General features: G+C 37.2%; 16 protein-coding genes across 20 annotated transcripts; 8 read left to right on the forward strand and 8 right to left on the reverse strand.

Annotated features, from left to right (window-relative positions):
* The first annotated feature begins 8,385 nt into the window (after positions 1-8,385).
* Positions 8,386-11,160, forward strand: LOC18008259 (bifunctional nuclease 1). Of its 2 annotated transcripts, none has more exons than XM_006390249.2 (11): positions 8,386-8,710; positions 8,989-9,305; positions 9,402-9,572; positions 9,662-9,711; positions 9,803-9,859; positions 9,948-10,013; positions 10,128-10,202; positions 10,287-10,405; positions 10,499-10,590; positions 10,737-10,803; positions 10,878-11,160. In XM_006390249.2, exons 2-10 carry the CDS (start codon positions 8,999-9,001, stop codon positions 10,796-10,798), a joined length of 999 nt encoding a protein of 332 aa, XP_006390311.1. In that variant the 5' UTR covers positions 8,386-8,710; positions 8,989-8,998; the 3' UTR covers positions 10,799-10,803; positions 10,878-11,160. The 2 variants fall into 2 exon arrangements, with proteins under 2 accessions (XP_006390311.1, XP_006390312.1); XM_006390250.2 differs by having other exon boundaries at positions 8,386-8,706.
* Positions 11,161-12,768: 1,608 nt separating this feature from the next.
* Positions 12,769-16,267, forward strand: LOC18007856 (phosphatidylinositol/phosphatidylcholine transfer protein SFH5). 2 transcript variants are annotated; one of them, XM_006390253.2, is made up of 14 exons: positions 12,769-12,914; positions 13,086-13,392; positions 13,490-13,589; positions 13,664-13,930; positions 14,026-14,103; positions 14,213-14,314; positions 14,417-14,466; positions 14,566-14,665; positions 14,773-14,865; positions 14,972-15,085; positions 15,158-15,278; positions 15,367-15,743; positions 15,849-15,926; positions 16,020-16,267. In XM_006390253.2, the coding sequence occupies exons 1-14, from the start codon at positions 12,884-12,886 to the stop codon at positions 16,038-16,040; spliced, it is 1,839 nt and encodes a 612-aa protein (XP_006390315.1). In that variant the 5' UTR covers positions 12,769-12,883; the 3' UTR covers positions 16,041-16,267. The 2 variants fall into 2 exon arrangements, with proteins under 2 accessions (XP_006390315.1, XP_006390314.1); XM_006390252.2 differs by having other exon boundaries at positions 15,164-15,278.
* Positions 16,268-16,768: 501 nt separating this feature from the next.
* On the forward strand, positions 16,769-18,993 carry LOC18008844 (pentatricopeptide repeat-containing protein At1g06140, mitochondrial). The gene has a single exon (XM_006390254.2). The coding sequence runs from the start codon at positions 16,819-16,821 to the stop codon at positions 18,487-18,489; it is 1,671 nt and encodes a 556-aa protein (XP_006390316.1). The 5' UTR covers positions 16,769-16,818; the 3' UTR covers positions 18,490-18,993.
* An 814-nt stretch (positions 18,994-19,807) lies between these two features.
* LOC18008738 lies at positions 19,808-20,783 on the reverse strand. The gene has a single exon (XM_006390255.2). The coding sequence runs from the start codon at positions 20,628-20,630 to the stop codon at positions 19,878-19,880; it is 753 nt and encodes a 250-aa protein (XP_006390317.2). The 5' UTR covers positions 20,631-20,783; the 3' UTR covers positions 19,808-19,877.
* Positions 20,784-22,873: 2,090 nt separating this feature from the next.
* On the reverse strand, positions 22,874-23,680 carry LOC18008837 (50S ribosomal protein L31, chloroplastic). Its single transcript, XM_006390256.2, has 2 exons — positions 23,504-23,680; positions 22,874-23,417 (listed from the first exon to the last, which is right to left on the reverse strand). The coding sequence occupies exons 1-2, from the start codon at positions 23,570-23,572 to the stop codon at positions 23,043-23,045; spliced, it is 444 nt and encodes a 147-aa protein (XP_006390318.1). The 5' UTR covers positions 23,573-23,680; the 3' UTR covers positions 22,874-23,042.
* A 145-nt stretch (positions 23,681-23,825) lies between these two features.
* On the forward strand, positions 23,826-26,338 carry LOC18007916 (zinc finger CCCH domain-containing protein 16). Its single transcript, XM_024156763.1, has 10 exons — positions 23,826-23,946; positions 24,218-24,392; positions 24,493-24,587; positions 24,697-24,792; positions 24,894-24,987; positions 25,106-25,320; positions 25,430-25,515; positions 25,625-25,925; positions 26,035-26,107; positions 26,199-26,338. The coding sequence occupies exons 1-10, from the start codon at positions 23,909-23,911 to the stop codon at positions 26,232-26,234; spliced, it is 1,209 nt and encodes a 402-aa protein (XP_024012531.1). The 5' UTR covers positions 23,826-23,908; the 3' UTR covers positions 26,235-26,338.
* Positions 26,339-29,079: 2,741 nt separating this feature from the next.
* On the forward strand, positions 29,080-31,405 carry LOC18008253 (ornithine carbamoyltransferase, chloroplastic). The gene is made up of 5 exons (XM_006390258.2): positions 29,080-29,312; positions 29,716-30,050; positions 30,293-30,424; positions 30,686-30,961; positions 31,072-31,405. Exons 1-5 carry the CDS (start codon positions 29,111-29,113, stop codon positions 31,252-31,254), a joined length of 1,128 nt encoding a protein of 375 aa, XP_006390320.1. The 5' UTR covers positions 29,080-29,110; the 3' UTR covers positions 31,255-31,405.
* On the reverse strand, positions 31,381-36,905 carry LOC18008362 (auxilin-like protein 1). Of its 2 annotated transcripts, none has more exons than XM_024153373.1 (8): positions 36,360-36,905; positions 32,630-36,089; positions 32,485-32,533; positions 32,332-32,399; positions 32,183-32,248; positions 31,999-32,088; positions 31,719-31,895; positions 31,381-31,610 (listed from the first exon to the last, which is right to left on the reverse strand). In XM_024153373.1, exons 1-8 carry the CDS (start codon positions 36,716-36,718, stop codon positions 31,575-31,577), a joined length of 4,305 nt encoding a protein of 1,434 aa, XP_024009141.1. In that variant the 5' UTR covers positions 36,719-36,905; the 3' UTR covers positions 31,381-31,574. The 2 variants fall into 2 exon arrangements, with proteins under 2 accessions (XP_024009141.1, XP_024009138.1); XM_024153370.1 differs by having other exon boundaries at positions 32,485-32,536.
* Positions 36,906-38,253: 1,348 nt separating this feature from the next.
* Positions 38,254-38,688, forward strand: LOC112082173 (uncharacterized mitochondrial protein AtMg01250-like). The gene has a single exon (XM_024149291.1). It carries the CDS (start codon positions 38,254-38,256, stop codon positions 38,686-38,688), a length of 435 nt encoding a protein of 144 aa, XP_024005059.1.
* Positions 38,689-43,116: 4,428 nt separating this feature from the next.
* LOC18008812 (isoflavone reductase homolog P3) lies at positions 43,117-44,849 on the reverse strand. Its single transcript, XM_006390261.2, has 5 exons — positions 44,503-44,849; positions 44,263-44,397; positions 43,894-44,137; positions 43,606-43,809; positions 43,117-43,483 (listed from the first exon to the last, which is right to left on the reverse strand). The coding sequence occupies exons 1-5, from the start codon at positions 44,686-44,688 to the stop codon at positions 43,317-43,319; spliced, it is 936 nt and encodes a 311-aa protein (XP_006390323.1). The 5' UTR covers positions 44,689-44,849; the 3' UTR covers positions 43,117-43,316.
* Positions 44,850-45,404: 555 nt separating this feature from the next.
* LOC18008554 (trafficking protein particle complex subunit 13) lies at positions 45,405-48,563 on the reverse strand. The gene is made up of 12 exons (XM_006390262.2): positions 48,154-48,563; positions 47,981-48,065; positions 47,725-47,855; positions 47,537-47,639; positions 47,434-47,448; positions 47,164-47,309; positions 46,877-47,084; positions 46,459-46,533; positions 46,246-46,362; positions 45,916-45,960; positions 45,745-45,843; positions 45,405-45,627 (listed from the first exon to the last, which is right to left on the reverse strand). Exons 1-12 carry the CDS (start codon positions 48,429-48,431, stop codon positions 45,607-45,609), a joined length of 1,323 nt encoding a protein of 440 aa, XP_006390324.1. The 5' UTR covers positions 48,432-48,563; the 3' UTR covers positions 45,405-45,606.
* A 132-nt stretch (positions 48,564-48,695) lies between these two features.
* On the forward strand, positions 48,696-50,048 carry LOC18008577 (glutathione S-transferase DHAR2). The gene is made up of 3 exons (XM_006390263.2): positions 48,696-48,965; positions 49,114-49,204; positions 49,395-50,048. Exons 1-3 carry the CDS (start codon positions 48,908-48,910, stop codon positions 49,885-49,887), a joined length of 642 nt encoding a protein of 213 aa, XP_006390325.1. The 5' UTR covers positions 48,696-48,907; the 3' UTR covers positions 49,888-50,048.
* Positions 50,005-51,531, reverse strand: LOC18008481 (isoflavone reductase homolog P3). Its single transcript, XM_006390264.2, has 5 exons — positions 51,264-51,531; positions 51,041-51,178; positions 50,705-50,948; positions 50,398-50,601; positions 50,005-50,300 (listed from the first exon to the last, which is right to left on the reverse strand). Exons 1-5 carry the CDS (start codon positions 51,447-51,449, stop codon positions 50,134-50,136), a joined length of 939 nt encoding a protein of 312 aa, XP_006390326.1. The 5' UTR covers positions 51,450-51,531; the 3' UTR covers positions 50,005-50,133.
* A 555-nt stretch (positions 51,532-52,086) lies between these two features.
* On the reverse strand, positions 52,087-53,708 carry LOC18008312 (caldesmon). Its single transcript, XM_006390265.2, has one exon. It carries the CDS (start codon positions 53,670-53,672, stop codon positions 52,179-52,181), a length of 1,494 nt encoding a protein of 497 aa, XP_006390327.1. The 5' UTR covers positions 53,673-53,708; the 3' UTR covers positions 52,087-52,178.
* Positions 53,709-56,622: 2,914 nt separating this feature from the next.
* On the forward strand, positions 56,623-57,815 carry LOC18008587 (protein RADIALIS-like 6). Its single transcript, XM_006390266.2, has 2 exons — positions 56,623-56,946; positions 57,665-57,815. Exons 1-2 carry the CDS (start codon positions 56,678-56,680, stop codon positions 57,687-57,689), a joined length of 294 nt encoding a protein of 97 aa, XP_006390328.1. The 5' UTR covers positions 56,623-56,677; the 3' UTR covers positions 57,690-57,815.
* A 2,139-nt stretch (positions 57,816-59,954) lies between these two features.
* On the reverse strand, positions 59,955-61,642 carry LOC18008787 (zinc-finger homeodomain protein 5). Of its 2 annotated transcripts, XM_006390268.2 has the most exons (3): positions 61,284-61,642; positions 61,169-61,197; positions 59,955-61,081 (listed from the first exon to the last, which is right to left on the reverse strand). In XM_006390268.2, the coding sequence occupies exon 3, from the start codon at positions 61,062-61,064 to the stop codon at positions 60,108-60,110; it is 957 nt and encodes a 318-aa protein (XP_006390330.1). In that variant the 5' UTR covers positions 61,065-61,081; positions 61,169-61,197; positions 61,284-61,642; the 3' UTR covers positions 59,955-60,107. The 2 variants fall into 2 exon arrangements, with proteins under 2 accessions (XP_006390330.1, XP_006390329.1); XM_006390267.2 differs by having other exon boundaries at positions 59,955-61,197.
* Between the last annotated feature and the right edge of the window lie 4,066 nt (positions 61,643-65,708).

Genomic DNA, 65,708 nt, shown 5'->3' on the forward strand with positions numbered 1-65,708 from the left:
TACACAAGTAGATGGAGAAGTTGTTCATCCATTAGATGCAAAGGCATGGAAACACTTCAATATGGTATACCCAGATTTTGCTAAGTTCAAACGGAATGTCTATCTTGGTCTGTGCACTGATGGTTTTAGTCCATTTGGTATGTCTGGTAGACAATATTCATTATGGCCAGTAATCCTAACTCCTTATAACCTTCCTCCAGATTTGTGCATGCAAAGGGAATTTCTTTTCCTAAGTATTTTGGTTCCAGGTCCAAATTTTCCGAAGCGAGCTCTCGATGTATTTCTTCAGCCACTCATCCATGAGTTGAATCAGTTATGGTATACTGGCGTTCGTACATATGACTGTTCTACGAGGAAGAATTTTACTATGCGGGCTGTGCTTATGTGGACAATAAGCGATTTCCCCGCTTACGGTATGCTATCAGGCTCGACTACACATGGGAGGCTATCTTGTCCTTATTGTCTTCATCGAACTGATGCGTTTCAGCTAAAACATGGTAGAAAAACTTGTTGGTTTGATTGTCACCGAAGGTTTTTACCGGATAACCATCCATATCGGAGGAACAAGAGGTTATTTTTGAAGAACAAAAATGTACGTGTTCCTCCTCCCGTTAATTTAACAGGAGCTGATATACAGGTGCAAATAGATCATTGGAGGGCAGAAGAAACAGTAACTCGTGGGGGAAACTGGCACACTCCTACAAATATGCCTGAAGGTTATGGAGTTCATCATAATTGGCACAAGAAAAGTATCTTCTGGCAACTACCTTATTGGAAAGATCATTTGCTCAGACACAATCTTGATGTCATGCACATTGAAAAAAACTTTTTTGATAACATCATGCATACAATTATGAACGTAGCGGGAAGAACAAAAGACAATGGTAAATCAAGATTGGATTTGCCTGATTTATGCAACAGAAGTGAGTTGCATCTGAGAAACGGGAAAGCACCAGTTCCTGTATTTCGGTTGAGTGCAGATCAAAAGTCAGCACTGTTCAGATGGGTTTCTTCTGACGTTAAATTTCCTGATGGGTATGTCTCTAATCTTTCCAAATCTGTTGAGAAGGGGGTAAAGTTTGCTGGGATGAAAAGCCATGAGTGCCATGTCTTTATGCAACGATTATTTCCATTTGCATTTGCTGAACTCTTGCCCAAAAACGTCCATGAAGCTATTGGAGGCATTGGTGCTTTTTTTCGGGATCTTAGTACACGAACATTATCAGTTTATGTAATATCACAACTAGCATTGAATATTCCAATCTTGTTGTGCAATATGGAAAAGATCTTCCCACCATCATTTTTTGATGTTATGGAACATCTTCCTGTTCATCTCCCATACGAAGCAGAGCTCGGTGGACCCGTTCAGTACAGGTGGATGTATCCGTTCGAGCGTTTCATGAAGCATCTTAAAGGCAAAGCCAAAAATCTAGCTAAAGTGGAAGGCTCAATTGTGGCGGGAAGCTTAACGCAAGAGACTTCACACTTCACGTCATACTATTTTGCACCGAAAGTACGAACACGCAAAAGAGCAACTCGTCGATATGATGATGGAGGAGTTGGCCATACATATGCCGTTGAAGGTGTACCTGACATATTCTCGCCGATCGGACGTCTTAGTGGAAAACTAAAAGATGTTTGGTGGTCCAATGAAAAAGATTATCACAGTGCACATACGTATATCCTGTTAAATTGTGAAGAGTTGTCATCGTATGAAAGGTACCTTTTTAATTAATAATATCTTTATATGAGTTGTCAGTATTAATTACTATTTGTTGTTTTTCGCAGCACATTTGTTGATGAGGTTAAAGAATGCATATCTGGGGTTTCTGAAACTGAAATCAATGATCGTAAAGATCAACACTATGCCCAGTGGTTAAAAGGGCAAGTACGTAGAAAATTTTAATTAAAAGACTACTTTAATTTGCTATATATCGAAATCAAGATATCAAAGCAGAATTTTTTTCTTATTAGGTGGACCCGAATGACCCGGATGAATTTTCAACATGGTTCCATGAGTTACTACTAGGTCCGATGGCAAAAATAACTATAGCCTCAATGTATTTCACTCGGGGCTATGTTTTTCAAACATACCGTCACGGTGCAAAGCGGGCGACAACAAACTATGGAGTTTGTATGAGGGGTGAAATCGATTTTTATGGAGTTCTGCAAGAAATAATTGAAGTAGAGTATCCTGGATTGTTAAGGCTGTAAACTGTTCTCTTCAAATGTGATTGGTTTGATCCAACTGTTGGACGAGGGGTACGTCTAAACAAGTTTGGAGTTGTTGACGTGAACAAATCACGACGGTACAACAGGTTTGAGCCATTTATATTAGCTTCTCAAGCAGAACAGGTAACATTTCTGCCATACCCGAGAGTTCGATCCACAGGAATTTCATGGTTAGCTGTAGTTAAAGTGGCTCCGAGGGGCAAGATTGTAGGGGTTGAGGATGTTCCACTTCAACAGGACACATGCGTAGATCTGTCTGAACCAGATGTTGATGAGGAGATTTTCTTAATAGACCCTCGAAACAGGCAACTTGAAGATCTTCCCGATGATACAGAAGAAGAAGGTGATGATGAGTTTGCTGAAACCGATGATGACGATTTGGCGGAAGAAGACGGTGATGGTGATGAAGTAATAGAGGAAGATGAATCTGATTGAATTTCATGCATTGCATTTAGTGAATGTTTGTTATTATCGAACTTTTAGAACACAGTAATAATTTATGCTAAGAAACTCATCGACCCATAGTGTTCCCTCCTTGGTCGATGAGTTTCTTAGCATAAATTTGATTATACGACGGTTTTACGACGACTCAATTTTACGACGGTTTTACGACGATTTGTCTAAACCCTAAACCCTAAGTCTAGGGTTTAATGCCCTGAATGAATAGGGTTTAGACATTACGACGTCTTTACGACGAACCATCGTAATGTCATCGTAACGTTACGACGGTTTTACGACGAGTACACTAGTTCGTCGTAAAACCGTCGTAATGTTGAAATCCAAGAATTTGAATCTTTTATATCTTATTGGTTGTAAGGTATTTCACAATTGTTTTTGATTGGTTATCTTATTTTATATGAAATGCTATCAATCTGATCAAAATTAAAAATTTGAAAAAAAACATACATATTTATAAGGTCGTGCATGTTTTCGTAAATGTTAAGTGAAAGGTTATATATTTGATTACGGAATTTCATTTTTTACTATCTCATGTCATAAATTCATCATACATGCAAAGTTGTAAACCTTTTATGATATGTTAGGATACAATAACCTCTGCATTTTTCTTTATGCAATATCCCATTTATAAGATTTAGGGTTTACTCACTTTTTTAAAAAACATCGTAAAACCGTCGTAATATAATCGTAACTATACGACGGTCGAACGACGATTAAACCCAAAATCGTCGTACAACCGTCGTAACGTTTGAACCGGATAGGCTCTTGATCCGAGGTACGAGGTTATTAAAGTTTAGACGTTACGACGGTTTTACGACGATTTTGGACTACTCGTCGTAAAACCGTCGTAAAGTTACGACGACTTCACGACGATGACATCACGACACGTGTCGTGTCATGCAGTGGACCGACTCTTATACAACCAAATCGTCGTAAAACCGTCGTAATGTTACGACGGTTTTACGACGATCACAAAATCTATATAAGGGACGCGAGTCCTCCCCATTTCGTCGCTCATTCCTCTCTTCTCCCCTCTCTCTCTACAATACTTTCTCTCTCTAAAAAAAAATCACTCCTTCTCTCCCTGCTCTCCAGCCATTACTTGTAAGTTTTTTTTTTTAAATTAATTTCATTACATATTCTTTTAGATTTAGGTTCAGAATTTAGATTTAGGTTCGGAATTTAGATTTAGGTTCGGAATTTAGATTTATCCGGATTTTGTTAATTTTAATAAAATTAGTAACAAATTTTTTTTTTCCTTTTAATAGATTCTGTCGATATGGCTCATCGGAAAAAGAGATTTCACTACCGACAACTCTTCGATTCTGACGATTCGGTTCCGTCTACCTCGGCGACCGGCTCAGCCATCCCGGAGTCCTCGGGAACACAACAGATGGTTTTCCAACCGGTCGTTGTTCCGCAGCCACCACCGCCTCCACCACAACCAGTCGAACCAGCGGCTCCCGCACAGGCCGAGCCTGATCACGATGATCCTATCCCGCCTATACCGTATGCCCAGTATACGGTACACGATCTTCTGGCGCAACCCGGTCGTGGAGCATGAACAAACTCGACCCGGATCGAGCTCCCGGCACCTATTGGTACGTAAATTTTCCCAACAATATTTTTAAATTAATTAATTTTTCGTCTAATATATTTGATATTAATTAACTATTTATTTTTTTATTTGACTAGGTTTACGACCGACAATGCAGTCGGTCGTAACGTTTCGGATATCATCAAGGGGTTTTTCGTACAACCCCATACCAGCTACAAGAAGCTGGATCGGGCCACACTTGACACTTGGTTCAAGTATTTTGCGGTAAGTACTTTCCTTTAATTTTATTTTTAAATTTTATCTTTTTACAATAATTACTAACTTCTTTTTTTTTCCTAGCAAAACTGGCATTGGGAACCATCCGCACACGGACGTGTGGAGACGGCCTTCAAGGAGAAGGTCAAATTCCGCCTCAACAACACCGTTTCCGACTGGAAACGGAAGTGGGAGGACGAGGGCGACAAGGCCAAGCCGCCGCCTATGTCCAAGTTTGTCTGGCAGGGCCTTGTCCAGTTCTGGTCGGATCCAACCAACCAGACTACCGCCGCCAAGTGTTCCGTATCTAGGTAAGTCGTAGTTAATTTCATTAATATTTACATTATTTTTTTTTTTTTTTAATAGATTCTAATCAAAATATTTTTCAGGAACGCTACTGACGATACGGGAAATAAGAAGAACGTCCCGCACACTTCCGGCCCGATTCCTTTTGCCGGAAGACGGCTTATGATGGTAAGCACATTGAAAAATCTTAAATTTTTTTTCTCAACTAATAATTAAACTCTTATTTCTTGATACTAATTAATTTTTTCTTTTTTATTTTGTAGGTCGAAGATAAAGGAGGAGAACTTCCTCCGATGACGAAGGTTTTCGCCGAGACGCATAAAAAGCGTAACGGCGAATTCACGGATCCTCGGGCGGAGGAGATCTACAACGCCGCATGTGCGGCGATCGAGGAGCGACAGACGCAGCTGACTCAGCAGGCGCGTCAAACGTCTGACGGAGGTAGCTCGGTCCAATCGACCCCGGCGCTGACGGTCGCGGAGATGGACCAGATCTTCGAAGAGGTACGTAATTAATTATGAATACTTTTTTTAATTAATGTAACTTTAGTTTTAAATTAATTATATTCCTAACCATAATGTTTTTATATGTTTGTAGGTTGCCCCAAAGAAAAAAGGGCGGGTATTAGGGATGGGGTCCATCCGTGATACCCCGAGAGCTACGGCGACTGGTCAAGTCCGGGCTCCGGCGGATCCGGTTATCCGCCAGGAGATCGATCAGATGCGGAACCAGTACGAGACGACGATCGACCGGTACGAGACGAAGATCGACATGCTCTACGGTCTTTTCGAGATCATGGGAGCCGACAACCCGGTACTCATGGCGCAGCTGGACAAGCTGAAGGCGGATGGGGTTCTCGGAGGATCGTCTGCCGTCGGGTCATCTACTAGGACTCGACCGCCGCCGGTGCAGACGGACGCGGAGATGTTCCGATCTCTCGGGGTCGACCCTCCTACAGCCGGAGCCGCAGATCAGGCGGCGGGACCATCAAACCGAAGACCCGGCAAAGAGCACGTCCAAGACGATGTCCAGGAGGCCGGTGACGGGATCGACGATATACATTTAGATTTAGATGACCTGTAGGGTTTTTTTTGTAAATTAAAATTTTTCAAATTGTAAATTATTTTTTTTATTTAAATTTTAATTCGAATTATTTTTTTTTAAAAATTTTCAATTAATTTTTTTTTATTTTTCATATATATAAATCGTCGTATAATCGTCGTAATAGATTTATTCAAACCGTCGTAATGTCGTCGTACATATTACGACAACTTTACGACTATAATATACGACGACAAATACGACGATTATACGTCCGAGATTGACGACGATTTTACGACGCAATGAAGAAATACTTTACGACTGATTTACGACGATTATTGCGTCGTACATTTTACGACGATCTTACGTCGATCATTAACAACCACTTAACGACGGTTTAGGTGAAGACCAAGTGGACACAATTCGATGTAAACTCGTCGTAAATTGTACGACGCATTTACGACGATTTTGTTTGCCTCGATGTTACGACGAAACAAAGTCGTCGTATATTATACGACGATTTTACGACGATTTGTCTATTACGACGATGAGTTTACGACGATTTTGAAATCGTCGGTAATCCGTCGTAATGGCCCTATTACGACGAATTACCGACCATTTCGGCCGTCGTAAAATGATGTTTTTCTTGTAGTGTGATACGTTTGTGCATGCAGCTTAGCCTTAAGTTTTGCAAGGGCAATTTAAATAGTGTGAAAACAACCTATACTACTGCTATAATTCGGGGTTTCGGACCATCCGGTCATGAGTCTCGATCCAAAGCTTTATAGATCGGAAAATCTATCTTTCCTCATTTAGCAAAAAAAAATATATATATTTCCTTCTTTTGTTATTGTTGTGCAACACCGGAAAAATCTATCTATTCCCAAAATTTCGTGGGTCGATATGGTGAACTACGACGCCATATTCGGTCGAGCTCGACGCAAGGCTCATTTCTATTTTGTGTTTTGTTGTGGTGGTGGTTGGATAAATCAAAACTAAGAAATGGTTAAGGTGCATGTACACATATTGGGCCTAATAGATTAGTGGGCCGAATTTGGTTAGGGATCAACATAATTTGTCATATGCAGAGACCTGAGCACTTTCAACTATCAAAGCAATGCCAAAAAAGGAACAAAATGTTCGTAAGTAAAGTCCAAAGAAGAAAAATATCCAAACATTGTGGGGATATTTTTGGGGCTGGAAATTGGATAACGAAGGAATGCTTCTGAAGCCATTTACCTATCAATTTTTGGACCGATAAGGTATTTGATTATCAATGGGCCCATCATTGACATTGACTTCTAAGCTACATATTAGTTTCCTCCACTTGCTTATTTCACTTTCCTCGAATAAGACTTAGATTTTCCGCTATGTGGCCAAAACTTAATTCTTTCTGTAAGCTCGATCGATCGTATGAAAGAGCTAAATCCAACACCAAATTGCATTTATGGAAAAACCATATTTAGAAATAATAAAAATAGTCATTTATTCAAGTGTAAAAATTACCTAATCATTTCAATTTAGTCAGTAGAAATAGTATCATCTGAATTACCTTCTGATTATAAAAGAGAAAAAAGTACTAAACTCTAAATAAAAATTGGAGGACTAATTCGTTCGGCTCTGATTTTTTTTGTCGGCCAGCTCTGATTTTTAGTTATAATAATGATATAAGATATAATTTTACGCAATAAGCCATTATCAAAAAAATATTACTACAACAATGTCTAGAAGACAGGAGAAAAAAATACCCGAAAATACAAAAAAAGGTAAAATGTGAGTCGATGTTTCTGATTAATTCTACGACCTTATCCAAAACCATCTCTGATGCAAAGGCGGAGGTACACGTGGCATCCATCTAGGCGATTAATACATCGGCTGCCTGCAATTGATGACCTGTCGAGTTTTTATGATTTCTCTCGTTCTCACGTCATCACTGCTTGTATTTGTGATTTACCTTTTTCACCCTTCCATTTCAAGTTTCATTACAAATAATTTGAATACAACACTGACGAAATCAAACCTGTAAAGTGTAAACCAGTCACATTTAAAAAGTGATTAGTTTTTTTTTTCCTCTCTCTCACTTAATTTATTGTTGTCTGCTCTAGTTGTTAGTAGTATAAATGTATAATCATTGCTCAACCTATAAGTAATTGACGGTGTCCTAATTTTAGAAATTGAACAAAGCACAGATATCATGTGTTTCACAACCAATAAAAAACACATTATCAGTGTCTTCCTTATCAGAATGTCAAAGCATACGGATCATTATTTTACTTTTCAAAGTATCTTTTTAACAGTATTCTAATTAAAACTGATAATTTCATTTAAAAAGATTTTTAAAAATAAACATTTCCAACAAATTTATATCAAAAACTTTGAGACTATTACAAAAGTCATATCTGTTCATATAGTAATTTAAAAAAATGTTTATATTATGAAATTATGAAAATTAGGAATTTGTTGGTTCGTTTATAAGAAAATCGCCAACTTTGATTATTTTTGTCCATAAATATACAAAGGAAGGCCAGCAGAGTTTTTTTGTTTAATCGTTCATCACTAATAATATTAGGCGATTGATGAAAGGGTAAAATTGGGAATTGAAGCAAAAACTGGGTTAATAAAATGACGGAGAGATTCCCTCACTCTTTTGATCTCTCAAGTGAAGAATCTCTCTCAATCCTTGTTCGTTTTCTTTCTCGTTGATCCTCTCTGCTCTTTTGCTTGTGAAGGAACTCTGCGATCTCTCTTCTTGATCGATCCGTTCCAATCTATCCAGTTTGGTTCTGTAACTGTTTATGCCATTCGCGATCATCTGATCTACCGCTCTCCGAATCCAATCGCAGGTCGCTGAAATCGTAGGTGAATCAAAAACTACTTTAGGATCTTCCTAATTCATTGATCATATTCAAAAGGGTTTTGATGGATATTTGTTATCATCAATGTCAGTTTTCAATTTCAAATACGCCGTTTGATTTTGTTTTGACTTTCTTTTTGGGGAATTTGTTGTTTCGTTGTATGGATCAGTGGTTTTATTCGCCAAGAGAAAGTCATATTCTGAAATTTGTGATTTAGAGAGATAGTGGTAATGTTTTTGATACTAAAATTACGTTTGCTTGTTGATTGTTGTGGTATTGAAGGAAAAGGAAGATGAGGTCGCTTCAGGCACCGGTTGTATGCCCTGCGATTCGTTCAAGACAAGTAGGTGCATGTGCTTCATCACTTGTTAACTACACTGGTCTGAAACCTAGGATTCTTAGAAGCCAGTTCTGGGGTAATCGGACAAGAGGCAACAAGCCTCAGGTTACTACGATCACTCTTCGTCTGCATCCTCGATGGTGCAACAAGAGTATCATCAAGTGTGTTTTCAGCTCCCATTCTGATGGTACCGGAAGCACCGCAGAGAATTTCAACGAAAACGATGAGGATTACGTTAACTCTAGTGTAGTGGAAGCTGGTAAAACCATGATTTCCTCTCTGGTTTTGATTTGGGTCCACTTTCGAGCTGATGTGTTTTTGTTGTTGTTGTTGTGTGTTTTGGAATGTTGTGTAGTTGAGGTTAGGAGTGGAGCAGATGGTTTCATGGTGAAGATGAGAGACGGTAGGCAACTACGATGTGTTCATAATAATCCTCAAGGAGGGCATTTACCAGATTATGCTCCACATCCTGCAATTGTGTTGAAAATGGAAGATGGAACTGGTCTTCTCCTTCCGATTATCGTGTGTACGTGAAATTGTGTATGAGTAGCTTAATTTTGATGATCTCAAAGTGTTGTTTTCATCCCATTTGTTTTTGTTTTTTTCCAATTGCAGTGGAGATGCCTAGTGTGTTACTTATGGCAGCAATGACCAACGTCCAAATTGTATGCTTTTATTTCTCGTTTTGTTTTGTTTCTCTGTTTGGATCAGTAAAGAGTGTTTGAATGGAGATTTTTTACGGGTTATTTGTTGCAGGCAAGACCCACCATGTATCAAGTGGTGAAGGAAATGGTGGACAAGATGGGTTACGAAGTATGTCTTATGGTTTAAGTCCCTCCTCCTTACTGTAATCTCCTTCTCTCGGGATTGTTCACTTACACTTTTCTTAACTTTTCTACAGGTTAGACTTGTTAGAGTCACCAAAAGAGTCCACGAGGCGTATTTTGCCCAGTTATATCTTTCAAAGGTTTGCAACTGGTGTCTTCTATGCAACTTCCATTCATTCCTGGAAACTCATACAATGTTATGTATTTAGTGTCTCGTTTCCTCTATTGAGGCTGCTTTTATGGCGATATTGCAGATGGGTAATGCCTCGGATTGTGTCAGCTTCGACCTTCGGCCTTCAGATGCAATTAATATTGCTGTTAGATGCAAGGTAATACAGAATTATGTGTACTTATCATCTGAGCTAAAACACAAATACGTACTCGCGGTTGAAAATTGTGTTATTCTTCTGTAGGTACCAATCCAAGTGAACAAGTACCTTGCATATAGTGATGGAATGAGAGTCATCGAGTCAGGGAAGCTATCACAGCAGACACCTGCTTCAGATGGTTTATTATTTACTGAACAAGACCGGTAAATTTCAGATGCCTAAAGATCAAATTTCCCAGATCAGAAACTCTTTTGCTGTGAATATGAGTGTCAAAAACTTAATACTTCTTTGTGCAGACCAAATGGTCAGGCTTGTCTTGATACGAAAGAGTTCAACATTTTGAGCAACATGATGCAAGCTGTTAATGAAGAGCGATATGATGAAGCCGGTAAGCTTATTGTCTATACTAATCAAGTTTAGTTAACTTCGATCCGTATTTCCTATGCATCTGCATTGCTTATCGTTAAGACTAGTATTTGTCTTTTTCCTAATTCTTGGTCTAAGATCGATACATTTTTGTTATATGATTTGCAGCTGAGTGGAGAGACAAACTTGGTCAGTTTCGGGCCAAACGTAACCTGAGGAAATACACATGAGAGAGGTACGGAAGTAGAAACAAAAATTAACGTACACTGACTCTTATCATTTCGATACTTATGTTTCTCATTTGGACAGCTCGATCAACAAGTATCGCCTTTGTACATAATAAGGGGGGATCAGAGTGAAGGAAGAAGCTGAGTCTCGAGATCGAAGAATGCTTCTACACTTGACCATTTCCCAGAAACAAAAAAATGTATAATATATTAGTATAAATGTAGCGTGATGTGTACATATTACTTATTGATCTGTGTCTTGTTACTTCTGCCAATTAAGCTCTGATTAATTCTAAGTCTACTCTTGTTCGAAGTTGGTGTTTTCGTGTTTTGGAGTATATAATATATTAAGTTGGAATTAAATGCAGTAGTTGTTTTAATCCAATAAAGAAGTCAAGTGGCATATGGAAATTATGGATATGGTTAACAAAAAATTGGACGAAAGAAAAACCAGATGGCCCTGCCGACATAACTAAAGTGTCTTTGTTAGAAAGTGGAAAACTGCGGTGTCTGTAAAATCTAATCTTGAAAAAAAAAATCAGAATAATTAGTTTTGGCTGAAATAAATTATAAATTTAATCGAGAAAGTACTTAAAAGTTCCTTTATACGATTCTTTTTTCCACCGCAGTTCGATTCAGTTTCCCCCCAAATACAGTTAAGATATTGGTCTAGTAAACTCAGTTGACAAACTATCTTCTAAATAAAATTCAACTATCAAAACTAATCAAAACCAATGAGTTATTTTAGGTGAATCGATCATAACAGGCAAGTCTATAAATAAACCAACAAAATGTAGTTGAAAACTTGAAATCCACTTGGAATGATGAATTTTATGTCCTTTTATGTTTTAGAAATATTATCAATAATTGGTCCGGAATTTTTGCAGTTTATATTAATAAAATTTTATTGAAAAATTATGGTATTCAAATAGCTTTTTTGCTTTGCATTATTTCTGGTGGTACAATTTTTTGTCGATTGTATTGAATTAAAAAAAAATATATATATATCAACTGATAAAAAAATATATCAATTGATTTACAGCAAATGGAAAATGGAAAATTTAAAATTAAAAAAAAAAAACAAAAGCTACATAGCCCACATCCATTGGAATCAAAACATCACAAATATCTTTTCAGATTGTATGACAACCACTGGTCAAAAATAGTCTCTATATATGTAAGAACTAATAAATGGTATTTAGTGATTTACTTTAATAATCAATACAAAATAGGAAATATATTTATTCTGTGATAGATACAAAATACAACAATCATATTTATTAGAGAAGCAATAATATATATACTTTTTAGTTGACAAAAAACAATGATAGATAATTTGTAAATAATAAATAAGCAATTAAATCTACAAAGCAACTTTTTTAATAATACAAGCAACTTTTTTTAATAATGAAAATCTATATTTTTCGTTTTAAAAAACTATTTCTATGTTATGTAACTAAATTTTGCAAGTTATGTTTAGATTAAATACTATTTTCATATTTACTAAATTGTATATTATATTACAATAAGTTTCGCACGCAGTTTTTTTATTCATTTTAAAATTGATAGTTATTATTAAACATTTACAATCTTGTAATTATACTTTAGTTAAAGATTTAGTCTAGAAAACATTAACATATACATAAATTAGTCTTCTGAATTTTAGCATTATACTAAATAATTGGTTAAGTAATTGAGAAAGTATAACAATTTTGCGCGGGAGCTTGTCTAGTATATATATATGAAAATCAAACTAGCTCAAAACAAGTTTTTAAAATAAAAACAAAGCAAGCTGGTTTAAGAAGAAAGAAAGGAAAAATTCACCAATGGTGGTTGTGTTTCCGGCCACAACTAAATCATTCTTAAGGTCGTAACAGAAGATTTTGACTTAACTAGGGAAATTTAATAATCAAAGTTAATTGGGGAAATTAAGTAATCAAAATTATAAAACCCATCACTTTACTTCTCCTTCTTACGTCTCTTTCACTTTCTCTCTGATCGCTTCTCTCTCTCTCCCTCTCGGGGCTGCGCAACCCCTGAGTTCTCGGATTCGTCTGGATTGTTTCTGAATTCCGATCGTTTCTCCTCATGTCGGGCCCTCTTGATTTCGCGAGACCTTGTGAGTAATTTTCACCCGATTGTGGCTTTTGCGAATTAAGCAATTCGAGTTCATACACATGAACTCTTAGTGATTTTACAGATTCCGGATTGTTAATCGAGTTTGTGAACTATTAGATTAAGAGAAATGTTGTACCCGCTCGTATGGGATTTTGTTTTTTGTTGGTTGCAGGTTTTGAAGGATGTTCGAGCAATGATGAGAGAAGAGAGCGGAGATCAGATTTCGAAGTCTCAGAGGATGAGAAGAAAACCAGAATCGGAACCTTTAAGAAGAAAGCAGCGAAAGCTTCAAGCAAATTGAGACACTCCCTGAAGAAGAAAGGAAGCAGCAGGAGAAGAAGCGGTGATCGGACTTTCTCTCTTACCATCGAAGACATTCACGATATCGAGGAATTGCGAGCCGTAGACGAATTCCGAAATCTACTCGTCTCCGAGAATCTGCTTCCTCCAAAGCTTGATGATTATCACATCATGTTGAGGTCATTTCACTCTCCCCAAAACTCATCGTTTTATATATGATGATTCCTTGTGTGTAATTTTTATAGCTTCTAGATGATGAAATCATCCTGTTTGCAGATTCCTGAAAGCGAGGAAATTTGATGTTGGGAAAACCAAATTAATGTGGAGTAACATGATTCAATGGAGAAAAGATTTTGGTACAGATACAATTATCGAGGTAAAGTTTTTTTTAATGTTTTTTTCTTTGTCTCTGCGTGCCAAATTCAAGTTTTTGATTGAATTGTGTTTTAGGACTTTGAGTTTGAAGAGGTGGATGAAGTTCTCAGATACTACCCTCAGGGTTATCATGGTGTTGACAAAGAAGGGAGACCTGTTTACATTGAGAGATTAGGAAAAGTTGATCCCACCAAACTTATGCAAGTCACTACATTGGAAAGATACATAAGGTATCACGTTCGAGAGTTTGAGAAAACTACTACCATCAAGTTTCCAGCTTGCTGCATTGCTGCTAAGAGACACATTGACTCTAGTACCACCATCCTAGACGTCCAAGGCGTGGTACGCTTAAACATAACCCTGACAATCTATTCCTCGTCTAGTGTTATATGTCCTGTATCTTCTTACTTTGAATTCTGTAATTTTATGTTTTGCAGGGTTTAAAGAATTTTTCTAAGGCTGCAAGGGATCTTATAATCCAGCTGCAAAAGATTGATAACGATAACTACCCTGAGGTTTGAGCTTTTTTCGCTATTGGTCTCTTATTAACAAATTGTGTGTATTGCTCGGCTTAGTTTAGGATAAACAAATAACATTGTGGTGTGACATTTAACATGTACGCAGACACTTCATCGTATGTTCATCATCAATTCTGGTCCTGGTTTTAAGTTACTTTGGGGCTCTGTGAAATCATTCCTTGATCCAAAAACAGTCACCAAGATTCATGTAAAGTTACCTTTCTCTCTACATATCCATCCACATTTCAATAAATTAGTAATTTACTATAATCGCATGCCATCAACGGGTGCCAATGTGTTCTTCTAATAGGTTGTTGGTTACAAGTACCAGAACAAATTACTTGAGATAATTGATGCAAGGTAAAGAATTCTCAGTCCTCCTTATTTTTGCACTTGTTTAACTCTCACGAGTCCAAAAACATGATATTTACTTCTTAAATATATTTGGAACTTGTTCAGTCAACTGCCAGATTTTCTTGGTGGCACTTGCACTTGTGTGGATCAAGGTGGTTGTATGAGATCTGATAAAGGTCCCTGGAAAGACCCAGAGATTTTAAATGTAAATCGATTTTCCACAACTTATTGTTTACTCTGAGCTATGTCGATCAGATTAACTCAGAATAGAGTAAATATTATTACCTAATTAACTGATTTCCCCACATGTAGCTGCTTCAAAGTGGTGGAACGCTCTGCAGGCATGCATCGATTCTAAACAGTGATTCCCGTATGAACTCATGCGATAAGCCAATTTTTTCTGGGGTAAAAGTCTTCCGGACTTACATGTGAAACTTGCTTTTTATAATCTCTTAGGTTCTTAGCATATTATTTGTATCTGACAGTTAAAGTATTGTCCCTTTTGGCTCAGATTAAAGTGAGTGACACCTCAACAGCTGAATCAGGCTCTGAGTATGAAGAGATGGCCTCTCCAAAAGGAAACAAAGAGAGTCATGTTCCCAAGTTGACTCCTGTTTGTGAAGATGTAAGAGTTTTCTTGTACGAAAGTGAACCACATTATGCACTCAGATCACTTTACTTAATTGCCTGGCCTTAGTTGCAGATTAGGACCAATGGTAAATCATATCCTACCGACTCATCCGAGTATGAGTCACCCATGGTGGACAAAGTTGTGGATGTTGCTTGGATTGCCGATGAGAAGCCCAAGACTTCAGAAGGTAAATGAGTTGAAGCTAAAAACTAAGCTTTTTAAATCAGGAATCGAATCAACGCAAAGTTTCACTGTAATGGAATGTGTTGGTGCAGGTTCCAAGAATACACCTGGTTTGGGAAAACTAGGACCGGTTAGTCATATCTGGAGGTGGCTAACTGCGTTATTTGTGAACTTGCTTACGTTTCTCATATCTGTGGTAGCTCTGCCACAGAGTAAAGGACATTCCCAGTCTGGTTCTTCAGTTGGTCAGCCAATCACTAGAGAGTCTCGTCCTCCTTCACCGGCTTTTTCAAATGTGAGAGAGAGAAATCTGGTTTCCTCTGTTGTAAATAGACTAGGAGATCTTGAGAAACAAGTGGAAACACTGCATTCAAAGCGACATGAGATGCCTCGTGAGAAAGAAGAGTTGCTTAATACAGCTGTTTATCGCGTGGATGCGCTTGAAGCAGAGCTCATCGCTACAAAAAAGGTAAGAATTAGATTTCAGTTCCGTGTTAATTTTTTTCCATTGGTTGATATAAAAGGAAATGTCTATGTTGTGTAATAACTTCATAATTTTTTTTTAATGATTCAGGCTTTACATGAGGCTTTGATGAGACAGGATGATCTTTTGGCTTACATAGACCGGGAAGAAGATGAGAAGTACCATCGGGTAAATCGATATTCCATTTATTTCCACCCATAAATTTGGTTTTGTTGTGTGGACATATTCTAAAGAAATATCGTTTTTCTTGGAAATAAGCAGAAAAAGAAACTGTGCTGGTGAAGAGAGAGCTCGGGTTACTAGTTAATGAGGAATGGTGGTGGTACTCTGCTTTATGAGTAGTTTGGTAATTTCGTATATACACCATATACTGTATTGAACAATGTTTTATATACCAAATTTAGGTCTCCTAGGCAAAGATTTGATACATTTGGGGGAAATTCCAAAAGATTATTTTCAGTTGATAATCAACGTATATCTTTATTTATATCAGAGACCATTTTCTCTCAGTTCGTGAGCAATTAAGCATCATTATGAACATTGCATATTTTCTAATGTTCTAACTAGTATAAATTAATTTATGTATGCATAATATAATTTAAAATTACAAAAATGTGTACGAATATGAACAAATGGGAAAACCAAATACAAGTGCAGGAAAAAAAAACCTAAAAGCATATACATCAGTGATAGAGGTTCACCAGAATATAATAATTTTTTTTTTGATTTTAATTTTTCTTTTTTTTTAATTCGAAAATTATAATTTTCAACCAATCAAGATGCTTCATTTCGGGATCGGGATGATACCGTCTTTTCAGGTTCGTCGGGATGATACTGTCTCTTCAGTATTAAGCTCTTTTGTCTCAAAAACTGTGCCATGAACCCCTCTTGATCCTCTAATGTACATGCTCTACCAAAATGGACCCACTTCACATAAAGCGTGATTGTATATTTATCCCACATCGGTGGTGAGACTTTTGAAGCTCCATCACCTTGCGCTATAAAACGAATCTAACTAGCGAAATTTCGACTTTTCTCGCGGCAACGATCTCTACCGCCGATGCTTCCGGTGAACAGAAACAAAGCTCTTTTATCTATCTTGAGCCAAACGAAATCACTACACCATACTCAACAAGTTCACGCTAAGGTCATAGTCCATGGATTCCAGGAGGAAGTTGTTCTCGGATCTAGTGTCACTAACGCTTATATACAATCGCATCGTCTGGATTTTGCTACTGCTTCTTTCGATCGAATCCCTTCTTGGAATCGGAATCGGTACTCGTGGAATACGATTCTTTCTGGTTACTCCAAATCCAAGAGTTATGGTGAAATCTTAAGTCTTTACAACCGTATGAGGAGCAATTGTGATGGCGTCGACAGTTTCAATTTGGTATTTGCAATCAAAGCTTGTGTTGGTTTAGAGATTTTAGAAAATGGGATGCTGATTCATGGCTTGGCAATGAAGTCTGGGTTGGACAAGGACGCTTATGTTGCTCCGTCGTTAGTTGAGATGTATGCACAGTTCGGTACTTTGCAATGTGCGCAGAAGGTGTTCGATGAAATTCCTATTAGAAGTTCAGTTCTTTGGGGCGTTCTAATGAAAGGGTATTTGAAATTTTCCAAAGACCCGGAAGTATTTCGTTTATTTTATCTCATAAGAGACACAGGTTTTGGGTTTGATGCACTTACTTTGATATGTTTGGTTAAGGCTTGTGGGAACGTTTTTGCTGCTAAAGAAGGGAAGTCAGTCCATGGATTATCCATTAGAAGGAGCTTTGTAGATCAGAGCGGTTATCTACAAGCCTCCATCGTAGATATGTACGTGAAATGTAGATTGTTGGATAATGCCCGGAAACTATTTTCAAGAAGTGTTGATAGAAATGTAGTAATGTGGACTACACTGATTTCTGGTTTTGCAAAATGTGAGAGATCTATTGAAGCATTTGATATGTTCAGGCAGATGCTGGGTGAATCGATTCTTCCAAATCAGTGTACTTTGGCGGCCCTTCTTGTTTCTTGCTCTAGCTTGGGATCTCCACGGCACGGGAAGAGTGTTCATGGCTACATGATAAGGAAGGAGATTGAAATGGATGCTTTAAATTTTACATCTTTCATCGATATGTATGCCAGATGCGGGAACATTCAAATGGCTCGGAAGGTTTTTGATGTGATGCCAGAGAGAAATGTGATATCTTGGAGCTCGATGATCAATGCTTTTGGGATAAATGGCATGTTCAAGGAAGCTCTGGATTGTTTTGATAAAATGATCTCGCAGAACCTAGTTCCAAACTCTGTGACATTTGTTTCCCTTTTGTCGGCATGTAGCCACTCGGGAAACGTCAAAGAAGGATGGAAGCAGTTTGAATTGATGACAAGAGACTACGGGATTGTACCAGAGGAAGAACACTATGCGTGTATGGTAGATTTGCTAGGTCGAGCCGGTGAAATCAGGGAAGCTAAGTCTTTTATTGATAGCATGCCTGTGAAACCAATGACCAGTGTTTGGGGAGCTCTTCTGAATGCTTGTAGAATCCATAAAGAAGTCGACTTAGCAGAAGAAATCGCAGAGAAGTTTTTTTCCATGGAACCCGATGAGTCAAGCGTCTACGTCTTGCTTTCTAACATATATGCAGATGCTGGGATGTGGGAGATGGTGAATTGTGTAAGACGGAAAATGGGCATCAAAGGATATAGAAAACCAATAGGACTATCTGGTATTGAAGTCGGCTAGAAACACTTAGGTAATAATTCTGAAGCATAGTTTGACGAAGAACGTATTGAGATATGAAAGCACTAACATAGAAAGATGATGGAAATTACTATGAGAGATATAGTTACTTGGTATACTTCAGTGGAGAAACCGAGTACCTGAGCATACGAACATATAATTCAAGTGCTCGAATCGGGTAAGAACAAGTAACGAGTCCTTTAATCAACGCGTTGTAGACGAAATCGCGAGATCAAGATGGTTAAAGGAAGTGGAGGCAGTGATGAAGTGGTTCATAACGTGACAGTCCTGATTTTGGCTGGTCTTAATCATGGCAGCTAAAGCAGAGCTTAGGGATCGAGCATTGCTTGATAAACTGTAAAATTGGAAGATTCTCGGAAAGTGAAGTCGAGCGACTTCGGAGGAGAAGAAGATGTAAAGACTGTACCCCAAAGCTACGGATACTAGCCAAATCATTCATGTAAATGTTGTCTCTACTACGTCAGATTATGTAATTTCAGTGGATATATCAGTGGATACATCATATTTATTTGATTGACATACAGTAGAACCTCTATAAATTAATATTCGATAAATTAATAATCATTATAAATTAATAAATTTTGCTGATCTCAAGTCGGACAAATGTAAAAATTCATCAAATTCAATAAGATAATATTTTTAAAACCTTTGTGTAAATATATGGTCCTAACAAAAACATAAATTAATAATTATATAAATTTATACAAATGTATGTAAATATAGTATTATAAAATATGACTAATGTGTTTGTTTTTACTTAAAGTTGAAATCTCATTGGTTCTCATCTCTCTAATTATTTATCAGTAGCTCTTATTGCTGTTTTACTATATACAATCAAAATTTATGATAATTTTTTATGTGATAATTGATTTTTAACCTGTAAATGTTTTTAAATGCATTTAATGTTATCTTCAATTTTATTAACAACAATACTGGTAATAGCTATGGTTTTTTTATAAATTTTAAACTTATGAATATGTATATTTTTATATGAAAAATTAATATGGTGTTAAAAACTATTTTATTGTGATAGTTATGATTTTTAATTATAATTTATATTATGAGATTTATTTTAATTTTAAAATATAACATTATTTAAAAAAGTTTTAAAAAATTATATACGGAAAACAAATTTTCTCTATTAATAAAATATCATGGTTCCAACCTTATTAATTTATAGAAGTTTTACTGTATATTGAAATATGTGGGGCGACATAATAAAAAAAAGTTACCCATCTTTATTTATATTATTAGTAATAAAGATAAACGTTTTAAAACATAAGCATAAAGACCACCGAATCTTAAAAAGTCACTGGCTCCTAAAATTATCTTCCCAGTTATATATGTTTTTAATACTTGCTAGTTAACTTTTAGCACGAGCCATAGACAGCACAAACAAGCCCTTGCCATTGAACAGCGTCGTTTTCCAGAACGAGACTCCTCTTCTTCTCCATTATGAATTTCTCTACCTTCAAACGAAACTCCTCACTGCTCAGTCTCTCTATCGCCGATTCCGTCCTCCGAAACTCCGTCACCGGCCGAATATTTTCCTTCTTCGTCTTCGATTTCGTCCTCCTATAAACTCCCTTACATTCTGTTGTTAACGCCTCCCGATCAGCCTCCGCAGGCACCTCCGTGAAAAGCGCCGGAACGATCTGCTTGTTTGAATCATCGTTCTCATCGGAGGCGTGTTGTTCTGGTTGATCGGTACTAACAATAGTACTTCTCTCGTCGTTCGAATCGTCATCCTCCACATCCTCACCGGAGGCGGTTACGATTACGGCGGAGGAAGAGGTGTATTGATCGTACAGATCTGGTTCGGTACTAACAGTACTTCTCTCGTCGTCGCGTTCGCGAGATAGAAGGAAAATTAAAGCGACGATTATGTTAGCGAAGACGAAGACGACGGAACGATTGGTTACAATGACCGCTCCGGTCCGGTGAAACCAATCGCCGGCAGCTCGAAGTGAAATCGCCACGGTCGGGAACCACATGTAGCAGAAGGAAGCTACGGCGGCTGAACGTAGAATGTTCCGGAAGCGTCTGCGGTTGTTGTACCTCCTCATCGCTTCCGCTTTCTCCGCCTCCACGCCGTGGAATTCGAACGGCTTCGTCATCGTCATTTCTTTTGACTGTCTTTGTTTTGTTTCCGTGAAAACAGTGAAGGTATAAATGCGTTTGCTCTATCTTTTGATTTTAAAGTTTTGAGAAATTTAAGACGATTGAATATTTCGATGACAAAAACGATTCTAATCAAAATTTTCCGGGAAAACTGAAATCGGGAAAGTGAAGCGATTGAGAGAATATTTTGCTTGGCGAAGGAGATATATATACACTGACACTGATACGGAAATACGATCTTGGTCTTTTTATATGGTATTCGAATTAATGTCCCCTTTGCCTTTTGCTGCTTAGTTCAATATTGTTTGGCATTTTCCTAACAACCTATATATTGTTTTGGAGTTTTTGATTTTGCGGACATTATCCAATATTCAATAATGATAGCACAATACAATTTTTTTTTTCATTTTTCCCTTCTTTTTATTATTAAAATGTAGGAAAGAACTTGGAGAATTCTTTAACTTCGATATGTTTTGTCTTCTGTCCTGATTATGAAAATAATGATTAGTTGTCTACCAAATGCCATAACTAATAACTATGCTATCAATACCAATATTTTTTCTATATGGAAACTTGCATGTACATAAAGAGATCCATTCTTAATGTTAGTTCATTTACAGATCTAGTTTCCTATCGTATATATACTGAATCAATTTCAACTTACTATAAATGAACGCTACCTTTTTCTAACAAAATATTCGACTGCATATTTGAAAAAGAAAAATCATAATAGTATATAAGTTTTAATTACTTGGACATGGACTTGTGTAAGCCAAAGTAGCCCATGAAGCCACTTGTAAACACTTTCACAAAAAGACACGTGAAAGTCACGCGCCGTCAAAGTAAAAGAGGATTAAACTTATCCAGACTCGCATAATGATGTGAGCAACGGTATTAGCTAAGCCTGCTCACATTTACGAGCTTCATGGATTTCGAAGGAAATGGTCGAGAATAACGTGAGATGTGATGAGTCACGTGCATGAAGAGAACTTGTTACACATAGGATAGGGATAAATGTGCAAATGTTGTTTTAAAAGTTCTCAATGCGGAATTATTGTAATATAGACGGAGCTAGTGGCATTTTATTGCAGGCAGAGACTGGTTTGGTATAACAACGGCGCTAAACACTTTCTGATCAAAGCGTCGCCCCGAAACAAACGATTAGCATTATTTCGACATAAAACAATTGTATTATCCCAGCAAAATTAAAATTTATTTAACCCAACAAGAATCGAACATAATGAATTATTGCAACATAAACATAAACAACCCAATTAGATACGGTTAGACATAATGTTCTACTAACCCAACACAGTGTCTTTCATCATTCAAATGTTGGGAGACAGGAAAACACTACTTTATCTTAAACATTTCATTTATCTACATAAAAACATTTTTATTTATAAATTTTAAGCTTTATGATCTATACATACCTGTCAAGTAATTATCGCAACTTCTTCTATGCTTTCATTTTTTATAAATTTTGAGTCTATACTTCTCTTTCAAGTCAGTACCGCCAAAGTCCATTCTTTTTATGATTACTTTTAACTCTACATGTCCATTTTAAAGTATCTAAACATATCAAACCCAATTTGTTAGGCTCATTTTTACTTCACTAACAATTTAGCAGTAAAAGAAAACTCTCTGAGCACAAACAAAAACATACTTCTATAAAAGGCCCACTAACTAGTGTTTGCCTTTCAAACGTCCAATGAAAACCAGACCGTATTGCATTTGGGTATGGCAACAGAATGGCAACCATTTGAGTTCTGTGCTTAGAGTTTGATGTGACTGTAAAATAAGACACTGCATCACAGTTCATGTTCTGCCTGAAAAACGTCAGCAGACATTTGCATAGACCTTGATCATGTTCAACTTTCTGCAAATCCGATACTAGAAAATGAACTCAAGCAGCTAATCAACACAACATTCTCACACCAACAACTTACACCAATCATTATGTTCATGTCATAACCTCATAGGATTAAAATTATCACCATCCGTGGCAAATAAGAAACTATTCTATGAGCGTAGTGACAAAAACACAAGAATCAGTTGCCATGTTCCTAATTTCTCACTCTCAGTGTATCTACATTAATATCCATCAAATTCAAGTCAAACTCAAGATTTTGACTAGTTAAAAGGTTTGTCTTTCAGATTTCTACTTATAACACTGATCTGAGAATCAGAATTAATGATCACATAAGATGAATCAGATTCCAGTTTCCTTCTCAGTTTCTACAACTTTCGAGGAAACCAATTGCATTCAGAAGCATAATCAATTGCATTTAGAAGAAATGTAACTCACAATTTAACAGCCTAAGCTTTTCGATTGAATAGAAAATACACAAATTCAAGATTTACGAGAACGCTCGAGAGACAAACCAAAACGAAAACTCCGATTTATCCTCTCATTATTTCTTCTTCCCTTTACCTCCAGCCTTACTTTTCTTGGTGGGCAAGACGATTTCTCCTTTGAGCACAGGAATCTCCATAATCTCAGAGAGCCCAGCGAACCTCTTACGGAACTTCTCCACCTGATCGGCGTCCACCATCATAGCCGAGCGGTTCCCGAGGTAAAACGGATGGTTACCTGACCAAACATCAACGACGTACTCTTTCTTAGTCCCTCCGGTAGTCATCACCAGCTCTCCGTTGCAGTAAACCTTGGCGTCCTCGTGAAACTCTGGGTGCAAATCCTTCTTCCTGCACGTTACTTGAACCACCACCGGATTGCTTCCCATCGGTTTTTTCCCTCCTTTCGCTCCAATCGCTGCCGCCATAACCGGCTATTTCGCGAAACCCCCAACACGAAATTTAGCGATTTTTGGAGGAGAAATAGACGGAGAAAGAAGAGGAGGAATTTCGAGATTACCTTTCTAATTACCAGAGAAGGAGCAGACGGATTAATCTGGAGAAACGAGTTCGGAAGAGAAACCGCCATTTTTGTCGCTTCGGCTGCTACTATCTCTTTCTCTCTTTTCCTCTGGTGTACAAAGCACTTGGCTGGATCTTAACGATGGATAAGGGAATGAGGGAAAATGAAGATGATGAATTTTCGGCGGATTTACGTTTATAGCCCTAAATACTTTGGGTGTATACACGAGCCGGGCCCAAAGTTCTGAGGGTAGGAAGGTCATTTACGTAGAGACCCACTTTTGTTCTGTTTAATCACTTCGTCGTCGATCTAACGCTTCATTTTGTTCCTTTTTTAAAAGCAAAATATATATAGACGCAGATACATACAGAGTCCGAAGGTTTCAAGTTTTCAGCAGTGAGCATGAGAAAGGAACTTTGCAGAAATTTTCAGCGTGGCAGGTAATTTCAATGTTCTTCATTTTCTTCATTTTTCTTTCGTTGATTTTAGGTTCCTTTGACTCAATTCGTTACTTGTGCGCTGTTTTTAAAGAGCTTTTCAAGTTTGATTCAACTACATAAATTTAGGTTTCCCCTTCTCTTCGTTTCCGCCATGAATGTCCATTTACTTGCTTCGGAATTTGTGGGAAACTTGTAGTGTTAGAGTCGTGTTTCTGTCTAAGAGTGGAGAACTAAATATTGGATTCATCGTCCCTTGGTGCTGTTCTTGCAGTTGTAGGTTTGGGGAAGGATGTAGATTTCTTCATCCACAGCAAGCTAAGCCAAATAATCCCTTTGGGTTTGGTACACAATCCAGAGATCAGCAACCACAACAGCAACAACAGAAGAGTTCTAATCCTTTTGGATTTGGTGTACAAGGTGGTTCCAACAGACCAAATCAATTCCAGGTTCTATTGGTTTTCCTCCTTTTAGATTAAGTATTGTTTATTTGATAAAATGTGCTTGCTCTTGATTCAATGGTGACATGGTCATGCTTTTGCGAGTCAGCCTTTTGAGAATAAATGGCAACGAACTCCTTCTACACCTGGTGGTGGTGCTTCTACACAGCAGACTGGTAAACAGACGCAACAGGCAGACCATAAGTGAGTAAATATATATATGTTATGCTTATGATTGTGCTAGTTCTAACATCCATTTTTAGCTGTTTGTTTCTTTGGTAATTTACTGTTCTGTCTTGGTTACTTTGCACAGATGCACAGATCCTGCTGCGTGTAAGCGGGTGATGCAAGACGATTATAAGAATGAGAGACCCATGTGGAAGCTCACATGCTACGGTCACTGGAAATAGTATGTATTGCTTCATGATTAGATCCACACATCCTTTGATCTTTAATCACTCTATATAACGTTTTCTGATCTTCTCTATGTTCCTTTTTTTTATTTCTTAGCTTTCCTTGTGACGTTACCGGTGATATCAGCTACGAAGAGTTACGTGCGATGGCATATGACGAAGCTAAACGAGGAATACCTCTACAGTCTATTGTGAGATTAACATTTATTATAGGTTTTACACAATCAAGTCCTTTCCACATTCTACTTTTTCTCATAAGACATAAGTTGATTTCATCTTTTGCTGGCTTATCAACGATGCATTATATAGGTTGAGAGGGAGAGGAATTTGCAGAATTCCAAAATAGCTGAGTTTGAAAACTTTCTACGGAATCCTTACACAGGCTCTGTTACCACCAATCAAAGTCCGTTTGCTGCACCTACTCCTAGGATCTTCCCACCAGCTAATCAGATAAATTCCCCTCCAGCGTTCTCGAGCTTCAATCAACAACCCGCATTCCCAAATACCAATGGTGCTGGAGTTAGGTATCAGCTTTTGTAGGCTTTCTCCATTATCTACATCCTTGTAGTTTGTGTTGCTTTCTTGAACTTTCGGTTTCCATCTTTCTCTCTGGCCAACTATTCATCCACACAGTTCATCTGGACCTCCGAATCCCTTTGCACGCTTTAATCAACAACCAAATGCCTTCAGCGTCAACACTCCTCAAACTGTTCCTTCAGGTACCTTTTTTCCCCGAACTTTCAGGTTCTATTTTTGAAGTTAAAATTTGGTTGGAGGCTGAGACTCCATTATCTTAAACCTCTTTTGCAAAACAACAAATGATCACAGGTCCCTCGGGTTACCAGAGTCAGCCATCAGTAGCATTCAAACCAGCGTCGTTTGGACCTGGACCAGGAATTGCCACTGGTCCCTCTGGTTTCCAGAGTCAACCATCAGTAACATTCAAACCAGCATCGTTTGGACCTGGACCAGGACTCGCCCCAGCTCCACAAAACAGTAACATGTTTCCTTCAATAACTCCGACCCCGGCTCCTAACACTTCCCACACTAATCAGAACGGATTCAACTTCAATTCCCCTGTTGCATCTTTCACGGCGCCTGTTACAGACACAACAAATACATCTTCCGGGTAAGTGCTCATTCTATTTCCAGATTTTCCACCGTGAAAAGTAGATCATCAAAATATGCTATAATGTTTCACACGTTTCTTACTTGAATCATGTGCGGAAACATTGCAGAACCGAGCTGCAAGCAGAAGGTGCTCCTGTTGATACTAGCATCTGGTTAAAGGAGAAATGGAATCCTGGAGAGGTAAACGGCTCAAAAATCCTTTAAGTTAAATTACAAAATTTTACTGCAAGACTATAATATTGAGATTATACTGTTGCTTGTTTGCCTGCAGATTCCGGAGCAAGCGCCGCCTAGTGCATTTGTATAACAATACTGAAAGAGTCATATTTGTTGCCCTACCCATTGACTCTGTGTTTCTTCTGTAGCAAAGAAGCTCAGTTATGAAATTACGGGTAGAAAAGTATTTAAAAATGAGTTTTGTCAATCTTCTTACGATCATCTGTCTATATGATTTTTGTCAAACTATTAAGGTTCAAAATGTTGCCATAAAGGTCTGAAAGACTAAAATCTTGAATGAAAAACTGTTCTTTAGGTAAAAAAAAGAACTCATATCAAGAAGGTATTCACATTCTTAGAGCGTCACATTCTTAGAGCGGTAGTTAAAAATTTGAGAAAATTACCTAGAGTAACTTACGATTTTCTTATAACAATAGAATAACCCATAAATATTTTATAACTCATATAACTTACTAATCACTAACAAAAATCAATAATTCCTAAATTACCCTTATTTGTTTTATAATTTTATTTTCAATTGGTTTTTATAAACTAATTATTATTTACAGAAAAATCAAATAATATTTTTTTTATTAAAGGAAATTGGTATCTCTAGTTTTAACCCTAAATCAAATGTAATAAATTACAAAGTTTGGATGCCAACATAGAAAATTTGACAGACTTATGTGAAGTTTACAAGTTTCCGTTAGATTTCAAATTGAATTTTAGCAGACTGATTATTAGCCTGCAAACATTTCGCAGACATTCGTAATGTCTACAAATATCCGGCAAACTACAAAACTAATCAGGTGGACTTACTTTCAATTTGGGGATGATCGGTAGACTTACGGGAAATCTGCATGTTGTTAAGAGACTTCAAAATTCTAGCCAGCAGACTTGTATTTACTTTACGAAAAGTCGACAGATGTTCCTATAGTCTGCATATTCTAAGTAGACTTAAAAATACTATCTTGTAGACTATCTGCAAGTCTGCAAAGAAAATTTTCAAATCTGGCAAAACCACATGGACTTTATGCCAGTCTGCTGGTTTGGATTTTGAAATCTGTTTAAATCACATAGACTTCATGTAAATCTGTCGGTCATCAGCAAACCGAAAAATAGTCTGCGGGATTGGTTTTGAAGTCTTCTGCAGATATGTAGACTTCTCAAATGTCAGCCAATTATCTGCAGACTTGTAATTAGTCTGCATGATTAGATTTTAAAGTTTATCCAAGAGTTGTAAATTTTACATAAGTCTACTGAAAATTTGTAGACTTTATGAAAGTCTACCGAATGTCTATAAACTTCTCTAGAAATGAGTGTGAAACTGACTATTGGAGTCTGCAAAAAAAACTTGTCGACTTTATACAAATTTACCAAGTGTTTATAAACTTTATATAAGAGCCTACATATGAAATCTTTAAAAATACATAAACTCAAAAATCTATTAGAACATGGTAGATTTCACATGTTTTTTGTCTTCTATATTAAAACGTTTTAGTTACCTTAATATCTATAAACTTAATTTGAATGATTTTATTCCTTGTTCACCATGGGTTTTAAAACCTTAAAAAAAGTAGTAGTATAAGGAACAATATACACAATCTATGAATCCGAGGAACATAATCAAATAGAAATTAGCCAAGTTACAATTTTGTAAAGGAATTATAAAGTGGACAGCTTTTGGAGAATTGTACCTTCGTTGATGGCTCATGAAAAAAAAAGGGAAAATAACTCAACAATAATTTTCAAAAATGGATTTCTATTTTAAAAATCGAACGTTTACTTTTTCAATAACCTGTTGATGTGTTTTAATGTTTGTTTTATTTACTCTAATTGGATTTTCGTTTTGAGTTATTTTATGTCAATTAGTAATGAATTTGCTTTAATTATTATATTTGGTATTTATGTAATAAATAACATATTTTAAAGGTATTATAGAGAAAATACCTTCCAGAAAATGTGTTAATTTTTCCAATCATATATAAAACAGTACAAATTATTTTCTGTTGAGTTTTGAGTTTGTAATTATCGATTAGAAGAAAAAAGTTATGTTTAAATCTTGTACTGTTTTACATGAAAATGGTTAATACGACACAAATAAATATAGGGACATTTGTTACAATAACTTTAAAAATATGAGAAATAGATAATGTTATAAATTATTAATATAATATTATTATAAGGCTCATATCATAAATATATTTAAGCGGAATGGTATTATTCAGTGAGATATAGTAAGATATAAGTATGATTAAGTTTTTGTAATGCTATATATCTCTCATTATTCATGAAATACATTGTTGTATATATTCCGTGAATAATGAAAACTATATATAACATTACAAAAGACTTAGTTAAAAAACTTAATTAAAAGTTAAAACTATATATAACATTACAAAAACTTAATTAAAAACCTTAGTTAAAACTATATATAACATTACAAATATTTAGTTATTACAAAAACTTAGTTAAAAACCTTAGTTAAAACTATATATAACATTACAATATATAACATTACAAAAACTTAGTTATGCCAAACATCTAGTAAAAGTCACCTTATTTAAATCTTTTTTTATTCATTGTTTTTTTTTATTTTTATTCAAAACACCTTATCAGTACAAATAGTCTTTAAATTTTTTCTAATATTGAAATAAAAAAAGACTTTCATGCTTATAATGTATCGTGAATAGAAAAAAGAATAAAAATTATTGTGTATGAATTTCTGAATAATGAGAACTATATATAACATCATAAAAACTTAGTTATACAACATGTTATCGATGTGGGACAAAAAACACAAGTTGCCTATGTAAAAAAATGAGCGTCCAAGCCCAAAAAGTTCGAAGATGGGCCTTCATAAAGCCCAATAACAAAAATCCCATCGGAGAAACCGAGTCGCAGGCGATATAAAGGTAAAGAGAACAGTGTCAGTGAAGAAGAGAGTCATCAACCTGACTTAAGACGATGGCGGCTATGGCTTCTCACGTTTCGACACCCCGATCACCGGCGCTTTCCCTCTCCTCTTCATCGTCCTTCTTTCCCGGCACTACTCTCAGGAGATTCTCCGCCGTATCACTCACTTCTCCGGCGAGCTTCTCCTCTCTCCGCCTTCGTGTCTCCTGTCAAGCTTCCTCCGTCACTTCCCCTTCTACTTCCGATGTGAAAGGTTTTTGTCTTTATTTTCTAGTTCGGCGCTCTAATTTACCATATTCTACGAAGCTCCATTCTAGGTTTCAATTCCACCACTCATCAGCATTTTAGTCTGATGTTCGCATATTCGCAAATGAGAAATTGTGTGTCAATTGACACTGTTTGCCTCTATTTATTGAGGAACGTACGCAAGTTTTTTTAATTCCTTGGCTATGCTTCTTTCATGTATAGATCTATTTCCCGAGTATTGTGACTTGTGAGGTTATTCTTTCCATTTTCGTATTTTGATTAAGCGTAAATTTCTTCTCTGAGCATGATATCTTAATCCAGAACACCATCATTTGGTAAAAAGATATCTTCTTGTTGTCTTCGGAACTATAGAATAAAACTCTTTCCTGCTTCTTGTTTGCGTTCTGCAGGAAAATCTGACCTGAAGGACTTTCTGCACATAGATGATTTTGACACAGCGACCATAAAGCAGATTTTAGACAAGGCTTCAGAGGTCAAAGCCCTGTTGAAATCAGGGGAGAGGAATTATTTACCTTTCAAAGGGAAGTCTATGTCAATGATCTTTGCAAAACCGTCCATGAGGACCAGGGTATCGTTTGAGACTGGGTTTTTCTTGCTTGGTGGCCATGCGTTATATCTGGGACCTAATGATATCCAGATGGGTAAGCGGGAAGAAACCCGTGATGTTGCTCGTGTTCTGTCACGCTATAATGACATCATTATGGCCCGTGTATTTGCTCATCAGGTATGCTGGTGAGTTTTTTTTATTGCTTTATTAAAGGACCTACTAGATGGAACGCTATAAGAAGTGTACAAACATTGCTATGGCTTGTTCTACCCTCAGAACTTTAACTGCATTCTCATTTGTGTTTTAGTGTCGTGTTAGTGGCATGAATATTCGTTTTTCAACTGATCTCGATTCAAGTTTGCACTTCCTTCTAATTTCGGAAAGCTGAATGACGGAACTTGAATCTACTTCTTTTTCAGGACATTCTTGATTTGGCTAACTACTCGAGCGTACCAGTTGTCAATGGTCTCACAGATCATAACCATCCTTGCCAAATCATGGCCGATGCCCTCACAATGATTGAGCACATTGGTCAAGTTGAAGGGACAAAGGTTAGTTAACCTTGTCGCCAGCTGCATGCTACTATGTACTTTCCTTAACTTCCGTCAGCGGTAGATTAGGTAGTAGATGCATGTTACTCAAACCATTAAGAAAACAGAAACAAACCCATGATTAGTGCATATACTCTGGACATCAAAGATTATCCATTTCAAAATCATCTGCAAAATAAAGCACAACTAGTGTGATGATCTCATATTCTATGTTCACACAGAAAAAGTTATCTTTACTGACATTGGTTCAACAAACTTCAGGTCGTCTATGTTGGAGATGGGAACAATATGGTCCACTCATGGTTAGAGTTGGCATCCGTTATCCCTTTCCATTTTGTCTGCGCTTGCCCAAAAGGGTTTGAACCAGACAAAGAAAGAGTTTTGAAGGCAGAACAAGCTGGATTAAGTAAGATAGAGATCATCAATGACCCTAAAGAAGCTGTCATTGGAGCTGATGTTGTGTACTCAGACGTATGGGCCAGTATGGGGCAAAAGGATGAAGCTGAATACCGCCGTAAAGCATTCCAAGGATTCCAGGTACCATATTTCTTTCTTATATGAAAGTCTCTGTGGCTTAGTTTCGGTACAATATTGGGTATCTTACTAAAGTACACGGATTCACGGTTATCTATTATATTCAATTGTAGGTGGATGAAGCACTTATGAAGTTGGCTGGTCCAAAAGCCTATTTCATGCATTGTTTGCCTGCAGAAAGAGGAGTCGAGGTGACCAATGGAGTCGTGGAGGCTCCTTATTCCATTGTCTTCCCACAGGCGGAGAATCGCATGCATGCCCAAAATGCGATTATGCTTCATTTGCTCGGCTTTTAAACCGCCCCTTTGTTATCTTAGCTCTATCACGCGTTTGCTTGTGTGCCATTGACTTAATGTACTATTATTATTAACACTAGTTTGAGAAACCTTGATGAATAAATTATTGTGGATGGTTTAGCTGGGAATAAGAATGAGCTTCTTTTCTATATGTATGACCTCATGGATACAAATATTTATTTCTTGGTTATTACATCTCTAGATCTGTCTTCATCCCATATCATAGCTCGTTCCTGTTCTTGGGGATGGTTAGTTCTAAATTGCAGGGTGACTTTTGATATTAGGGGTAAAGGAAGATCCGAAGGTTCACACCATCTTAGTTATCGTTCGTCTGCACCAAATTTGTTCCATGCTTCCTGTAGAATCAGAAAGAAGCCAGTTAGAGACTGTTTTGCTTAAGGATGTAACTCAAGCAAGTGGAACTGATATATCGAAGAGATAGAGAGAGAGGGAGAGAGCCAAACCTTGAGAAGGTCAAAAACCTTCTCGCAAATGTACTTCTGTTGTGTGGATGCGCCACGTTGTTGAAGCTTGTCGGGATGAACGTAAAGAGTTGCCTTTCGGTAAGCTTTTCTCACAGAAGCACTTGACACAAGATCAGTGAGAGGAATTGGTTTCCATCCACTCTCTGCTCCAAGGATCTGCAAATCATCAAAAACCACAGGACAATAATCGTTAAAAGACTGATCCTCTGATTCAAGAAAGAGTTTGATAACTATGGAACAAATGAGGGAAAACAGTTACATATTGGAGTGTTGAGAGCAGTGCCCGCAAGTTGCTTTCCTTTCCATTCGACCACCGTTTGACATCAGCATCAAGAGATTCCGCGAGCCTCTGCAATTTCAATTAGAGAAGAAGGATTAGCGCAACCAAATTTCAATGACCATATTTATGAGAATTATCTGATGCTAACGATTATGTGGAATACATTTCTCTCTGCCTGCTCTTTCTGGGCCTTGAGATCACGAAGTTTCTTCTCTGCAAGAGCCTCTGCCTGGAATGATGACATCACACGAACATGTTTTAGAAGAGAAACTGGGATTATACTATATACAGATGAACAGATGGTGTACATACCGCACGTTCAGATGTTCTATGATGTCTCTCAGATCTAGCTTTACATCTCTGGATTGGCTCACCTTTGGCTTCATCAAGCAAATCGATATGTACAGGTCAGTGTGTAGATCAAACATCCTGGAAACGAAAATATATACATCTACAGAAACCTACCAGTCTGGTTTGAAGAACTTGAAGGACCCGAATTTTTGTTCTCTGTCCCCTGCTAAAGTATTTCACGGATCACAATATTACATGAGAGCTATGGCAGATAAGTTGAATGGAGAGTCTTTATAAGAAAAGAGGGGTTGAAACTCACAGAAGATGAGGGGCCTCGTCTATCACCAGAAGAGCCAAATGACTTGCTGCCACCATAACTTCTTGTTTGAGAAGCAGCTGACTTACCAGATAATGCTTTTTCTAGGGCACGTTCTCTGGCCTCAGAGAGTGCTCTTTCTACAGCAGCACGCTCGGCTCTGAGTTTGGCTTGCATTGAAACCTTCTCAGCTGATGATAACTTATCATTTACCTCAACAGATCCCTTCTCTGATCTCTTTGGAACCTCAAAAGTCCCTCTTCGGGGCACTCCTGCCTTTGCTTTCTCCATTGCGGCTTTTCCCGCCCTTTCCCTAGCATCAGCAAACGCCCTTTCCCGGGCTTCACGGATAGCTCTTTCTACCATAAATCTCTCCTTCTCTCTCTCTCGTTCTTTCTCTTTTGCTTCATCTTTCTTTTTCAGATGTTTCTCAACTCGCTCAGCTTCGTTTTGTGAAGCATCAGAAGTAGCATCTCCCTCTTCTTCCGTAGATGATCGACAACTATCCACTCCCTCATTGTCTTTTATGTTTCTATCTGTTGCTGCGTCAATCTTTTCGTCTCCTTTGGGCAAACAACAGGAAGACTCAGCTGGTTCTACATTGCTTCTATCTACTCCCTCCTTTTGACTCTCCAACGGGTGCTCTTGTTCTGTCTTATTTTCATTGTTCCCTTCACCAAGACTTGTTTTCATTTCATCAGCTTCTTCTTTGGTTTCCTCCAATTCTTCAGGCTTGCTTGCTCCTTGATCCTGCAGATGACCAGCCAAACTTACCTCCACATAAGACTTGATTTTGTCGTCATCCTCTACAACACTCCAACCACTTTGAATTGAATCAGAATCTATTTCTTCAACGTGCTCTTCTGTGCTGCTAGCAGCACTGTTTTTTTCATGGAATTGATCACTGAGATCTTGCTCAACGCCAACCTCCTCAGCATATGAATCACCTTGTCTTATTTCAAAAGATGACCTGCTGGTGTCAGTATCTATACTACCGTCGATCTTGATTTCGTCTGCTAGTTCCCGCCTTTGCTCAAACATCTCGTCAGATTTATTTGAGTCCGTTTCACTACGATCATATTCAAGAATTTCAGCCCGCTCGTTTATCTCATCAAGTTCAGAAAATCCTTGATCCCAGCCAGATTCTTGAAATACTTCCGGTACATCTTCACCTTCTTGGTCGCTAGCCATTCCAGTGGCCTTTAGCTCTTCTCCAATCAGTTCACGGACCAAAGACGTTTTTCCTTGCACTTCTACTCTACCATCCTCTTCTCTATAGTATCTTTCTTGTGCCGACTCCAAGTCTTCATTTTCTCTTGTATGTGCGTAGGCTTCATACTCCGTCTCCACTTCATTCTGTTCATATATATTTGTACCAGTCGTCTGGCAGTAAGAAGTCTCTGCAGGTTCTTTTCCATTCTCATCTCCAGCTTTTTGATGGATATCAATATACTCCTTTTCAGATTCCAGTAAGCAATAAGTTTCATCCTCGCCCTTTGTCGTATCTGCTGTCTGAAACATCTGTCTAAACATTTGTTTAAGAACGGTCCAATTTTCTTGCAATCCTGAATCATTAGCTTGCTCAGATGTGCTTTCTGTTTCCTCGCTAGGATCACGGATCTTTACACCTTCCATTTGAAATGACCTCTGAGTTGTTTCTGTTTCCCCACTTTCTAGCTGCCAGGGCCTGTTATTTCCCTTCGGAGCCTTTATCATATTATAGACGTCTTCAGAGGTCTTCCAAACTCTTCTTCGCCTGGGAGCCTTGTGCCCTGTCTCCTCGTGTATATTTCCTGGCTCAGGAGTATTTTCTGTGGCAAAAGACACCATAGTTCCAACACTTTCATCGCACTGAGTTTTACTCAAACTCTGATCAGGTGTTGGGAACACTTCCACTTCCTTTACATATGTATTGGTATCATCAGGACCAACAAATATCTCCTGCGGCCTAGAGACTATTTCCTTCTCACCTTCCCGATCTAGAAAATTGTAAGTTGGGTCAGGGTTTTCTTGGACATCTTTTACAGCAAACTTGGATCCATCTTCGAACTCGCAAGCACTTTCAACCTGCCATCCTGTTTCTCGATCCATCTTCTGAGAACACCCCTCTGCCAAAGTACACATTATAGATTCAGATTTCTCCTCTATTTTAGTTTTTCTCTTACTCTCAGTTTCTTGCGGGGTCTCTTCCACTTCCCTTGTAGCAGGTAACATCTCATGTGAGTCACTTTGTTCACCTTGAACCAATTGAGGAAGGATAGAATTTTCCTTTTCTATTACCTGTGGCTCATCCTTTTGTGAAACCTTGCTCCCCGTGAAGGCCTCTACAACACATTTTATTTTACTACCAAGCTGTCCAAATGTATAGAAGGGATTTTCAGTCAATGGTTGCACCTCTTGTTTCATATCAGTTTCAGGTTTGGCTGGTGCAAGGTTTTCTGGCTCCTGCTGCTTACTATTCATAACTGATTTGAATATCCCTCCAGGTAATTCCCAGTGTTTTCGATCTCTTCTTGCATGTTCCTCTTCCATCTTTACCAGTTCTTGCTCTTCAAGCTCTTCCCGCGTATGGTCTGAGGTAGGTTTTAAAATTCCTTCAGGAACTTCCCACAGCTTCCTTGCTCTTTTTGCATGCTGATCTCCCTCGTTTGAACAAGACTGTTCAGAAGAGTTTACCAATTCACCTAGTATTTGAGAATTGTTGTCTCTGATTTCTTCTGTTATTCCTTCAACTGTTATGTCCTCTTTAATCTCAACTTTAGGTTCATCACAAGATTTCGGTTTTGCAGAACTGCGAAAGCCTGACTTTTTCCTTTCCATCATTTGTTTTGCAATATTCATTCTTACTTGAGCCTCTTCAATAGCCTTTTTCAATGCCGCAGAAGACTCAGCAGCAGACGAGTTTACATCTGTTTCAGCATCAAAGTATGAAGGTGAACCTGGAGAATCATCATCTTCAGTTTGAAACCTTCCTGAAATCCCCAACTTCAATCCCATTAATCTTTCAGAAGCTCCATTTTCACCATTGCCTACACGATGCAAGCTTGAAGGTGGTTTCACATCCAGATGTTCAGCACTAGAATCGGTCTTGCACGTGGAGTTATCACGCATACTGCATTCATTTCGACCAATGAGTTTCTCGGAACCTACCTCAGTTTTAGAACTCCGCTTCCTAGAAGCCTTGACTTCCTCAACACCCACACTACATGGCTTCTTCTCAACTGACGGAACAGGTGTTTTACTTTCATTCTTCTGCAACGGACTCATGTTATCAACCAGTTGAGTAGGACCAGCCACAGTGGGGACCTGACTAGGATGAGTAGTCCCATTTTCATTGCGCTGGCCGGTCTGGTGATGTGATAAATCAGAGTGCTTCATCCTAATCATTTCAGGTGACGAATTTAGATTCTTGGCCTCGTTGCAAAGAGGAACATCAGAAGAGCTTCCACCTTTCCTACGATTCCTACACATTGGGAAACAAGCAAAAGCTCAACAACAGAGACCAGTGTTCCACTATTCAATGGTGTAGCTCTCAGAAGAGTCTCCAGCAAAACCTCTATAAAATTCCACACAGATTCAACTCATCACAACTACAGAGAGCTGAAACTATGAACAGCCTAGTGTAAGGAAAGCAGAATCAGCTCTGATTCAGTGTGTGTCGAAAGGAAAAATGAAGAACCCTTGATATCCTTTAAGGTTAAGGTTTAAGCGGAGAAACGAGTAGATAAATTACCTTTTATCATCGTTTTTGGCGGTTTTCCTTGGAGACTTGATGATCACTTCCTTGGGGGTAAAAGCGAAATCGCAAGCTCCAAAGCCTCCAAAAACCGAAGAGTAATCGAGATTGGAACTCCGAACATCGACCTTAACCTTACCACCGTTAAGCTCAGGGACATCGAGAAACGGAATCGACGACGGAGAAGGACCCGAGGCTCGGAAAATCTCGCTGTAATCAACCAGAGGAGATTTAGTACTCGCCGGAGAAGCAAAAACGCCGTCGTATACGGCATTGGCGCTAAAGCTAAGGCTATGGGTACGGTTACTCATCTTCCTGGAGAAAGTAGTAGCAGCGGGAGACTTGTCGTACTCCATTTCTGGGATTGAAAGGAAGGAGATAAAAGGCCTTTTGTTAGGGTTTCTGATTACAGTTCCTTCTTAGCACTGATCTCTTCCTATTTTGTCGCTCTCTCTGGTTTTTCCCTCTTTGCAGACGAAAAATCTGCAGAGCTAAAGAGAGAGCTAGAGAGAGAGAGAGAGATGAGAGTGAGAGCTATGAGCTGTTTTTTTTCTGCCTAGATTAAAAACATACTAATAAATATAGATAAATAATTCGAAAAAGCGCGTGAACAAAATAATAGTAACTGTCCGTAAATAATTGAGAACTGTATATATCGCGAGATTATTATCATTGCTAAGGTAGTACAACAACAATAACCAAATTAACGTTAATATGTGTCGGTCAATCTCTTTCATTAATACTTTAATAAGATGCCTTACCATTTCTTAATATTACTGTGCACATATATAAATTGATAGGCGAGTCATTAATCTGTCTTTGTGTGTTTTATTTTAATGGGGAGTAGGAGTATAAATTGTGTCAAATCAAAACTATTTCACACGCCAATCTTTCTTTTTATTAGTTTGCAATACAGAGAAAACATGTAATAATGTCTTGTCATACCTCAATTTTGTCTTTCTGCTCATTTGTTTTAATTGCTTGTTATTTTCTACAGTTTATTATATATATATATATATATATACGTAATACGTCGTCAAGAGATATTGGTGTTGTACATTTTTGAGGGTCCGTACAATATTATAGCCTTTTTTGGTATATTTAGAGGAAATAACACTCAAATCTACAGTAGAACTTGGTGACCCAAAAAAAAAGTACATTAGAACCATCATGATACTTTAATATTAGCAAACTACGTATTAGCAGCCAGCTAATATATATAACACTACTAGTAGTCCATCTTGACTATAAGCTTTTTTTTTGTATGATACCATAAGAGTATAAACAAAAAAATGTACATATGCTTTACGAATATCCAAATGGTTTTTTGCCTATATATGTTGAAAAGACAAATATATCCAAGCTGTCATCAGTAGTCCATAAAATATCATAAGGGTATCTTCGGAAAGTAGCATAGTGAAAAGCTATGATTTTCTGTACCCTGGCGACCGTTAAACATTATTAGGCTCTTGCCTGTTGTCAAATTGTCACAGTTTTATTTTGTAAATGTAAGAATATTATGGTTACAAAATGTTAGAATGACATACAAGTTATGATTTGCACCCAAATAAAATTAGTTGGGAATTGTTTGTGATGATGTATAATTAACTGCTGCCCCGGTCTTGAATTCTATCTATACGCTTAGCTCAACACATTTTATTTGAGTCTGATTCTTTTCTTTGAGTGTGATGTGATGATTTTTCTTTTGGTTTTATTATGATGATATATTGAGGTTTGGTATCCTAAGATGTTGTAATAAAATTTGGTCTTCATACAAATCATGCAAAAAAAAGAAAACTAAAATCGGAAAAAAAAAGGAGAAGGGATCAAATTTTACTAGAAAACAAGTGGCGTTATAAAAGTGTATATTAAGCTGGCTATCAAGACGGACATGAGCAAAGCATATGATCGGGTTGAGTGGAACTTTCTGAAGTCTTTGATGGAGAAAATGGGCTTTGACCCTCGTTGGATTAAGTGGATAATGTTCTGCATTTCGTCTGTTTCATACAAGATTATTGTCAACGGAGTTCCGAGAGGGAGCATTAAACCTACACGGGGGATCCGTCAAGGAGACCCGATATCGCCCCATCTATTCATTTTGTGCACGGAAGCTCTGATAGCTCAGCTGAGGAGGGCGGAGGAGGCCGGAAAATTCAAGGGATTCGTATTGCTCGAGAAAGTCTGGCGACGTCCCATCTCCTCTTCGCTGACGACAGCCTTTTCTTCTGCAAGGCAGATACCAACCAATGCAAAGAAGTTATTGATATCAACCACTCGTATGGTGAGTCTTCCAGACAAAAAATCAACTATGCAAAATCATCCCTAATGTTTGGAAATCATGTCCCCACTCAAAATAGACTGGAAATCAAAGATATCCTCGGGATTACCCAAGAAGGAGGAATGGGGATGTATCTCGGTCTTCCGGAGAAGATTCAAGGATCAAAGGTTCAAGTCTTTGCCTTCGTGAGAGACCGGCTTCAAAGTCGTGCTAATTCATGGTCAGCTAAGCTCCTTTCTAAAGGAGGCAAGGAGATTTTGATCAAGTCTCAAGCTCAGGCACTTCCGACATATGTAATGTCGTGCTATCTTCTTCCAAAAGCTATTCGCTCAAAATTAAACAGCGCCATCGCGAACTTCTGGTGGAGTACCAAGATAAATGGTGGGGGAATTCATTGGCTAGCATGGGACAAGGTTTGTACTAGTTTGGACGAAGGAGGGTTAGGATTTCGGAACTTGGAGGATTTTAACATCGCACTTTTGGGTAAGCAATTGTGGAGATTTCTACGGTTTCCCAATTCCCTGTTAAGTAGAATCCTGAAAGGAAGATACTACAAATATTGTAGTCCCTTGGAAATATCAGTGTCAAACCGTCCATCCTACGGGTGGAGAAGCATCATGGCGGCTCAACCCCTTCTGCGCTCAAATATTAGAAAGATCATTGGTTCTGGCTTCGATACATGTGTGTGGACAGAACCATGGATCCCGGATTCACCGGCTAGACCCCCGAGAGGAACTGGTGAACCAAGAGACCCCCTGCTCTACGTCAATGCCCTGATAGATTTTGAGACAAAGCAATGGAAGACGGAGCTTTTACAAGAACTTTTCCCTCCGGAGGAAATTACCCTGATTCAAGGGATACGTCCGAGCCGCTCAGTCTCGAGAGACGGCTATAATTGGCCGCTCACCAAATCCGGCATATACACGGTCAGAACCGGATACCTTGTCGCGAGATCCCTGTCTCGCCTTACTTGTGGCCCCCTGTTCAGGGACCGAGTCTCTCCGCACTCACGACACAAGTTTGGAAAATTAAACTACACGAAAGCTCATGCATTTCATGTGGCAATGCCTTTCGGGAGGTGTGGCAACTAATCATCGTCTCCTCCTTCGACATATCGCAAGAGATGGAGATTGTCCCCGTTGTGGAACGGGAGAGGAAACGATCCATCATATACTCTTTGAATGCCCTCCAGCCCGCCAGTTATGGGCCCTCTCCGCGATCCCATCGGCCCCGATGGTGTTCCCATCTTCTTCCTTATATGCATCCTTTGACTTTCTCTTCTGGCGCGCAAAGGATGTTGGATGCTCCGAAGAATCTCTTAAAGCCTTTCCGTGGATCCTGTGGTTCACGTGGAAAGCCCAAAATCGGAAGGTCTTTGATAACTTTGATGAAGATCCTCGAGACACTCTTAACCACGCAGTCCAAGAGGCTACAGCTTGGAGTTTGGCTAATGCCAAAGATGAAGCCAGTCAGCACCGGGGCATTCCCCAATGCGATCTATTCTCCCCTATGCCGAACCAATTAGTGTGCTCTCTGGATGGATCATGGAAGGACTCCGACACCTTTAGTGGCTATGGCTGGTGTTTACGGCAAGGGAGTGTCCTTCTTTACTTGGGATTGAAAGCCTCTAGGAGGGTCCCGTCTCCCCTCCACTCCGAACTTGAAGCTTTGCTCTGGGCGATGGAATGCCTCAAGGAGCTCTCTCTGCCTCGGATTGTCTTCGTCTCGGACTGCGCTGACCTTGTCAACATGGTGGATAACCCCGCAGAGTGGCCATCCTTTGCCTCTGAGCTTGAAGATACTGCTAGCCTTCAACGGTTTTTCATTCCGTTCAGCTTAAAGCGCATTTCTAGAGCGGATAACGTCTACGCGAATTTTCTTGCTAAACAAGCTAGGGCACAAGGATGCGAGTTCGACTTCTTTGGCTCGACGGCTCTCGATTGGCTTTCTCGAGAAGGAAGTCAGTTTCGGATCAACGTCTGAGCTTTAAGTAGTTTTTAGGTGGAAAAAAAAAAGTGTATATTAAGCCTTTGTGTATGTCTTTATCTCGAATGATCACACATGGTTTTGATACAAAGACATGAATTTTTGTCACAACAACTTCCCACATATTCTTATTTCAAACAAACACTTCCCCCCCCCCCCCCACATATATTATTAATATTCATGCACTCCAAAATTTTGAAAAAAAAAAAAAAAAAAACAGAAAACAAGCCAACAGTTGCAATAGTTTTATTTGGTCATATGACTCACATTCATGATGTTAATTTGAAACTTCCCTTGGTGTGTATTGGGATGTGGTCCAAAACTTTATATTACACAGGCTGGTCCAAGTTAAGTACGACAAAAATTTACACACACATATATATTTGGACCAAGTATATGAATTGATCAATTGAATGACCATATATGCACACGTTTGGTAGAAAATGTAATGATTCACAGCTTCATAGTTGCTGGCAATCACCAGGAGCCAGAAGTCATGCATTTCTGGACAAAATTCATATGTTATCGACAAAATACTATGAACATAATATATTCACAGATCGAATAAAAACCAAACACTCTTCGCCATTTCCAAGATCGTTCCTGCTATCACCGCTTTAAGTATTTTATACAACTAAATATTAGAAATTCCAACAGGTTTATTGTTCTTGTTCCCTTCAGAATATAGAGCGCAAAATAAAGTTAGATTGTTTACTTAAAGAAACATCAAAGAGACATTTTGTATCGGGTAGTGGTCTACAAGTGACATGAAATAATATATTTAGTGATCACTGATCACCTAATGATACTATTATAATGCGCCAACGAACGACATATATAGTTGTTGATAATTCGTTTTCCAAACTATGCATTGATTTAAATTATGATTAGGAGTAATAAGAATCCAAACGGAAATGACATCTCAAGAAAAAAAAAGAAAAAAAAGTAACGACATCCATGTGTAAGAGTGTGTGTGTGATGTTGACCTCTTTGCGCATAATTATGTAGAAAAATTGTACTCATAAGTTAACATTTGAAAAGTACATGCAATTTATAACGTACGGACACATCAAACGCCTAATTAGAATACAAATACAAGTTTTTTTTATTAAAAAAAAACTAAGAATATGTGAAATTCGAACTTAACAAGTAATTAAACAACATCCACAAGGTATCATAATTCAGTAGATTTGAAGCATATATCTAATCTAGATATATAATTCGGTTAAGAAAATCATCACTGAAAGAACATCTCGACATTTTCACATAAACTAAATCTAGTACTGTATATATACTTATTTCACTAGTTACCAATTGGTAGTTAAATAGAAATTCACAAACATGCACACTATAAATGCGTAACATACAATTGCATGTAGGAACTAGGAGCATACAATTTTTTTTGTAGGAACATACAATTTTTTCAATTTAATTTCGGAAAGCCTCAATTTTTCATTGGTATTAACTATTAAGTATTAACACTTGGCATGTGACGTACAGATGATTGCTTTAGAGTTCACACATTAAATGATGGTAAGCTTTTATGCAATTGAGATCTAACTGTATAAATCTAGGGTCAATTAAGCTTTTGAGAAGAAAAAAAAAGTAAACGAATGCTTTAAGATCGAGAATCTAATAATGTCAGTCAAAGCACAAAAATGGAGCCCACGATACATACATATACCGTCATTATTTTCGATCTTTTATTGAATAAATAATGTATATATCAAGCTTTTCGATAGGCCATTGGCATCATGAAACCTAATCTGCCATGGCTATTCCAATGTATCTACATGTTTAAAGTGTTTTCAGTTACTACTTTCTTACTAAAAGTAGTCTCTGGACTCTGAGAGAATCTCCTCTCAGCCATATGCATTGCATATTCCATTATTCACACCCAGCCACATGCTTACTTCGCTGTTCTTTCTTTTTAGCAAATTTATATGTGAAAAAAGTCCATCGTTTCGGCCCATTAAAATGGCCCATAATAGATTCGCAGCTAGAAGGTCCAGTTTTAAACGCCGTCGTAGGGAATTAACGTCTCGCCGATAAGCCTCTAGCTGCATCTATTCCCTAAATTTGAGAAAGTATTTAATGCATGCGGGAACGATTCGATATCGAGTAGATCTTGAATTCACTCACTATATTAGAAAGTTTTACAAAAGGTTTTTTCCTCTCTTTCAAGAATTTCCCGCGTGAATTTAATGTTTAAAGTTTTCTTTATACTCCAACTATGTTCTGTTTCCTACTAGAAGTCTAGATACATAAAATTGTTTCTTTTACTATAAACAGAAAACCAACGAGACAAACGACTAATTACCAACCAACAAAACAAAACCAAACCGAAGAGCTACTTACCCAAAAGGCCACAATTATCCACCTTAGTTATGGTTATCGATTCCAATTGGTTTCTGATAAGCGGAATCCGCAGAGTTTTATAGACTCTAGCCATGTATGCTATCTCTGATCTCAAGAGCTCCACAGAGTTGGACATTAATGGATAATTATTAATACAAATTCATGTTTCATAGAAAGATCGTAAGTAGAGGTGATACAAACTCTGTGATTAGACATAAACACACACATAAACAATCTTCACTATTAACAAGAACCGCTTTTTATTCTTACAATACACAAACCCGGATCATGGTCATGGTCATGGTAAATTAGGCGAATATTCACGAAAATTCTCAAGCGAAGTGACTGAGATACTCGTCGATACTCGTGTACTTGACATCAGGGTAAAGTTCAGATGCTTCAAGACCAAACGAAGGCTCTATAGTAAAATTGGTCTGATCTCCCTTCACAAACACCGAGTGGTTTATCGACAGAAGAACATTGATGGGAACCGGAGACTCTGCCAAAAGCAAAAAAAAAAAACATATTTTTATTAGTTCAGCTAGCTAGTTAATGGGAAAATAGGCGGTAAGTAATAAAACTACTTTGAAAAAAAAAAACTCTTTGTGAATGATACAAAACCTTGGATGCTTTTGAGCACTTGTTCCTCTGAGATGTAAGTCTTCTCAAGAGACTTGCCGATCTTGTTCTCCCACAGGCTAACGATTTCATTCATTGACAAAGTGTTCTTAGGAGGATTAATGTAGAGGATTTTGTTAAGAGTCCTTGGATCATCCACTGCTTTGATCGTGTAAGCAGCAATATCTTCCTCCTTGTTGATCACAGCTGCAAAAACCAATTATTATATTAAGAAAATTTTGTTCCTTGTTTTGAGATCCAATTTTTCTCTATTGGACTTAAAGTGTAAACCTTTGGCATTTCCATCGCCCAAAATGGTGACTTTGTCTCTAGGAGGAGAAGTGAGACCGGGCTCGAACTGAACCAATGTAGGCAAGTAGTAACCGGCAAAGCAATTGTTAACAACGTAAGTGTATGGTATGCCTTGTGCTTCTATGGCTCTCCTGATCTCAATCTTCACTGCAAATGCCGATTTCGCTGGCTCAACCGCACTTGTTCTGTCTACGTCTGTCCCGAACTCAGACGGCAAGAATCTCTGCAAAACAACAACGACAACAAATCTAGTATGAGACTGTTGAACGATTGGATATGTATGCCCATTCATCAGATCATATATATCGGATTGCTATATGTAAGAATGGGTTTGAATCAAATACTAACCTTGACGTTACCAGCTTCTTTAATGGCGGAAATGATCTTGGTTTGATCCAAGATTTGCATGCTTCCAATAGTAGATATCACCACATCGACCTGTTTTATTGCCTTGACGAGGCTCTCGTGATCGTTCACATCTCCCTGCCCATACCAAACGATCAAATCAACGTATAGTTTAAGTTTAACACAGACATGGAACCGTCTTAACTACATTAAACTAGTAGAGAAGTAGAGTTTCAAACGTACATGTAGTACTGTGACGCCGAGATCTTTGAAACTCTGGACGATTTTACCCTTGACGGGATCGGAGAGAGAAGCTTCTCTGACGAGAGCGAATGTTTGGTGGCCGGATTTCGCGCTTTCTGCGACGATGAACTTTCCGATGTAACCAGTTCCTCCGATCACCAGAATCTTGCTTTTCTCCGTTGCCATTATTACAGAGAGCGAATGATTTTGGAATGTGAGTGAAGGAATGGCGTTAGCAGGGCAATTTATGGACCAGACATTGCTTAGTATGATACTTACGCTCACCAAACCTTTCCTTAATTTCTAAGATATTTTTTTGATATTTCTCTTGTTTTGTCCCTAATCAGTAATCCCTCTCTCCACCTCAAAACTCTAAATCTATCTAGCTTCACAAAATATAATCATCTTTCCTGATTTACAATAATACCCTCACTGAACCTTCGTTTTATTCGAATACATGTATGGTATATCATTCTCTAAATTTTTAGTTAATCCCTCACATCGTACTTTAATTTGTTTACTTAAAGAATTATAAATCTGTTCGCATATACCCTAATTAAACCTTTGCTTTAACTCTAAGATTTATTGTTCATTAATCATTATCCCTGTCCACAACAAACTATAATTTGTTTACACTTCATTCCTATTTTAGTGATTTTGCATCACAGTAATCCTATTTTAGACTTTAGTCAAACCAACTAATGGGATTTGTGATATGAATAATAAACCCGACGTACGAGTCCATATATAGTTAATGTGGAGAAAGCTGGATAAATATTACACAACCCAAATAAATATTTAAAACCAACTAAAAAAAAAAGAGATTTATATTTGTGTGTCTTTCTATATAGTATACACACACGTTGGTGAACGTAAAATAATTTTCATAGCAGACAATATTGTTAAAGTAAAGACTTCGATAATTATTTATTAAAAAAAACATGCTTTACAAATTACAGACAACACACAGTTTTGAATCAAAGAGTTAAAATAAATGGTTCGCAAAATCATATATAACATCTTTTTTCAACTAATCAAGAAAAACCTGAACGAAAAAAAAAAGACCTGTGGAGGAAGAACATCACTCGGTAGCTGTCTAAAAGATTAGCCCGACTCTACAAATATCTGCAGTACAAATGCCAACAACATTAATATCAAATTATGTTGAATCAACTACAATGCGTTTTAATTTGAAGCGTCGTTGATCTTAAAGAGAGAGAGAGAAAAAGATGGTACACTGACCTCCATCTCTGCAACAAGTTCGTAGGTTTTCTTCTCTCTTGTGTCAAAGGTTGTGATCCCAGCGATTTTTTGGACTCCGAGTTTGGAGGCGATAAGATTCTATAAACATAGATTCAGGGTTAGTTTGTCATACCAATTGAGATCATTTTGGAGGTTGTCACTTTGTCATACCAATTGGAAATCATTAGAGCCAAATGCCTCAATCCCAGGTAACATCTGCAAGAGTTTCAATGGTGTGAGTTACTCGAACCACAAAAAAAGAAAGAAATATATGTAATGGTGAAGCAAAAACACTTAAGTTCAACTAGTCATGTTAAGTTTTGGTTCCACACCCATTGCACAGCCAATATGTGAATGTGATTCAGACTTCTACCACCGTACATGGTTGTGCGTGATCAAAAGCACTAACTATGGATTTACAGTGACCTTCTACTACAGAAGTTTCTAAAAGCATTCAATAAACAGGCACAATAGGAAAAATCTAATTTTTAGAAATTATACCAGTTTCTGAAGACCGTTAATGGCCACCGGCTTCTCCATTTGTGATTCACCTTGTGACAGTGAAACCTCGAAGGGTCCCAATGGCCTATCAGTTTGGTTTGTAAGATTCAAGTATGCCTAAGGAAAACATTATACGCTCAGTCTAAAACCAATATATTTTCAATCAAATCTTTTGGGTATTACAAACCTTAGAGAAAGGAACAGTTGTATTACCGAGAAGGGTTTATTTAAGTGTATAGCAGTTGGAACCTCAACAACTCGCACATTAATCTCTTTGCGGCTGACTGGCTGAAAAGGAAAAAGGGGTTGCGATGAAGGAAGTTTGTTGGATGATGAAAGAAGCTGAAACATGAGCATGCAGATGATGCGTACAAGGACATACATAGAATTTGATTAATGTGCGTTTACATGATTGTATAGAAGTTCTCACTTGCCAAGATAAGAGTGGTCATGCATTAATTTGTTCCCACAAAGATGAAAATTTTGGGATTAAGCAAATGATTTCACGTGCATCGGTGTCAAGAAAAAACCACAATATATCAAATCCCCGAGGAACACATTCAGACTTAGAGCAGCTAGCAACCAATACATTTCATGCATTGTTTTCACATAGTAAAGATAAAGAACTTACAGCGCCAAGAATTTGTTGTGTTTGTAAGCGACCAGGTTCTCCTAAATTCGTGCGCCATGTAATTTGAAATTTGCCCAGGATATTACTTCCCTGGAGTTTTGTTTGCCCATAAACATCTGCAGATGGGATTAACTTATAGAGATAATTGTGGATACCTCCACCAGATCGGATTATAACAGGCGGATTAGGTATCAGTCCATCAATATCACTGACACGCAGAGCAAAGTAGGACAATTTGTTAGAGTAATAAGTAACCATGATAACGATTCTGTGAGAATCTGACAGACCTGGTTGGGGTAACTTCAGTGGAATGGTGGTCTTCATTTTGTAATCTCACAGCACTCCATTGCTTGGCAGGTTCAAAATCAACTTGGTCCATAAAGAGGTTTGCTTTCGTATGGTTCTCAATGCAAGCCTCTAGAAACGTAGTCTCCTGGTGTAAAAGAACAACACATGAGTTCGTATCTATACTGTACAACCAATACAATCAAATAGATACATTAAGATTAACTGAAGCTTGAGGGAAGCAGTCACAGGATGAACATTCTCGAGCCTACCTTTACAACTCGAACCTGCATATAAGAAGGCACAACAATTAGACAAGCCTTGAAATAGGATTAAAACAAGTGGGAAACAACAAAATGTTGATATGTATGTCACCTTGGTCCTCACTGAGAGTGGGTTTGCGACGACAAACTTGAAAAACTGGGGAAGATATTTGCGCTCGCCATCAGCATCATTGTACAATGCAGAGCAAACCAACCTAAACAGAGAAATTTGCGGTCATGGCCAAGGAGCAATTGGAAATGAACCAAGAGATACATAAGAAAGTGAAAAGGTAAACCCACGTGTGAGCTCCAAGCTCTTTAACATCATGTTCCACAATGAAGTCGTAGCGTCCCCCTGTCCGTATCGATTCAACAGGTGACTTGGATGTATCCAGAAGTAGAATCCTCTGCCTCTCCGTCTGAATTTCTGCCTACAACAAGATATGATCATCCCTTTGGTTTTCTCATTTGCAATCCAAGGTCCATGGTCCAACACGAAGCAGGTGAAATACATGTACAAATAGAAAAATCCATCATAGAAATGCAGGTAACGAACCTTGATTGTAACATCACGAACTTCGGAACTGGAACTATTATTGACGCTAATGTAGCTACAGAATGTTTCTCCGAGATAGATCGCTCTGGGCAACAAATCCGAATCAAACTGCTGATATCGACTGTAATCAATCGGGAAAGTAGAAATGACAGAGATAGAGAGAGAGGGAGAACCCGAAGGACTGAGGAAGAAGGAGAAGACCAGAGAGACCGATGGGATCGGTAGGATGGTTAATGAGGAATCTGTTGCGGTAACTGAGATCGGAGTCGACGGCGTCGGCAGAAGACACGTGGCGTCGGAACAAGGAGGCGGATGTGGGATCGTCGGAGAAATCCTCGCCGGCGAGAAGATCGAAAGGGTCAATACGGAGGGGAGGATCGACGTGGAAAGACGGTTTGCACAGTCGCATCACCCTGAAGGCGAGCGAGTGTGGTCCCTGCGTCGCGCTCATTTTTGGAGAAACCAATATGGAAACAGAATGAGAGGACTCCGAATTCGACGAAGCTGTGCGGAAGAAACACCGTGGCGTGACGGAGGAGGAGACGAGACGGTGGCGGTCTTTAGACCGGAACGTTAACTAAACACAAAGCCAAGCGAAAAAACTCGCAAAGTCCATTAGAAACTCTACTGGGCTTTAATGGGCCTATCAATTTAAAATGTGAATCCTAAAAATGCTTTTACTTGTTTAACTGTAAATGTGCAACCAATTTAGGGAAGGTTCTAGACTCTTGAAACTTTTCACTAGTGACATTTTTTTTAATAACACTTCACTAGTGACGTCACATTTTTTTTCTAAGAATTATTATTAGATCAGTCATAAGTTTTGAAAGATATAATTCCATATTTGCGTTACAAATTCACGAACAGAGAATCTTTTCTTTGATTATTTTGATTCAGTGCGAAACTTTTCTGGAAATCCGAAGATCAATGGCTCTCGATATCTGCGTCAAGGTTGCCGTCGGTGCTCCTGATGTTCTCGGCGACTGTATGTCTTTCTCCCTCTCTCTCCGATCATCGATCTTTGTTTTGTGTGTTATTTTGTTTGCATCAAGCTTTGATTTCACAAATTAGGGTTTTGAGAATGTGATCGAAATGGCGTGTGAATTGATCCGATGAAATCTTAACTTTTCCAGGCCCGTTCAGCCAACGGGTTCTTCTGACCCTCGAGGAGAAGAAGCTTCCCTACAAGACCCATCTGATTAGCGTCTCCGACAAACCCCAATGGTAAGCTTTTGCGAACCCAGTGAATTTTGATCGACGAGTTTGATTAGCATATCGACTGATCCCAAAACCGAAAGTTGATCTTTTTTTAATCAAAGAAATTAAGACTTTTTCTATTGATTTATGGGCACAAGCTTCTGTATCCTGTGTAAATTTGTGGGCTGTAAATTAGATGACTTTTTGTGTTTTATAGGTTCCTAGACATTAGCCCGGAAGGTAAAGTTCCGGTGGTGAAGCTTGACGGCAAATGGGTTGCTGATTCTGACGTCATCGTCGGACTTCTTGAGGAGAAATATCCAGAGCCTTCTCTCAAGACTCCTCCTGAATTTTCTTCTGTGGGATCCAAAATCTTTGGTGCTTTTGTGACTTTCTTGACGAGCAAAGACGCCAACGACGGATCCGAGAAGGCTCTGGTTGATGCGTTGGAAGCGCTGGAGAATCACCTCAAGACACATCCTGGTCCGTTCGTAGCTGGAGAAAGTGTTACTGCAGTGGATCTCAGTTTAGCACCAAAGCTTTACCATCTGATGGTTGCTCTTGGTCATTACAAGAACTGGTCTGCCCCTGAGAGCTTGACCAGTGTTCGTAACTACGCCAAGGCTTTGTTCAATAGAGAGTCGTTCGAGAAAACCAAGGCTAAGAAAGAGTTTGTAGTCGCGGGTTGGGCATCTAAGGTGAATAAGTGATGTGGATCCAATGCTTATGTTGCTTAGAAGTACTATTATTATTCGCCAAATAATGAAATGCGCAAATACTCGCCTGTTCTTGTTTTTGTGAATACTTTGGTTATCTCCTAGCAATAATAAAACCATCTTAGCCTTTTAAGTAATATTTATGTCTTATTGGATTTGGTATTACAGACCAAGGGTCATCAATCTCTCTCATTACAGTAAACTCTTGCTACAATGCAAGGAGACTTTTACTATCTTTTCTCAGACAAACTGGTTGAGATACTCATCGACGCTAGTGTACTTGACATCAGGATAAAGCTGAGAAGCTTCCACTCCAAAGGAAGGCTCTATTGTAAACCAGGTTTGATCTCCCTTCACAAAGATAGCATGATTCAATGCCAACAGAAGATCGAGTGGATGCGGAGACTCTGCACCATTTCAAGTATTAGTCAACACATGATCTTGATTGTCCATAAGAGTTATCATGCATTGTATAAAAGAGTGTGAAAGTAGTAGCTCTCTCACCTGCGATTTTCTTCAGAAGTTCCTCCTCTGAAACGTAAGTCTTCTCCAGAGTTTTACCAATCTTGCTCTCCCACAAGGCAACAATGTCGTTCTGCGAAACAATGTTCTTTGGAGGGTTGATGTAGATAGTCTTGTTGAGAGTCCTCGGGTCATCAACGGCCCTCATAATGTATGCAACAATGTCTTCTTCTTTGTTTAGAACCGCTGCATTAATTTCACCAAATCAGAAAAAAATATCGTTTTTCTCTTTCCAATCAGAGGATTTAATATGTTAAAAGATCAGTTATTTGCATTCTTTAATAAGTACCTTTGGCGTTGCCATCGCCATAGATGATGACTTTATCTCTAGGAGGAGAAGTAAGTCTCGTTTCACATTGAGCAAGTGTAGCTAAGAAATAGCCATCAAAGCAATTGCTGGTCACGTATGTGTACGGTACACCTTCGGCTTCAACGGCACGGCGGATCTCAGCCTTCATTTCGAACTCTGACTTTGCTGCTCCAATAGCCAATGTTCGATCCACGTCGTTGCCAAACTCAGAAGGTAAGAATCTCTACAAGTCGAAATCAAACAACTTTCAAGTAAACCCACAAAAAAAAAAAAAAAAAACTGTTTTCTTAAGTATTGGACGAAATAAGACAGAACCTTGACATGCTTGCCAGATTCTTTAATAGCAGAAATGATGTTAATCTGATTGAGAAGTTGAGAGAGACCAACGGTGGAGATCACGACATCAACTTGTTGAATCGCCTTCACTAAGCTCTCTTTATCACTTAAATCTCCCTGTGAAAAATTTTGATCATATATATCAAAAATCTGCTAATTTCATAGAGAAATACACATATATAGAGAGAGAAGAATCGCGTACGTAGAGTATTGTGACACCGAGATCTTTGAAATTCTGGACAGTTTTGGCCTTGACGGGATCGGAGAGGGAGGCTTCTCGGACAAGAGCGAATGTTTCATGGCCGGATTTGGCGCTGCCTTCGATGATGAACTTTCCGATGTAACCAGTTCCTCCGATCACCAGAATCTTGCTTTTCTCCGTCGCCATTTTTGTCTTTTATCTTCCGATTTGGATTTTGTGTTGTGCTGTCTTGTTTTGGTAAAGAGTTTTTGAATTATATTACTCCCTTTCTAGGCCGGCAGATGTATATAATTTATATATAGGACGCTGCGCTTGAGCTCGAAGATGAAATTACGGAAATATCCTTTGTCTGATGAGTCATGTTTTAGTGTTTTTTTAATTTTTACTGTTAAAGTTTCTGGTCCGAATCAAACGTCACGCCGTGCGTTGTTGATCTTCTTTTCTAATTTTTGTACATACAGTATTTAGCTTCTTATTCAATTATCCCTTTTTGATAATTTTTTTTTTTAGCAAATTGAAGTTACTCTTTTCTAGAACACCAATTCAGAAAAGAAAAAAAAGAGCATTACGATTGAATTTTCATTCTATATGCAGTATTTCGCTTAATTCAATCATCCTTTTCGATAAAACTAGTTAAATAATAGAAATTACCAAAATTCAAAAAGCATTGCGAGAAAATTCCATAATTTTGGTGGTCAAAGCTTCTAGATGACAGAAGTTTCTTAAAAGTAAGAAATCAATAAATAAGAGGCATTTAACTATTTAAGTAAGAAACCACCTAATAAGATTAAAATATATTTTAAAAACATTCTGTGATGCGCACTGAACAAACACCAACATTTGTAGAATAGTACATGAAGGATCAACAGAAAGGAGAAACTGATCAAATCGAGCATTGACATAGTTTTCACATAATCAAGTGTTGTCTTTATCTTTGTCTTTACAGGTAAACCTGCAACCATGTCTCCGGGGCTTCAAGGGATTCTCCGGCTCCGACTCACTCGTCTCTGCAAGTAACCCTCTCAAGCATCTCCTTCTCACCCTCGGCTCATGCTTCAACTTCTCCGTCTCCTTCGCCGTCACACTCACAGCCTCCGATTTATTCTCTGGTGGACTAATAGTTTCATCCTTCTTCTTCTTCTTCGATTCTTCAAATTTCAAACTCATATGAATTCCTGGATCGTTCTCTTGCACTGAACTATCGCACACAATCGAATTGTTGATCGCCTGAGTATTACCGTTTACGTATGCCCTAAGCTTCGCTTCTTCGTCTTCGTTTTTGCCGTCGAAGGGTCTTCTTCCTCCTTCGGTGTCCGTGGATGTGGTGTTAGGACTCTCCTCCGGGTTACTTCTGTATCCACGGTGAATATGAACCTCTCCATCTTTCTTGTCTTTTTCAGAATGTATTGCCATTGTTGCTCCTCTGTTTTCGCCAGTAAGAGTAAAGACGCTCACCGATTTCTCATCGCCGTTGCTTTTTCCCCAAGTAAGCTTACTTATTCCATCTCTGATGTCTTCTTTGATCCGTCTGCTCATTGAAGATGACCTCTCTCTGTTCCCATCTCTCGGAAACTCATGATTACCCGTCGACATGTCTTTGGTTCTCTGACGGTTGTCATCGTTGTGAAAATCTGTTCTGTTCTGCGTCCTTCTCTCCGGCAGATCTCTCGGCCCTCTCGATGAGTCTGATGCTGCGGCAATATGTCGTGTGGTTTTGCTTCGCGTTGCATCTTCATTACGCACTGTCTGAAGAGCTCTATTTCTTTCTTCCGCCGCAAGTTTCTCGGATTCTTTTCTCTTATGCTGTTCTCTAGCTGTTTTTAAATTCTCTTCCATGTCCTTGCCAAGAACTTTCTTATTTTCTTCCACCGCAAGTTTCTCTATTTCTTGTTGCTTCTGTTGTTCCTGAGCTGTTTTTGAATTCCTTTCTACCACCGCAAGTTTATCTACCTCAGTAATTTTCCTCTGTTTCTGAGCTTCTTCTTCTGCTTCTTTTTGTTTTGAACGAGCAGTCAGAGGTTTCTCTGTTACCGGATGGATATTCTCGCCACTTTCTTTTTCACTTACTCTCGATGGCTTATCTTTCATCGCCTCCTTTTTCTCCTCAGCCCTCAGAGACTCCTTTACAGGAGAACCAGATTGGTTACTCTGTTTCGCCAGCCGAGTTGGCGCAGACGAAGAAGCTGCAATGGCCGCAACATTGCTTCTAGCCCTAGGAAGTGACGAAGGCGTCTTGGACTTGGTTTCTGACGACGTGGCTGGCTTTGACGGCTTAGCGATGCCTGCAGGACGAAAAGGAGGGCGTGACGGAGGAGGCGTAGGTGGTGGTGACGGTGAAGAAGCCCTTGAAGAGAGACGAGAAGGAGAGCCGTAGGAGAAGAAAGGAATGTTAAAACGGAAAGGAGGCATGATGATATGGGCCAAAGGGATGTCAAAATGGGTAAATGGTAAACAGTAAAGATAATGTTTGGTTCATCGTCTTAATTGATTGTGTAAGTTTGTATGTATATGTGTGAAGAGGAAAAGATAACTTTTGAGGCAGGGAAAAGAAAAGTGGTCGTTTTCTCCAGTGAAGTTATCTTTCGAATCTCTGTTTAATTGATGCTTTTGCTCCTTAGGTTAACGGAGAGCTTTACCAAGAAGCAAAGAACAACCGGAAAACTTGAAATGTGAATACAACTTTGATTTATTTTTATAAGAACAGAGTCTTCTTAAAGCAGTTGTTTTAAAACAATGAACATGCAATTGCAGAACAACGCTACAGTTTAATTAATGGATAAGAAATATTAACATATTAATTAATCTTTGTCAAAACTCTTTAAAAAATAATTGTTCAAGACTTCAAGTAATAAATCGATTCTGTCGTTGCGAAATGTTGGGCCAATTTGAAGATAATTATGATAAACGGTAACTAGGTTAAGGTTCTTAAGCTTTAACAGAGACGACTGGTCAAATAAAAACCCCATCAAAACCCTAAGCCTAGCAGAAAATATCAGACATGGGGGCAAAAATAGAATATAAGTTTGGGATTTATTCCTCTGTATATTTGCATCTTCAAAGCGTTGGAAAAAAAAGGGAATTTTAAAGCTACAAACTCCGTAATGTTTGCCAAAATTTTAGGCAATGAATTGTTTTTAATTATGTCTATTTTGTGACAGCCGGATTCAATAGATCTAGTTCTTATCGACTTATCGTTACGCATCCGCATCCGGAGGACTGATCGGCTTTTGCTCTTGAGCTGACGGGTTTTGAGAGGACGAACAATCTCTTTACCATTGCTTCTAAATCTCGTTGTAGTAATGTTAAAGCCGACTTTATGTCCGCAAAGCTTGTAATAAGAATTTTGTTTTTTTCGATAGTAAACATTTGTTGGTCCACATTGGTGATGCTGTAAATGTGTTCGTATAATCAATATTACTGGGGGAAAACAAAACTTGAGCGTATACCAAAACGATCCAAGCCTTGAAGCCAGTTATGTTTTAATTTTAGGTGTAGTCAAATGTTCTTTTATATATATATATAAAAAAAAAGAAAACAAAAATTCACTACTTCTCTAAGAAAACTGAATTATGAACAATTTTTTTTAAAAAAAATCTTGACTATATTTAAGAAAAATGAATGGACCAAAATTATTTTTTATATCATGTTCATTCAATTCATCTTCATTCTTTTTCTTTTGTTGGTCAATTTTCTTCTTCATTCCATTTTATATTTATTCCACTAATTCATCATAGTTATTTAGACCCCTAATATGTCTTGTATTTCACATAGACCATGAATCCAAATAGTGTTTCTGATAAACCAAGAACATTCGCATTTCTTTCTCCTAATCAAATACTAGTGTTTTTGCATTTTGTTTTAAATGTGACTCGAATCTACAAAATACCAATATTCTCCTTGTAAAAGACTTCGACCGAATGAACTATGTAATGTAATGAACTACCAATGAAATTAGACAACTTTTTCGTCGTTTTCATTAGACATGAAGTATTTAGAACAGAAAATAGATTAGATTTGGATATAAGAATTTTATCACAAAAGGAAATGATAATATCCCTTATGTCCTTATTATTCTCTTTTAATTTGTCCTTATTATTCTCTTTTAATTTTCTCTGTTATGTCCTTATTCTTTTGCATCAAATTTTTGGTGGTTCTTATAAAAATGCTTGTCATCCGCCACTGGTCTCTTCCACTACTTCACACATAAATAAAGCCATTAGATTCAAGGTCCCGGAGAATAAATTTATCTATCATTTTGAATTTGTGAAAATTGTAAATGAAAATAACTTTTAGAGAAAAATGATCCACGGACTTTATTTGTTCGATTTAAGCATTTACGCACTTATCTCATTATTAATTGATGCTGAGAATATAACCTAAAACTATCATATCAAACGACAAGCATCTTATAATATCTAGATATCTATGCAACGGATGTTAAATAATATATTTGATATCTATAATGGTAAATGTACGCTACTTATATCAATTAGATTTCCCCACAGAAATTGCAAGAAACAATGCTCAAATTAATAATAGATTATCACTATTTACGTATAAAACTTTACAGAATATAAATATTGGAATATCTTACCATTTTTTTATGACGGGCCAGTCGTCTCTACATCAAAACCTTTTCATTCCAATAATGCCATGGATATCCACTATGTCTACTAATACTTTGTTAATTTGATCAATCACCACACAAAGTATCATAATGGCTTAAATTATGATATCGAAAACTGTGAAATATATAGTAAACGAAAATAAGTAGTGGCACGTATATTATACCATTGTGATAATCATCTGTCTGTAAGCACATTAGGCCAAGTTGTTCAACTTAATTAATTACCAACTTCAGCCCTACGTTTTGAACCGGTTCTCGATATGATCATTCATTCGGTTCAGAAGTTTCGCTTAAGATTATCCTAATTGTTCATTGTAATTAGATTTTTGGTTTTTTTTATATAAAAAAAATTGATCAATTTATATACATGCGTAGACGACGAACATACGAATTATACGGCTACAATATATAACTTAATACTTCGTAGTAATTACTAATGGGTCATTTTTGCTTTATTTTTTACAGTATCATTCTTGAACACTTAAAAACATCAAGGTAAGCTATCTTTAACATGCTTGAGTTATCTCCCAAAACAATAGAGCACTGAATATTACACCATATGATTACGTTAATCTGTCACAAATTGTCTGTCTTTTACATAAATTTGGTTAATGAAACATGAAAAAATATTAATATTAAATAAAAAAGTGGAAAACTCTCCAACTTGCAGAATCTAGGAACTCTCTTTTCTCCTCCTTATAAGGAACCCTTCCTTGTTATCATTTTATAGCACTTTAATTTCATCACCCACTCTATTTCTCTCTCTCCATCTCAAGTTTTCACATTAATGGCGTCAAACTCTAGAAGCTCGAGCTCGTCATGGACGTTTAAGCAGAACAAGATGTTCGAGAGAGCCTTGGCAGTTTACGACAAGGACACACCGGACCGATGGCACAATGTGGCAAACGCTGTCGGAGGGAAATCTGCAGAGGAAGTGAAGCGTCACTATGACATTCTCGTCGAAGATCTCATTAGCATCGAGACTGGTCGTGTCCCTTTGCCCAATTACAAGACCTTCGAATCTAACTCAAGAGCCATCAATGACTTCAACACGAGGTATCTTATTATATAACTGAATCTCTTATTTCATTTTAACATGCTCAATGCATGCTCTATGTTGCGTTCGACCAGAAATTGATATGTTTCGTGTACTATAACTTGATTATGAACGTTGGATTAAAGATTTTATTGTTTCATTTTGGGATTGCGTTTACATGTTAAATAGTGTGTTTAGACATATATGTCTTTTTCAAAATCATAAACGTAAACGAAAAGAAAAACACATTGCTTGCGCATATAATTTAAACCGAAATTTTGCATAATCATAAGAAAACTTATACAGTCTGAATTTTGTTTAAATGTAAATGCATCATTTTTTTTTGCGTATAAAACAGTCAGGTTCAGATATAGGATAGTGCGAAACACACCAATTAGCACACAAAAGGGAACTGTTCACATTTTTAATCTTTTCTTATACTTGATGCACATGCAAATTGTCTTTATTCTTGAGGCTCATAACATTATATCATGAATCATGATAAGATGTACATAAATAGATAAATTGGTTATTTCTACTTCTGTCCATGGTCGGTGGTCGACATCGTGTTTAATTATTAATATTACAAGTTGTTAAGCAAAACTCGAGTTTGGAAACCTTTAATTAACAATATCTCCAAGTTGTTAATTAAATATGTGCTTGGAATCTAATCAACATGCTTGTATAATTAGATCAAACATGCTCTTATTGATACTACATATTGATATTCTTTGACAGGCTAATGAAGAATTTGAAGATCTAACGAAGTCCATCATGTTATTGTAAAGATTCAGAAGGATATGTGATTCTTCTGTCTACTAAATCTAAATATGTTTGAATTGGTCGTTCGCTTTCATATCTGTCTCTGCGTTCTATTTAAATTAATTGATAATCAACTAGAGAGAAAATAACAAACCCTCATAACTAACTGATAATCATTAATCAACTAGAGAGAAAATACCAATCCGTATATATAAAAAAATATAACCTTCAAAAGCCGACAAGAATATTGTGTTTTCCTATTTTAGCAAATGGGGACGAGTGATTTATTTAAAAAGGGTGCCGAAAGAAGAAAACAGCGAGTATATGGGAATTGGCTTAATTAAGCAATATCTATTTTCATAATCATTACTTAAAAAAAATTCAGGATTAATCTATTTAATTCAACTGTAATCCGAAGAAAATAATAGACTGATGCCTCTCCCGTTTTGCGACTTGATCATTGATAAAGCGATTAATTAAGGTCTGTTTATTCGGGGACATCCAATAAAAAAAATTAGTTTATCTATTTATTTTGCTGTCTCCTCCAAACTTTTCTGTCACCGATACATAATTATTAATTTCGTGAGTATATAAAGAATCAATTAGCTCAATATAGAATCATAGATAGATGGTGTAATTAACTAAATAACCAAAAAGGAACCCAAAAAAGAAAAAAATTTGACTTAGTTTTTAATGGATGAGGGCGTATGTTACACTTTACATCCATCAGAATTTGAGATTTCGTTCAAAAATCTCTTCGTTTCTTGTCTTCTTCTTTTTTCTTCACTCGAAAGCCAATTTTTAAATAGAATATAGTTAACAGTCGCAAAAGAAAGTTAACAGTCGCACAACTTACTTCTCTCTGTAATGTCCCAACATATTTTATAAAGATCACGAATCGTATTTATAGATTTGTGAGAATTAATCTCCTATAATTGTCGTTTAGATTAGTTATGGAGTTATGAATTAGATGCTAGACGCAAATCAGACCATTAAACAACAAAAATCAAATAAACAGGTATCTGAAGAAGTTGACAAAAATAAGAACATGAGCTTAAAATACTCCAACAATACCCGAAATCATTTTGTCGGTAACATTCACAGAATCATAATACTGTACATTGTTAATTTGTCATTTCATTAATGTCTAATACATGATTGTGTTTGGTATCAGCGTACAATGGGCTATTTGTTCTACATAAGTGAGGCCTTAATCCGTTGAACCGGCCCATTTCTGGGGCGAATAAGTTGTTGGTCGACTAAAATATGAAACGACGTTGTGACTGTGACATACTGAAGAATAAGGATCAAGTTACTTGTGTATTTTACAGAACTTGGACTTTGATACGTGAAGCTTTTTATGTATAATTCTTTTGGCCCACTTTCTTTTTCTGAAAGGAAGAAGAAACATAACTTCGACGAAAGAGATATTTTTATGAAATTAATAATTGACAACAGTTTCCCACATAAAACGGTCGCAAAAGAATATATAAATATTATTTATAACCAATTATTACATATGGTAGCGTAGATACATAGGTCGTGACGACACAGAAAAAAAGAAGAAGGATACATATGTCGTGTGTTATATAATTTTGGCCTCATCTGTGAAATATATAACAGTAAGAATCTTCTCTTTTTTGTTTTTTATTTTTTTTGTTCTCGTGTTTTTCTTTTTGGTACAAATGAGGTAGGTGACAGATCTACAGTAGACTCAAATCATATGGTTACAATTTTGGACATATTTCACATCAACACATATAAAAAAAGTTCAACTTTGATCATAACGCTTGCGTATGCATAATTTTATCCTATATTTAAAGTTTTGCATTAGATCATTGTTATTCGTAGCAAAAACTTAAATCTTGATATAGATAATTAAGCTAATTCATGTTGACATCTGTTTATTTTGGTTTTTTAACACCAAATTAAATGATCATGATAGTTAAATAAAAGTCTTTAAATTTCTTAAAAAAAAACACACGAATTTAGAATGTTTGCAGTTTGACACGTTTAGGTCTCGCGATTTTTGTTTCTTTTGTAAGAATGGTATTAAACTAGCATTACTTAGATTGTCGTATTTGGCTATCTAAGATTGTACTTTTTTACAAGACAAAATTGTTAAGTGTTAAGCTTAAACGTAAAAAAAGACAGAAGCATAAACTAATAAGTAAAAGAAACTGATTACAACTTACAAGTACGATCTGGGTAAAAGACAAAACACAAAAAAGAAAAGAAGCAAAACCAAATTAAAAATAACATTAACTACGCAAACAAAACATCCATTGATTGATCCAAAGATCGTACAAGCTACAAAAACCTAGAAAAAAAACATTAAAGAAAAAAAAAAAACAACAACAAAATAGATTAAAAAGAAAATCTAGAACATAATCTCTCAATTAAAAGTAGCTGATCATTATTAGAGAGTTCCTCCTGTTGTTGTTGTTGTAGTTGCTGCTGGTGATTTCTTGGCATTGTTCTTGTTGTTATGCATCCAGACTTTAAAGACTTGTCTTTTGACTCCGATCTCACCACAGAATCTCTTGAGCTCTTCTTCGTCTTGCTTGTTCATCCTCCATCCTAGCTTCTCCGCGAACTCCATCATCCTCTCCTTCTGCTCCGTCGTGAATTTCGTCCTGAACCTTTTCTTCGACGACGACATCGAATACGCCATTTGCCCCGCCGCTCCTCCTCCTCCTCCATGCTCGCCACTCGACTGTCCGTACAGATTCAGATCTTCACTCGACGACTCCGCTCCTCCTCCTCCGCTTCCTCCGCCGTATGCGACGCTCATCGGCGTCACCATTCCTCCTCCACCGCCAGGAGGACTCATCCCGTACTTGTGGTGGTGCATCGGAGCGTAATTCGGCGGCGGAGGAAGCATGAGTGGATTAAGCATCATGTTCGGCGGCGGCGGTCTTCTCCCTCCTCCTCCGCCGTACTGGTGGTGGTGACGGTGGTGGTGGTGAGAGATTACATCAGAGCTTCCAACACCGTCGATTTCTTTCCGGTGGAAATTACGGTGGCAGTCACAAGCAGCGCATCTGAGAGCTTCGATTGTTCCTTCTTCACCACTCGGCATAAACTCGCCGCATCCGTCGTGTACGCTTCCTCCGACGTTGGCCGCGTGGTTCTTGAGACACTCCCGGTACCGTACGGTGGATTTAGACATGGAAAATGGAGAGGGAGACTTGGATTGGTGGTGGTGGTGATCTAGGTTTTGAGAGTTGCAAGAGACAAGAGCCTTGTTGTTGTTGTTGTTGTTATTACCGTTGCAATTATCATCATTTGTAGTAATGATGTTGATGGTACCAGCACCATTGTTGCCATTGTCATCTCTTCTTCTCTCCATCATTTCATGGCTTCTCATATCCATTTTTTTTTTTGCTTGCACTTAAAATTGCAATTTCAATCAAATAGATCGACAAAAAGGTTAAATTTTTGGACTTTATCTGGTGATATAGCAGATGATAAGCTTACACTGGAGTAGAGTTTGTTTAATTTTATGCCTGAAAAAGAACATATTAATGAGATTACTAATAAGGAAAGACGAAAAATTAAATTAAAGGCAGTGAGAATAGATTCAGAGACTTACAGATAAGAGCAAGTACACGAGGAAAGACCCAGTTTTTGCAGGAGGAACCGAAGAGGACCTTAAACTCATTAAAAGCTCAAAGCTTTTTGCTTCTTGTGAATGGTTTTAATGGAGAGAGATAGATAGATAGAGAGAGAGATGTGAGAGGAACTTTTGGGATTAATACTGTAAAAGGGGTTTCTCTAGGGTTAATTGGTTTTTAAGAGTGAAAGAGAGAAAAAACCATGTTTGATGTCTCAGTGCTCCCAACAAGCCAACCTTTGAGATCCGATTATAAGAGACAGTTTGGTTGCTTGTGGTGAGGCCATGAGAAAGAGATAAGAGACGAGAGCCCCTTTGTGAGCGATGAGACTAATACCATACCCTACTATATATTATACTATTATGTTTATCATCCTTATTAAGGTACTTATTTTTTTCAATACAGCTTTTGAAGGTATTTTTGGACTTATACTTTATTCAGAATTTCAAATATTCTAAATTGAATACAGGGATAAAACAATACAGGGTGTTATTTGGGAAATTTAGTATCACAAAAATAAAGAACTTTTACATTAGGTTGAATTATCCTATAATAATGGTAGCTTATGGAAGGATGTCATATAAAATTATCAGGCTACTGACCCTTTTATCAAACTTATAACTCTAGGCATATTCGTTAAATTGTTATACCAATTGTGTTTTTCTGTATGAATTGATTGTCGATCAATTAATTCAAACACATCATCATTCAACAGTAACTTGAAGCTCAAATTTTCATAGTATTTGTCACTCGCATGAAACTGATGCAATTATTGACATTCTGTCTCAAGTTTTTATGAGCTCATTTTTACTGTGTACAGTAAGTCAATAGCGCGTTAATCTATTTATATTGTAAAATTTAATACATTTGAAAATTGGAGAAAATACAAAATTTAATTTCTTACTACAATTTTCTGTTTATTCTTGTTGCAAAATTAATCCGAACTGGGCTTAGAGTGTTGCATGTATGTTCCACCAGTTAATTCCATTTAAGCATAATAAAAAATTATATAGTCAACCGATTATAACAATTAAATAAACACTTACACCTAATAATCAATTCAAAACATTGTAATTTGTGCCAATGGATCATATGTACCTTGGTAATCGGATGATCATTACATCGTAATCTTTGTTTTTTTTTGTTTTCACCATTTATACCTCTTTTTTTTGTCTCCGTATATTACTCATATAAATTTTCTAAATCAGTGAAAAATAACACAATTTTGAAGTTTACGTAAAACTGCTGCATTATGTGCGTCACCTAGCTCTAGCTGTGTCACCATTACTAGAGTTATGAGCGTTTGAGGTGGTTAACTATTCCAAACGCTCTTAATTGATCTATCTGAAATCTTTTTATGCAGTCGGTGTATACGTTTTTTTTTTCGTGCTAAGTCTAATTGGGTTAACTAGATTAATTAGGTCTTCATTGTTTTTTTTTTTTTATATCAACAAGGTCTTCATTGCTTTATAGTCGAATTTGAACTTTTTGTTTATGTTTACCAGTGATTTTCTAGACATGGTTTCACATTTCTATATATAAAAGTATATCTAAACAGAAATATTTTAGAATAACTTTGTAAAGTGTGTTGTTTTACAAAATTTTAAAAATCGTTTAAAGTGCAAAACGATGTAAATTAATTTGAAATTTAAATAAATAACCATTACATATAACAGCAAACATAAACACAACAAACAATTAAAGCCTAATCACATGTAATCGATATATTTTCGTCTTACTTTATATATCTAACTCATTCAAATAATAGTTGGATAAGTCCAATTCCGAAGCAAACTAGTAAAAAAATTATTTAGGTTACTTATATATTTTAATTTTAGGTTTACTATCTAGTCAACGAAATTACTACATATCTCATTGTTGGTCGCCAAATATATCTGTTTTCTTAGCTATGATTTAACATAAAATAATGTTTATAGAGAAAAGAATTTAAGATTACATTACTGAGACTATGTACACCAACAACCTTCGTATTTGTTAACAAAAATTTTCATGGTCTAAGACCACAATAATTACCATACCGCTTATGCGAGAGGTTAATTAAAAGAAAAATGAGAAAATTAGGCTTTATAGTGTGTGGGTTGCAGAGAAGGGCAGTGCAGAGAACAACCGACAAGGTCAAGTTGGAAGCCCAGCCACATGCCCTGCCACATTATGGGCCCCGCCCATTCTCTCTCTTTCATTATTACTCTCTCTCTCTTAATTTTTCAAACCCTTAAACCCTAATTTGTCCAAACACCATTTACCCTTACTCATGTCTTTTCTTCTTTCCTCTTTTACTCTACCTTTATTTTATTTGTTTTCGTATCTTACCTATTTATCTTCTTCTTCTTTTTTTTGAACTTTTCCCTTTTGAATTTATAAATTACAAGCTTTTTGTGCAACCTGATTACAAGTTTAATACAACATATAAGTCATCAAGATTAAAAATACTCCGAAACAATATTTGCGGACCATGTCATCTTGCGGTAATCGTTTCGTGACCAAGTTAATTAAGATAACAATACTTTATAAGTGTCAATTAGGCATGCATTCATTTAATAATTCCTAATTAGACATGCATTCATTTACTTCTTCCTGTTCTAAATGGCTACATAATACATTGCACTTTCAGAAGATGTAAAATACAGCATATGATATAATAATCCATGCGTGTGGATAAATGTTAAATGAGGTTGCAAAAAAAATAATGTAAAAATTGTCGTAAGAATTAATTGATTTGATAGAATAAAATAAAAGTAATCGTCATAGCTTCTGCAGAATTTTTCATGAACAGCCTGTCACACGATAATTACTTCTCTACCATAACATGTTTTGTCCCCTTTAGCATTATGACCTCATTTCTCTTTCTAACAATTTATTTTGGCTTTAATTTAGAAACGAATCGAACTAAACCCAAACAACTTCTCTACTAATTTGATCTTTTAACAAATATTTTTTTCGCAAGTAAACTTCCTGGTTTTACCAAGATTCTTGATATTAGGTTTAGTTCCTGGTTTTACCAAGATTCTTGATATTAGGTTTCTGCTTAATTGTGAATCATTTTCTCAAGAAATCCATAAGAGATGGTTAAGAAAATGCCTCAAGCCATCTCTCATATTATAGTAGTTTAATACTATTATTTATCGTCTTTAAAATATTTAGATTTCAAAATGTTTTAAACTCTGGATTATCTATCGCAGAACCTGTACTTTAGACTGGAATCTGTGTAACTGTTCCTAAATTAATAAAAACAATATTGCCAATCTTATTAGAGATTTTATCATTTTCATTATATTGGAAACATCATACGTTCTCTGACGAGCTTACTCCAAACAAAAATTGAATAATCATGTCTCAAAATGATGTAGCATCAAAATTCAACACAACACTTAGATTTACGCGCGCATTCGATTTGAACAGTGTATAAACATACTAGAATAATTTATAAGTCAAATGTAAATATCATGCTTTAATAATATTATCAAGCTTATCATCAGATCCCTTTAATAATTCTTTTGTATATTTATGATATTAGTCTATCTTTTGTCTTTTTGTTTCTTCAGAGGAGTATAGGTAATCGGTGTATTAAGTAAGATCAACAGTCTAAGTCCATTTATAAGAGATATTAACAACTATAAAAATAATAAAACGAAATTTGACGCCAACAATGGTACTATATTGATTTAGTACATGTGAAATGAGACATAAAATTAAATTTTTTTTTTCAGCAGTTGATAATTTGTTTTATTTCATAAATATCGAAGTTTATAAAGCAAGATTACTGAAAAGGCAAGAAAGAATTACGAAAGAGAGAAACTTGTGAAGATATGAAATGTCTATATTCACTCAGAGAATCAAACCAAAAAAGCAGTTTGAAGTAGTAAGAACTGTAGAACCCAACAATGTCTGAATCTCTCTCTACTCTCTGCCACCCTCCACGCTTCCCCGCAAGCAATCCCTTTTTCCTTTTTTCTTCTCTTTCTCTCTCTTTTATGTTTTTTTTTTTTTTAAATTTTTCATTCATATGATTTTTTACACCTAAGTGTAGCTTCTATGGTGTAGGGACATTTTGGGATTTGGAATTTCGAAATCCACCACCAGCTTGGTTTCAGTAAAGTATTCAATTTTTCTATCCGGTTCATCTAAACCAATCTTTGGTTAATTATATGCCTTGTAAAGAGTTGTAAAATGTAGTAACAAACCTTACAATGGGCGATTTCAGGATTTTTTCAAGTTCATTAGAGACTCATTTCTTATGCAACCATTGGATCTGAATGAAAAAGTTAGCTGGAATGAAATGAATGAAAAGGAAGGCAGTGACTTGTCCCTATCAGCTCTCTATTCTTTCTGAAAAACGAAACTTACAAGGGTTTTGTGTTGCAGATTGTTTTGTAGCCAAAACC

This window comes from Eutrema salsugineum, unplaced genomic scaffold, assembly GCF_000478725.1.
Source record: "Eutrema salsugineum unplaced genomic scaffold, Eutsalg1_0 scaffold_9, whole genome shotgun sequence".
NCBI lineage: Eukaryota > Viridiplantae > Streptophyta > Magnoliopsida > Brassicales > Brassicaceae > Eutrema > Eutrema salsugineum.

Bases quoted from the DNA above. Each gene is read 5' to 3' on its own strand.
- LOC18008587 (XM_006390266.2), top strand. From the start codon at position 56,678: ATGGCGTCAAACTCTAGAAGCTCGAGCTCGTCATGGACGTTTAAGCAG. The intron at 56,947-57,664 runs GTATCTTATTAT...ATTCTTTGACAG, and splicing joins ATCAATGACTTCAACACGAG to GCTAATGAAGAATTTGAAGA.
- LOC18008253 (XM_006390258.2), top strand. From the start codon at position 29,111: ATGGCGGCTATGGCTTCTCACGTTTCGACACCCCGATCACCGGCGCTT. The intron at 30,051-30,292 runs GTATGCTGGTGA...CTTCTTTTTCAG, and splicing joins CCCGTGTATTTGCTCATCAG to GACATTCTTGATTTGGCTAA. The intron at 30,962-31,071 runs GTACCATATTTC...ATTCAATTGTAG, and splicing joins AAGCATTCCAAGGATTCCAG to GTGGATGAAGCACTTATGAA.
- LOC18007856 (XM_006390253.2), top strand. From the start codon at position 12,884: ATGTCGGGCCCTCTTGATTTCGCGAGACCTT. The intron at 14,315-14,416 runs GTAAAGTTACCT...TTCTTCTAATAG, and splicing joins AAACAGTCACCAAGATTCAT to GTTGTTGGTTACAAGTACCA. The intron at 14,666-14,772 runs GTAAATCGATTT...CCCCACATGTAG, and splicing joins AAGACCCAGAGATTTTAAAT to CTGCTTCAAAGTGGTGGAAC.
- LOC18008837 (XM_006390256.2), bottom strand. From the start codon at position 23,572: ATGGCGGTTTCTCTTCCGAACTCGTTTCTCCAGATTAATCCGTCTGCT. The intron at 23,418-23,503 runs GTAATCTCGAAA...TTCGCGAAATAG, and splicing joins CTTCTCTGGTAATTAGAAAG to CCGGTTATGGCGGCAGCGAT.
- LOC18008554 (XM_006390262.2), bottom strand. From the start codon at position 48,431: ATGAGCGCGACGCAGGGACCACACTCGCTCGCCTTCAGGGTGATGCGA. The intron at 47,856-47,980 runs GTTCGTTACCTG...ATCTTGTTGTAG, and splicing joins TTCGTGATGTTACAATCAAG to GCAGAAATTCAGACGGAGAG. The intron at 45,628-45,744 runs GTCAGTGTACCA...TTTGTACTGCAG, and splicing joins AACTTGTTGCAGAGATGGAG to ATATTTGTAGAGTCGGGCTA.
- LOC112082173 (XM_024149291.1), top strand. From the start codon at position 38,254: ATGAGCAAAGCATATGATCGGGTTGAGTGGAACTTTCTGAAGTCTTTG.
- LOC18008362 (XM_024153370.1), bottom strand. From the start codon at position 36,718: ATGGAGTACGACAAGTCTCCCGCTGCTACTACTTTCTCCAGGAAGATG. The intron at 36,090-36,359 runs GTAATTTATCTA...CCCAATGTGTAG, and splicing joins GCCAAAAACGATGATAAAAG to GAATCGTAGGAAAGGTGGAA. The intron at 32,537-32,629 runs GTGAGTTTCAAC...GAAATACTTTAG, and splicing joins GACGAGGCCCCTCATCTTCT to CAGGGGACAGAGAACAAAAA.
- LOC18007916 (XM_024156763.1), top strand. From the start codon at position 23,909: ATGAGAAAGGAACTTTGCAGAAATTTTCAGCGTGGCAG. The intron at 24,793-24,893 runs GTATGTATTGCT...TTTATTTCTTAG, and splicing joins TGCTACGGTCACTGGAAATA to CTTTCCTTGTGACGTTACCG. The intron at 25,516-25,624 runs GTACCTTTTTTC...AAATGATCACAG, and splicing joins TCCTCAAACTGTTCCTTCAG to GTCCCTCGGGTTACCAGAGT.
- LOC18008787 (XM_006390268.2), bottom strand. From the start codon at position 61,064: ATGGATATGAGAAGCCATGAAATGATGGAGAGAAGAAGAGATGACAAT.
- LOC18008481 (XM_006390264.2), bottom strand. From the start codon at position 51,449: ATGGCGACGGAGAAAAGCAAGATTCTGGTGATCGGAGGAACTGGTTAC. The intron at 50,949-51,040 runs GTTCTGTCTTAT...TTCGACTTGTAG, and splicing joins AATCTGGCAAGCATGTCAAG to AGATTCTTACCTTCTGAGTT. The intron at 50,301-50,397 runs GTGAGAGAGCTA...GAAATGGTGCAG, and splicing joins ACTTCTGAAGAAAATCGCAG to AGTCTCCGCATCCACTCGAT.
- LOC18008577 (XM_006390263.2), top strand. From the start codon at position 48,908: ATGGCTCTCGATATCTGCGTCAAGGTTGCCGTCGGTGCTCCTGATGTT. The intron at 48,966-49,113 runs GTATGTCTTTCT...TAACTTTTCCAG, and splicing joins TCCTGATGTTCTCGGCGACT to GCCCGTTCAGCCAACGGGTT. The intron at 49,205-49,394 runs GTAAGCTTTTGC...TGTGTTTTATAG, and splicing joins GTCTCCGACAAACCCCAATG to GTTCCTAGACATTAGCCCGG.
- LOC18008844 (XM_006390254.2), top strand. From the start codon at position 16,819: ATGCTTCCGGTGAACAGAAACAAAGCTCTTTTATCTATCTTGAGCCAA.
- LOC18008312 (XM_006390265.2), bottom strand. From the start codon at position 53,672: ATGCCTCCTTTCCGTTTTAACATTCCTTTCTTCTCCTACGGCTCTCCT.
- LOC18008812 (XM_006390261.2), bottom strand. From the start codon at position 44,688: ATGGCAACGGAGAAAAGCAAGATTCTGGTGATCGGAGGAACTGGTTAC. The intron at 44,138-44,262 runs GTTAGTATTTGA...GTTGTTTTGCAG, and splicing joins AAGAAGCTGGTAACGTCAAG to AGATTCTTGCCGTCTGAGTT. The intron at 43,810-43,893 runs GTTTACACTTTA...TGGTTTTTGCAG, and splicing joins GGGCGATGGAAATGCCAAAG to CTGTGATCAACAAGGAGGAA.
- LOC18008738 (XM_006390255.2), bottom strand. From the start codon at position 20,630: ATGACGATGACGAAGCCGTTCGAATTCCACGGCGTGGAGGCGGAGAAA.
- LOC18008259 (XM_006390249.2), top strand. From the start codon at position 8,999: ATGAGGTCGCTTCAGGCACCGGTTGTATGCCCTGCGATTCGTTCAAGA. The intron at 10,014-10,127 runs GTTTGCAACTGG...GCGATATTGCAG, and splicing joins CCCAGTTATATCTTTCAAAG to ATGGGTAATGCCTCGGATTG. The intron at 10,203-10,286 runs GTAATACAGAAT...ATTCTTCTGTAG, and splicing joins ATATTGCTGTTAGATGCAAG to GTACCAATCCAAGTGAACAA.